Consider the following 72089-nt stretch of genomic DNA (forward strand, 5'->3'; position numbering starts at 1 on the left):
CTTCTAATAAACTTTTTAAAATTTATTCAAAGTAGATATCTCTCACAAAAGGAGTAAAGTAAGGCAAAAGGTGAATCATGTAAGGCAAAAAAAAAAAAAAAATCATGATATTTGTTACCAGTAAATAGTAATAGACTCCAAGGTTATCTTTAAATTATGCTAGTCAAAAAGAAATTAGACTATAATTAGGAGATGAAATATAAATGTAAACATTATTTTGTAAGCTACCTATATATGCAGAGCATTCACTTCTTTCTGGCAGAGAGAAAATATTAAGAAAATTATACAATTAAATCTAAAATAAAATCGTTTGAGGAAAAGTATCTTTCCTGTATCAAATATATTGTAACCAAAATGATCAGACTCCTCAGAATTCATTTGTATACTTATCCTGTGAAGAGATTTTATTTACACATGTGTTTCTAAAGAAGGCATTGTTTCTGCACAGATTTATATAATCCAATCAGCTAGAGACTTTTAAGGAAGAAGAGAAACTCTTTCACCGCTTCTTAAACCAGCAAGCCTGTTCTATGGAGTTCATCCAGACCCTTCATCAGAGCCACCAGCTTCACAGCCTGCCTGAAGGTTTTGTACTCTCCCATGCACATGGTTGCATGAGACACCTTTATAAATCTTATATTTACAGATATCTCCTATTCTTTCTGTTTCTCTAGAGAATCTTAATTAAAACAACTGGTTACGAGGAGTGGCTCTTGAGAAACAATGTTAAAAATGAGATTTTGTAGGAGTGGCTCTTGAGAAACAATCTTAAAAATGAGATTTTGCAGTTGGTTTTCTACTGACTAGACTCAGAGTCATTAATGACTCTGTTTCCGATAATCAAGATGGCACTGACAGTCCATGGGGTGAGTTGGCAAAAGAGATACTCAAAATATCACTATTGTATTCTGCTTATTGCATGCCTATATGAGGCAAGGCTCTGGGTGAGAATATTTTTGACACTTTTATGGAGTTTTGCTGAATTAAGAGGTATAATGATGTTGCTGGTTGTGGTTAGATATGCTGGATACAGTGATGAGGGGAAGAGATGAGGTGAAGACTTCAAATTCTCACCTTAACTGCCATATGAATGATTTATAAGTTTGCACGTGTGCCCTGAAAGAAAATTTTATTTCTTGTGGTTGCAGACTTGAAATCTCTGAGAAAGCAGACACAAGGCCTCATTGTAGGAGTAGCAGATTTACAATATAAACTAAAATCTCAAGCTTGCAAGGCATCAACTGTTAAAACAAGGGCTTTGATTGGAAAATAATGGCATGCTGAAAGATTGGATGGTGAGATATGGCTTGATAATGAGGGTAGTGCGAAGAAGTATCCTGGCATCTGCTGAGCCTTTACTAAAGACCTGTAATGGGCTGTCCTGAAGAGACAACTTCCCAACCTCCAGTGTGCCTCCAGCAAACAGGTTCCAGGCCTCCAGTCTCCCCAGAGGAGTCTGTCATCCAACCTCCACCTAACAAGATTAACCCTTCAGTGCCTGCTAACCCTGTGAGTGTAAGTTCCTCCCTTGGGGAAACAGCCATCACTCCTCTGTCTGGAAGCAACTAATCCTGTTTCACCAGATGAAGCTACAAGTGGCTTGAAAGACACTTCAATTTCTCTTCATGATCCATGCTTACTACACTTCTTTCCTTCAAAACCTATAACTTAGACTAAAGTCCCAACAGGCCCTGAAAGGGGAGATACAAAGTGTAACACATTTGGAGGTATGCTATACTCCAAGAGAACTGCATGAATTTTCCCATCTGCATAGACAGAAATAATGGGATGTGTGTGGGAATGGATATTTAAGGTGTGGGATAATAGTGGAAGAAATATGAAGTTGTATCGAGCTGATTGTGCCCACAGAGATTTTGCATTCAATGTTGTAGAACAAGGGTTTAGAAAGGGCATTAGCAGTTTATTTGGATGGTTGCCTGAAATATGGACCAAAAGGTGGCTGCCATTACCTGAGATAGAAATGCCAGAATGCCCTGGGTATAATGTTCATCCAGGCACTTCATCAAAGCTGCTAGCTTCACATCCTACCCTACAGATTTTGGACTTTTCCATGCCCACAGTTGAATGACACCCCTTTATAAACCTCACATTTACAGCACTCTCTTGTTGGTTCTGTTCTCTGGAGAACCCTGCCTAACACAATGGATAAATTTTTAAAAAAAGAAGTTGAGAGAGCAAAAATTCTGTGGAAAACCTTTGGATAAGTCAGAACTTCCTGGGTACTCCAGGATTTCAAGCAATTTCCATGAACTATAGGACCTTCAAGTCTCTTTTCACTCACAAAATATGTTTAAAAAAAAGTTTTATATATTAGTCAAGGGAGAAGTCATAGCTGGGGCCAAGAACTCTTCATTCGTAGACTCAGTAACCTTTCCTTATAGTCTTGAAGCCTAAGTAACTGACAACGACACAGACACATATAGGCTGTAATGTTTTAAAACAGGGCTTAGTTTTTGTAGTCTAATATTCAGCAGGAAAATAAGATTTGTTTGCTTAACTCACTTTTACCTTTTCAAGATTGGTTCTCTTTAAACTTCTTGAAATGACGAACTAAGAAACTGATTATCTACTCCCTGTTCATTCCTATAATGAAAAGAAATATACTGCATTATGTCCTATGCTCCAACTACCTTGAAGTCACTAATATAGTGAATTGGGTGATCAAGCACTGAAATATTTGGTTTATATGACATAAAGAAGAAATAAAATCAAATGTACTCTGAAAATGATATCACCCTCTTTCTGGATACTTTAAATTGAAAAGCTTGAAGCATTTTTCAGAGCAATAGTTAAAACACCTTCTAACATTCCCCACTATCTTTTACTTATAACTTGTTAAAATATTACTGTCTACAATTACAGCATCATTTGTTATGCATGATATAATAGACTGCTAATATAAAGAGGTATTATCATTACTTCTGTCCTTTGTTCTTTCAAGCCAGAATATTGCATACTTCTTTACTTTGACATTTATTGCTTTCAGATTGGTAATAGAATGGTTTGTGTTGCTCATTATCTTGAATGATGATAATATTAAAGGTTGGGGAGTCTGTGTTCCCTGTTAAGTAAAGACTTCATATAATTTAACAAAGGTTGTTACTGGACAATTACCCAGAATACAGTTCAAGTCTAATAAAGTTTAGTCATATCCAATGTTAAGTATAACATTTGCTATGATTTCTAGGAAATTGGATGAGTTAGTATGCATATGTATTTTTTGCTGCTATTTTTCACAAGTTCACTCTTGCTGTTTCATAGGTAAAAGTTAGAGTGACATAATTTGCTTGAAATAGTGTGTGAAATAAAATGCAAAAGTATTAAGTTGTGAATTATGGAGTTTTTACTTTGTTTAGTAAAATATGCATGTATTAGTAAATTTTGGTCTCTCACCAGACCAGGAACTAGAGTGTGACATTGTCTCCTGACATATAGCATTACTTTGCTAATTATTCTCTATGTAGTTTCTTCAAGTCTTTCATAACTATCACCAAAAATTCAAAAAAATTCCAATGTAAAAAAAAAAGGTATCTTCATTTTAAGAAAGCAGGATTAGGGGACTTCCAGAGAAGAGGTGTAGTAGGGAGCTCCAGGACTCAGTCTTTCCACCCAAACAACTATTAAACAGACAGGATCTGTCTGAAAGAACTATATTGAAACTCTGTAGTCCATATAACACTGTATAAGATCCAGAGAAGTGTGAGAAGAAGAGGCTGATAAATTAAAGAGAGTAAATTTTTCTCTCCATATTACAGTTATTGGCCTCCATTCCACTCTTGTGGTAGGCCACTACAGAGTCCAGTTCATGACTAGCTCACTGGTGACATAAAGGCACCAGTGGTGACATTTTTATGGTGACATAAAAACCCTCTTCTTCAAGAACAGGGGTGGATATGGCTGATTAATGACCACAGATTCTGATCAGTATATTCATATCACTGGGTCCCAGCCATGAGGGCAACTATTGTTTCAACCCATCCCAGCCAAAGATGTCAGCAGCCATTGCTTCAACTCCACCATGGCAAAAGCAGTGGCAGCCCTCACTGGACAGAGGCAGAGATGGTGGAGATATTAAAATGCAGCACTTCCTCAGAGCTTCAGGAAGAGTTAGCTGAAGTGCTTCGTTTCCTGGGTAGGTCAAGAAATCTCAGTTTTGAGTAGTTATTGAAGAAGCTTTTGGATGATCCTCTCCCCAGGGCACTTTGGAGACAGCCTGTGACCCCTTTGTGAGTCCCTGCCTCCATTCTGAGTTTTAGTTGGGAAAGACTGATGGGAGAGTCCACTTGGGATAAATTTCTTACTAGAATTTGCCCTCTAGGCAAAAGAAGCTACAGACAATTAAAGGAGTGTAAAAAACTATAGAAGTGGACAGTCTAAGACAAAGGCCTGCCAAGCTTCAAACACCAAGGATGAGAAGGTCTGCCTCCTGGAAAACAGAAGGACAACCAAACTCCAAACAGTGAAACTCCAAAACAATTAACAACTAAAATTCAGAATAAGATAGAGGCCCAGAAAGACAGGGAGAACTCTGCACAATATATCTATCTTAAGCAGACTTTCTTGATAGGAGAGCTGAAGCTCAAGAAAATCTGTCTTACACTGGCAGTTTATAAAACTAAGAGACAACACAGTGGATAAATGCAAGAGCTGGCATTTAAAAATATTAAAATGCACAGTGTGCAGCACAAATGCAAGATAAACAAAGAAACAGGAAATGATAGCCCATCCAAAGGGGAAGAATGAAAATGCAGAAAATACCATGAGAAAAGCAAGAAAGAGGACATATGAAATAAAGGCTTTAAAAGATGATCTTCAAATGCTCAAGTAGATGAAGAAAATACAAAGAAAGAACAAAAGGATATTAGGAAAATAATGAATGAGCAATATGAAAGTCTAAGTAAAGATCCAGAAATTTTAAAAAGGAACAACCAAAACTACCAGAATTGAAGACCAGAATACTTAAAGAAAATATGCCCAGAAGGGAAATAAGAGAAAATTGGAGCTGTCAGAATAAATCAATGAAAGACACTTGAAATGAGTCAGGCTGAGGAGCAGAAAGAAGAAAGAAATATTAAAAATGAAAGTAACCTAAGACACCTATGGGAAACCAGCAAATATAGCAATATATGCATATGGAAGTTCCAGAAAGGGAAGATGGAGAAAAAGAGGCAGAAGTAACATTCAAAGAAATAATTACAGAGAATTACCCAATCTTAAGAAAAGACATGAATATGTTCACCAAGAAGTTCAGAAAACAACAAATAAGATAAACATGAAGAAAAATGTGCATCATCATGTATTTATTATATTACTGAGTAAAAAAGACAAGGAGAGAATTCTGAAACCTGCAAGAGAAAAGCAATGTGTTATGTACAAGAGAGTCCCAATTATATTGAGTTCTAGTTTCTCATCAGAAACCATGATAGAAAAAAGGCAGTGAGTTTAAATACTTAAGTAGTGAAAGAAAACAACTGCCAGTCAAGAAATTTGCATTTAATGAGACTCTCAAAAATGGCTGTGAGATTAAGAAATTATCAGATAAACAAAAGCTGAGGGAGTTTATCACCACTGAATCTGCTCTATAAACAATGCTAAAGGGAGTTGTTTGGGTTGAAAGAAAAGGAGACTAGACATTGGTTCAAAGCAGCATAAAGTAATAAAGGCCTGTAATAAAAGCAACCATTTGGGTAATTATAAATTCCAATATTATTGGGTTGTATTATTTGACATATGTAACTCCACTTCTTAATTATTACAGATGCTAAAATGCAAATACATAAAAAGGAATGATAGATCTATGGTTTTGAACATGCAATATACAAAGATATAGGTGGCAAGAAGGACAAAACTGATGGATCTACAGAAGGCTTTAAGAAAATTATGTGCTATAGAAGCTAAGTTCATATCAAGCCAAATATTGTATTTATTTATTTATTTATTTTTTGCATGGGCAGACACTGGAAATCAAACCTGGGTCTTTGGCATGGCAGGCGAGAACTCTGCCTGCTGAGCCACCATGGCCCACCCTGTTATATATTTAGGATGGTAAATTTTACCCCCATGCTTACCCAAAGGAAAATAGATGAAACATTGTTCTAGTTTGCTAGCTGCCAGAATGCAACACACCAGCGATGGATTGGCTTTTAATAAAAGGGGATTTATTTTCTTAGTTCTTCAGAGGAAAGGCAGCTAACTTTCATCTGAGGTTCTCTCTTACGTGGGAAGGCACAAGGTGATCTCTGCTGACCTTCTCTCCAGGCCTCTGGGTTCCAACAACTTTCTCCAGGGTGATTTCTTTCTGCATCTCCAAAGGCCTGGGCTGAGTTGCAAGTGTTGAGATGAGGTATGCTGAGCTGCTTAGGCTGTGCTATGTTGCGCTCTCTCATTTAAGCACCAGTCAATTAAGTCAAATGTCATTCCTTGTAGCAGGCACTTGGCAGCAGGCACCCCTCCTAACCAATTGCAGATGTAAAGCAGCAACAGATGAGGTTCACATACCATTGGCTCATGTCCACAGCAACAGAACTAGGTGCCTTCATCTGGTCAAGTTGACAACTGAATCTAACTACCACAAACATATATCCAAATAAAAGTTAGAAGACAATCAATATTGTAGGGCACAAAAAATTAAATTAATAAAAATAAGGCATAAACAGAATTGAAGAATAAAAAAGGTATTAAACTACAAAAACTAAATACCACATTGGTAGAAGAAAGTCCTGTATTATCAGTAGTGATTTTACATGTAAATGGAATTAACTCACCAGTCGAAAGGGAGAGATTGGCAGAATGAGTAAAAATGTTTGACCTAACTATGTGCTGTATGGAAGACACTCATCTTAAAGTCAAAGATACAAATAAATTGATGATGAAAGGATGAAAAAATATATACTATGCAAGTAATAACCAAAATTGTGTGTAGGTGGAATTTCAGTTTGCAAAAGTTGGAATGTAATAAACAAGAAATGTATTGGCTTTTATAGAGGGGATCAAGTTACAAATTACAACTCTAAAGCCGTGGAAATGTCCAAGTTAAAGCACAAAAAAAAGAGAATGCTTTCTCAGAGGAAAGGCAATCAATATCTAGAAAACTTCTGCCATCTGGGATGTCATGTGCCTCATGTCAGTTGGCCCTTGCTCCTGGTTCAATGCTTTCAGCTTCTGAATCCAGTGACTTTTAATCTAAGCATCTGTGGGCTCTCTCTTACTTTTCTGGGACAAACTCTGGATTTCATCTCATAGCTTAGCATCTCCAAGCATCTCTGTCGGGCATCTCCATGTTAGTTCTGAACTCTTTCTCTCTCCATGAGCTCTTTTAAGGACTCTAGTAAACTAATAAAGACACATCTTGAATGGTTGGAGCCACAACTCCACGGAAATAATCTAATAAAAAGGTCACACCCACAATTGGTTGGGTCACATCTCTATGGAAACAACCTAATGAAAATGATCCCACAATAAGGGATATATACAATAGTCTGCTCCTACCAAATTGAATTAGGAATAAAAAAAACATGCTTTCCCTGGGGCATATCACAGTTTTAGACCAACACAGTTGGCAACACTAATATCAGATAAAATAGATTTTCAGTCAAAAATAGCTATGAGGGGGCAGTGAACTGTGGTTCTGTGGCAGAATTCTCACCTGCTATGCTGCAGACCAGGGTTCAATTTCCGGAGCCTGCCCATGTGAAAAAAAGAAAAATAGTTATGAGGGACAACGATTGTCATAAAATACTGATAAAGGAGACAATTCAATAGGAAAATGTAACAATCATGAATACATGTGCATCTGATTGCAGACTTCAAAATATATGAAGAAAATACTGACAAATTTGAAGGGAGAAACTTATGTTTCTACATTAATAATAGGAGACTTCAACACACCACTCTCAATAATGGAAAACATCTAGTCAGAAAATCAGTAAGAAAGTACAGCACTCGAATGATATACTAAACCAAGTAAACCTAACAGACAGACTAGAACACTACACCCAATGAAAACAGAAAACAGATTCGTCTCAAGTGCACATGGATCATTCCTAAGGTTAGACTATATTTTGCACCATAAATAAGTCTCAATAAATTCAAAAATATTGAAAGCACAAACATATATCCTCTGACCACAGCAGAATGAAGCTAGATACCAATAACAGAGAAAGGGACTATTTATAAATATGTGAAAGTTAAACAACATATTAGTAAACAACCCATGGATTAGAGAGGAAATGAGAAGCAAAGTTAGGAAATATCTTGAGCCAAATGAAAATGAAAATACAATATACCAAAATTTATGGGATGCAGTGATGGCAGATGCCGAGAAGGAAATTTATAACTTTAAAAGTTTATGTAAAAAAAGAAGAAGACAGAAAACCAGAGTCTAGCCTAAAAACTTGGAGAACTAGAAAAAGAAGAACAAACTAAACAAAAGGATGTAGAGTTGAAGAAATAACAAAGATTAGGGTGGAAATAAATGAAATAAGAATATAAAGAGAGTCAAAAATAACAAAAAGATATTTCTTTGAAGAGAACAATAAAATTGACAAACTTTTGCTAGGCTGATGAAGAAAAGAGAGAGGATACAAATTATGAAAATCAGAAATGAAAAGGAGGACTTTACTAAAATTAATAGGTTTGTATCTGGATACTCTGAAACAAGGTATAGCAATAACTTGGATGAAATGGACAAATTCTTGAAAACACACAAACTCCCTAAATTGGGTCAAGAAGATACAAAATATTTCAAAAACAAGTTATTAGTAAAGAAATTCAAGCAGGAATCAACAACCTCCAACAAAGAAAAGCCTAGGACCAGATTGCTACACAGAGTAATTCTATAACACATTCCAAGAATATGTATCTCTGATTCTGCTCAAACTCAGAAAAAAAAAAATTGATGAAAAGGGAAGACTCCCTAATTCATTCTATGAATCACACTCATATCAAAATAGGATAAAGATAATAGAAGAAAAGGAAACTACAGACCAATAATTCTTATGAACATAGATGCATAAATCCTCAACAAAACACTAGCAAACCAAGACCAACAGTATATTAAAAGAATTACAAAACAAAATCAAATGGAATTTATCCCAGCTAAGGAAGGTAAGGTCAACATAAGAAAATCAATTAATGTAATACCCCACCTTAACAAAATGAAGGAAAATAAAAAATATGATCATCTCAATTGGTACAGAAAAATCAATTTACAAATAATTCTCCCTTTCTTGGTAAAAACACAGCACTAGGAATAGAAGGAAATTTTCTCAATGTGGTAAAGGACATAGAAAACACAGCTAAAATCATACTTTGAAAATTGAAAGTTTTCCCTCTAAGACCAGGAATAAGGCAAGGATGCACACTGTTGAAAGTTTTCCTTCTAAGATCAGGAACAAGACAAGGATATCACTGTTGTTATTCAGCCTTGTACAGAGACATTAGGCAAGGAAAAAAAACCAAAAGACCATCAAATTTGAAAGGGAGAATTAAAACTTTCAATATTTGCAGATGATATGATCCAATATATGGAAAATCCTGAGAATAACAAAGCTCCTAAAGCTAGTAATTCAATTCAGCAAAGAGGTGAGAAACAGGATCAACTGAAAAAAATCAGTATAGTTTTTTAATTCCATTCCATTCATAATAGCACTAATAGAATCAAATATCTAGGAATAAATATAACCAATGATGTAAAATACTAGAACACAGGAAACTAAAAGATATTGCTAAGGAAATTAAAGAAGCCCTCATTAAATGTAAGGAGATTTTATGTTCATCAATTTGAACGCTAAATATTATGTTAAGGAAATTAAAGAAGCCCTTATTAAATGGAAGGAGATTTTATGTTCATCAATTCGAATGCTAGATATCACTACTACCCCAAGAAATTTATAAAATGAATACAATGATCATCAAAATTTCAGCATCCAATTTTGCAGATATGGAAAAACCCAATCATCAAATTTATTTGGAAAGATAAGGGACCTGAATAGATAAAGCAATCTTGGAAAAGAAAAATGAATTTGGAGGATTCACACTTCCTGACCTTAAAACTTATTATTGAGGCAAGGCAAGATGGGGTCATAATGAAATATGGAATTTATTTGATCCTTTAGAGCAGCTAGTAAATAACCCAGAACTGTACAGAACAACTGGTAAGGGAACATCAATGAGTGGATTTACATCATACACAATTCTGGAATGGGTGAAATTGTTGAGATCTCAAACAGAACTGTAAGTCTTCCAAGATGTAGAGACAAGAGCCCTTTCCCATGGTTATGTTAGGCTGGTTCCCAGAAGGAAAAAGAAACAGATCCTACTAGGAACTAGGAAGGTATCTCAATGAAACTACAAATGCAGAATTAATTAACAAATTTGGACTGCTTGAAAACAGGTCCTGAGCATAGATAAATCTAGAGTAAGCACTAAAGAAGTGGAAGTCTTCACCCAGCAGTGGGAGTGGGAAGGACTGATGGGGAAAAAAAATAGCAGAGTGTTTTAAAGTTGGATGGCAAAAAACACTGGAAAAGAGCTGGGCCCCAAGTAAAGGGGGGCAGAACCTGGAGACACATAGAGCTGTGTACCAACTCCAGCTCTTGATTGGCAAAACTGGGGGATGGAGGTACAGCTCTGAAAAGGCATACTCTCTCTCTCTCCCTCCTTTTTTTTTTTTTTACTTAGTTCAATAGATATAACTGCAAGCATTCTCAGGCCTCAGCATTGCCCTAGGCAAGGTAGAATTAAGACATGCCTGAGAAACAAAGTAACCAGTCAAGTGAATGGAGATAATTCCCTAGAAGGTGTATCTCCCCTAAGAAAAGGGTGGCAAGGCCCAGAGCAAATGACACCCCCATTCAGGGAATTCAGGCCCCAGTGGATGGAAAACAGAAGCACCCTAAGCTTCGTTAATACATTAACCTCTGTCTCAACAAAACCAGTGGCAGGGAGAGGTTGCTGAGAATTAAAGGCACTGAAACATTACACTGGTGGGAAGCTGTGAGCTGACAAGTGCCACATACTGGGCTGGATAGGAAAAGCACAGAGTCTAGAGGCTTCACAGGAAAGCCTGAAAACCTGCTGGGTCTCACCCTGTGTAAAACTTATTGGTTTCACCATCCTCTTGAGATATGAACCTGTCTGGTCTGGAAAAATCTGAATGAGGTCAATCATATCTGAGGAGCCCCACCTCCAAAAAGATGCCATAGAGGCAGAACAAGAACCAGAAAATCAAGAGCTGAATTATTCTGAGTGGTTGAACAGAAGTTATGTTAGAGGTATAGAATAAACTGAACTAAATGCCAACGAATAGATAGAGAACAAAGCCAACCAACATGAAAACACTAGGTAAAAGAGCAAAATGAACTCCAAAATAAACTAATTAAGGAAATTAAATGCCTAGGTGCTAGCAAAAAATAACAAGTCATACCAGGAAAATCAAAGCTATGGCCCAGTCAAACAAAGAAAACAACATTTCAAATGAGATATAGTAGTTGAAAGAATTAGTTAAGGATGTTCAAAAAGACATGCAAAATTACATCAAAGATCAAATCAGTGAGTTGAGATCAAATATATAAAGAAGACACTGGACAAAAATAGAGAAGAACTTAAAAGTTTGAAAAAATTGTGGAAATTATGGCAATGAAAGGCAGAATAAAAGAGATGAAAAAAATGGAGACTTGCAATGGCAGATTCAAAGAGAGATGAAAGGATTAATGAACTAGAAGACAAGACACCTGAAATCCTACATGCAAAAGAACAGATAGGTAAAATAATTGAAAAATATGAGCAGGGTCTCAAGGAATGAAATGACAACATGAAGGGCATGAATATACATGTTATGAGTGTCCCAGAAGGATAAGAGAAGAGAAAAGGACCAGAAAGAATAATGAAAAAAATAATCATTGAAAATTTTATATCTCTTATGAAAGATATCAAATCATATACCTGAGAAGTACAGCATACCCCAAACTTAATATATCCAAAAATACCTGATCCAACACATTTACTAATCAGATTGTCAAATGTCAAAGATAAAGAGAGAATTCTGAAAGCAGCAAAAGAAAGGCAGTCCATCAAATATTAAAAGAAGCTTGATAAGACTGTGTATGGATTTCTCAGCAGAAGCCATGATGGCTAGAAGGCAGTGGTATGATATATTATGATTGTAAAAGAGGAAAAATGCCAACCAAAAGTCTATATCCTTTGAAAATAAGGGGGAGTTTAAAAATTTTTGAGTCACTGAAACTGTGACTAAGAAACCAGTTCTATGAGAAATACTAAAGGAGCACTATGGGAAGATAGAAAATGACAGGAGAAAGAGGTTTGTCCAAGAGTGTAGAAATGTAAATGTAAAAAAATAAAAAATAAGATATGACATATAAAATTCTAAAGACAAAATGATAGAAGAAAGTACTGTCTTTACAGTAATAACATTAAATGTAAATGGCTTAACCTCTTCAATTAAGACATAGACTGGAAGAATGGATTAAAGAACAGGACATATCTATATGGTGTTTATAACAGACAATATGCATTACTAAAAGGATCAATTCATCCAGAAGACAAAAAAATAATAAATATTTATGATTAAGCCAGAGTGCCCAGAATATATGATACAAACACTGACAACACTGAAGGGAAAAGGAGAAACCATTACAATAATAATTGGAGATTTCAATTCACTGCTCTAATCAAAGGATAGAACATCTAGACAGAAGATTAACAAGGAAACAGATATTTTGAATAATATGATAAGTGAACTAGACTTAACAGACATTTACATAACATTACACCCCACAACAGGAGGATAAACATTTTTTTCTCAATCACACATAGATCATCCTCAAGAATCAACATATGCTGAGTTACAAACCAAGTCCAAAAATAAATATTAAGAGATTAAAATTATACCAAACTGTTTCTTGGATGATAATGGAATGAAATTATATACTTGGAGAAACTGAGTATGGGGACATGAATGGACATTTTCAAAATATTGTTTATGGTGGCAGTGTTCCTGTGATTCAATGAATGGAGGTGGCCTAAGGTATGATAGTTTGGTTCTGACTTAACTTGGCCAAATGACTATGCCCAGCTGTCTTGTCTGACCATTGCTGCAAGTATATTTCAAGGTCAGTTGATAAACCAGAAGGCTGGTGTACTAAATCATCAGTCAGCTGATTGCATCTGCGATAAACCAAGATGTGCTTCCCACAATGAGATAATCCAATCATTTGAAGTCTTTCAAAGGAGAAGAATGACTCTTTCATTGAATCTTTAGTCAGCATGTCCTTCCTGTGGATTTCATCCTGACCCTTCTTTGGAGCCACCACCTTCACAGCCTGCTTTGTGGATTTTGGACTCTTCCATTCCCAAGGTTGCATAAGACACCTTTATGAATCTCATATCTACAGTTCTGTTTTGTTAGAAACTTTGACTAACACATAAGGGTAAATTGACTGAGGAGTGGAAGGGGAAACTGTGATATATACATAAAATGGAATACTGATTGGACACAAGAACTAATGAAGTTTTGAGGCATGCAAATAGGTGAATGAACCTTGACATCAGTATGTTGAATGAAACGTCAGAAACAAAAACACAAACATTATCATGCCCCACTCATATGGACTCATTATAATATGCAAACTTGGAGAATTAAAGTTGATAGCATGGGTTATCAGATTGGAGCTTATTGTAAAAGTTCCTGGGTTGTAAGCTCTTGCAGCACTCACATCTATTCCTGCATTGTAACCATTATTTCTAAATGCTGAGATGCTGAGCTACTTATGTGTAACCTAGCCATTCCCTAGAACTTCAGGTACTTGTGGGACACCCAAGATTCAGTGTTAGAGCTCTGAAGCTATGAAAGTCAGGATTATCCCAAAAAGCAACTGAAAAAAAGTTGAAAAAGTGATCAGACTTTGATTAGAGATATAAATGAACGTGGTCTGGAAAGGACTATGGTAAATCAGAATATAGTGTAAAGGATACTATAGTCTATATTTTAAAGCTTCAACCTCTATGTGAGATGAAAGGAAGAGATGTTTATATTTTTGGTAGCATATTATCTGATTTAACTTGTATGGTCAGTTTACTTGAACACCATAATCACATGAAATCTTGAATAGGGAGTGAGACCTTGTTGGTTTGTACAGGTAAGTGTGATGCCCACTTATATACCACAGAGTAATTTGGGCAGAGAATAAAAGTGCATTTGTAAAGTCTCCTTGGGGAATTGGGAAGAAAGGAGGAAATATTAAACTTCCCCATTTGGGGAATTCCTGTTATTCTTGCAAGCAGTGGGGAGAACCAATTCATTAGGCTGAGCCTTCAGTCTTGGGTCTTGTCCCCAATGAAACTTATTCTGGAAATATTAGATTGTATATATGTTAACAGAATATTTTTTTAGATCCATTGAACTACACTACTAAAACTTTGAATCTTAAGTTAGACCATGGATTTTATTTCACTGTATAAATATAAAAATGTGCTACCATCAATTGCAACAAGGTTCTACACCAATGCAAGGTATTGCTGATGGTGTGTGGTATTTGGATATTCTGTGTATTATTTGATTGCTATGTAAACCCACAACTCCTTTAATAAAGAAAAAAAAAGAAAGCTAGATTATTTTTGTGCCAAGTTGATCATGTGCACAAAAACACAGAATGAAAAAATAAAATTGCCTCTATATAACATTGGAAAATAATATATACAGAGAAACAAAAATGACTAAATATCTAACACCTAATGAAAATAATCAATAAGTTCAACATTAGTGCTTCAAGAGAAAGCACAGGAGAGTTCTGGGAAGATGTCACAATATGATATGTTGTGTTCACCCTTTCCCCAGGTAACAGTTAGAGAAGTGACAGAAAAATGACTGGGGAAGTGATTCAGGTGTAAGTGACTTGAAGGGTCTTGTACACCACATAGGGAGGCCCTGATTACAAAAGCTCAAGAATTGGGGCATAGAGAAATAGAGACCACCCAGCTACGGCAAGCATCCTAATGTATCCTTTTCCAAATGGAGGCACTGATCCCTCAGTAGTGCTCATACAGGGAGGTGGGAACTAGGAAGTAAGCCAACCATGTTCCTTGAATGCACTACACCCATGTGTGCTACCCCTGCCTCATGACCCATGACTTCCTACATGCCCCATGCACTTGAACCACATCATTCTCTCCCTTACTGCTTTACTGCTTTACCACACTGAACTCCCTCTACACAGTCCTGCCCCACACCCCTTTCCCATGCACATGTGCATTCTTGCCCCAGCCCAAAGCACCTCTCCTGTGCAACTGCATAATCCGATACCTCCTGAGACCTGTGCACATGAAAGCAACCTTTGGATACCCATATCCTGCTCCCTGCCCCTTGCAGGTGGTCACGTGTGCACCTGGGCTGCAGAAGTTCACCTTCATACCCAGGCTACACCTGCTCTCAATGCATATGGTCATGCAACTCTGAGTTGCCTGCCTGAGCTCTACACACACTCATACCAAGGCCCTGTCCCACAGACCCACACATACCAGAGCTCTGTCCCCCAAACCCATGCACATACACAATCACATCCTCCCTGCCAGGCACCCATGCATTCATGCACCAATTTCTTGACCTCCTGCACCCTACACACTCCACCCTGCACAAGTGCACACCCTTGCCCCACACCTGGCAGGTGTGCAAATGTGCATAGCCCCAACCCTGGACATTTGTGCAGACCTGCCTCACCACCCCTGTACCAGGGATCTGCCTAACTGACATCACTCACCCCTGACTCACAACCCAAACCCTACTGAACTATGCCCAATACCTGCACACTCACACATCTGCATCCCAACCCCCCTGGACCCATCCCCTTGCACAAGGACACACCCATACTCTGCTGTCCAGTGCCATGACCTCTGTGCCTTGTATCCTACACCTTGATACCCATGACTCCCATGTTCTATATGCCCACCCACATCCTGCATGCACACCAGTACCTGTGCATTTGCACAGACCCCCATCCAACTCTTGCAGCACCCTACCTCCGTGTACCTTAAGCTGCAACCTGCTCCTGCATCCAAGACCTGCCTGAGCTACACCCTGACCCCCTAGCACCTACACCACACCAGTACAACACCACACCTGGCACCCCATGCTCACAGGCAGCAGCATAGCATCCCCAACCTATGTCTAAACTTGCAACCTGTCAGAATACTGTTGTGCTCGACCCCATGCACACATCCTGCTCCACATCTATCCTGCAAATACAAAACTTTACACTACTGAAGGAAATCAACTTCCAAAATAATCCTGTCAAGACATTTACATACCTCAAAGGCAACAGAAAATTACTAAGCATGTGAAGATCCAGACAGTAATAGCCTAGTCTAATGACCAAACTAAAACACCAGAGGAGACACAGATTATGGAATAACTGATCAAAGATGTTCATATAACTCTACTAAATAAAATCAGTGGAATGGCTAATGATAGAAAACATATCAAGAAGACACTAGAATGAGCACACAGTACATTAGCCATTGGAATGACAAAAAAATAAAAAAATAAAAAAATAAAAAAAAGAAGACACTAGAAGAGCATAAAGAGAAAATTGAAAAAATAGTAGAAAAATAGCAGTTAACACAGAGATTAAAGATGCTATAGAACAAATAAAAAAATGTATTAGAGACATACAGGAGCAGATTTGAAGAGGCAAAAGAAAGAATAAATAAATTACAGGACAGGACTACTGAATTTGGATACACAAAAGAATAAATGGCAAAAAGAAATGGAAAGATTTGAATTGGATCTCAAGGGAAATAATGGACAAAATCAAGTGCACAAATACAAGAATCATCACTGTCCCAGAAGAAGAAGAGAAGAGTAAAAGGTGAAGATTAGTTGAGAATATAAAAGAGTAAAATTTGCCAACCCCTATAAAAGACATAAATATGCTAATCAAAGAAACCTAATGAACTCCAAATAGAAAAAAAAATCCAAATAGGCCTGCCCTAAGACACTTACTAATTAGCCTGCCAAATGTTGAAGAGAAACAGAAAATCCTGAAAGCAGCAAGAGAAAAACAATCTAGCACACACAAGGGAAACCATATATGAATAAGTTTGACTACTCAACTGGCATTATGGAGGTGGGAAGACAGAGGTATGATATATTTAAGATACTGAAAGTGAAAGACTTCCAGTTAAAAATTCTGTAATCAGACAAATTGCCCTTCAAAAGTGAGGGAGAGATTAAAATTTTCAAAAACAAAAATTTCTGAGTGAATTGTCAACAGGAGACTAGACTTACAAGAAATATCAAAGGGATTTTGGATGGCTGGAAAAAGAAAAAAAGGCAGGCAAAGAAGGTCTGGAGGAGGGCACAGAATTGAAGAGTACTAATAAAGGCAACTTAAAAGATAGAAAGAAAAGGAGGTAAAAGCATTTACAGATCTGACAAATAAAATCCAGAAGATAAGATGGGGAATTCAAGAAATATCTTTAGAGTAATAACTTTGAATGTTAACAGACTAAACTTACCAATTAAAAGATACAGACTGGCAAAATGGGCTAAGAAAAATAATTCAGCTGTATACTACTTACAAGAGACTCATCTTAGATACAACGATGCAAATAGATTGAAAGTGAAATGATGGAAAAAGATGTTCCATACAAGCTTTAGCTAAAGACAGCAGGTGTAGCTATGCTAATATCAGAAGAAATAGACTTTAAATGTAAAGGCATCATAAGAAACAAGGATGGATGCTGCATAGTAATTAAAAGGGACAATTCACCAAGAAGAAATAACAATCATAAATATTTATACTCTCAATCAAGGAGCTCCAAAGTAATGAGGCCAACATTGGCAAGCTGAAGGGACTGATGGATGTTTCAACAATAATACTAGAAGACTTTGATACATCACTCCCCTCTATACATAGAGCAATCAGAGAGAGGATCAACACAGAAATAGAGAACATAAACAATTTGATAAATGAATTAGATGTAATGGATATATATATATAGGCCCATAAACCCCAAAACACGAGGATATACATTCTTACTATTGTTCATGGAATGTTCTCCAGAATAGATCATATGCTGGGGCACAAAACAGGTCTTTACAAATTTAAAAACGTTTAAATTATTTAAAGCACTTTTTCCTGATCACAATGGAATGAAGCCAGAATTCAATAACCACCAAAGAGTGAGAAGTTTCACGAATATATGGAGATTAAATAACACACTCTTAAACAACCAGTGGGTCAAAGAGGAAATTGTTGCATAAATTGAAAACAATCTGAAGATGCATGAAATGAGAATGCAACATAGCAGAACGTATGGGATATGTCAAAGGTTGTTCTGAGAAGGAAATTTATTGCCTTAAATTCCTATATTAAAAAAGAAGAAACAGCAAAATCAAGGACTTAATTGCTTATCTGGGGGAACTTGAGAAAGAACAGCAAACTAATCCCAAAGCAAACAGAAGAACAGACATGAAGATTAAAGCAGTTAAATGAATGGGAGAACAAAAGAATAGAAGGAATCAATAAAACCAGAAGTTGGTTCTTTGAGGAAATCAATAATATCAATGGACCACTAACAAGGTTGACAAAGAAAAGAGAATATGCAAATAAACAAAATCAGAAATGAGAAGGGAGTCACTACCACAGACCCTGAAAAAATAAAGAAATCATAAGAAGATACTATGAACAACTATATGCCAACAAACTAGACAACTTAAATAAAATATTTAGGACAAATTCCTGGAAATACACAAACAAGACTGATCCAAGAAGAAATAGAAGATCTCAACAAACCAATCATAAGCATAAATATTCAATCACTCATAAACATCTTCCTATAAGGAAAAGCCCAGGGCCAGGTGGCTACACTGAAAAATTTTATCAAACATTCTCAAAAGAACTAACACCAATCCTGCTGAAATTTTTCAAAAAATTGAGGAAAAAAAAACACTACCTAACTCATTTTATGAAGCTAATATATATCACTTTAATACCAAGACCTGGTAAAGATGCTAGAAGAAAAAAACAAAAAAAACTACAGGCCAATCTCCCTAATGGACATAGATGCAAAAAAATCTCAACAAAATACTAGCAAATCAAATCCAGCCACACATTAAAAGAATTATACAGAGCAGTGCAATGGTTGCTCAGTGACAGAATTCTCATCTGCCATGCCAGAGACCCAGGTTCGATTCCCAGAGGCTGCCCATGCTTTAAAAATAAATAAATAAATAAAATATTGTACACCACAACCAAATGGGATTTATACTACTAATTCAAGGATGGCTCAGCACATGATAATCAATTAATGTAAAATAGTACATTAACAAATCTAAAGGGGAAAATCATATTACATCTTGATTGATGCTGAAAAGCAATTAACAAAGTTCAACCTTCTTTTCTGATAAAAACACTTCAAAAGGTAGGAGTCAAAGGTAAGCTCCTCAATATGACAAAGGGTATACATGAAAAGCTCATAGCCAGTATCATACTCAATAGAGGGAGACTGAAAGTTTTCCCCATAAGATTGGGAATGAGACAAGGATGCCCTCTGTCACTGCTATTATTCAATGTTGTACTAGAAGTTCTAGTTAGAGCAATCAGGCAATAAAAAGAAATAAAAGGCATCCAAATTTGAAAGGAAGGAGTAAACTTTAACTATTTGCAGATGACATGATACTAGGAAAATCCTGAGTAATTTGTAACAAAGTTATTTGAGCTGGTAAGCAAGTTCAGCAAAGTGGCAATGTGCTGGTTTGAAGCTATTATGTACTCCAGAAAAGCCATGTCCTTTATTCAATATTGTTAGGTGGAATATTTTTATAGCTTCCATGGAGATATAACTCACCAAATTGTGGGTCATAACTTTTGATTAGATGATTCCAGGTAAATGTTTCTCCAACCATTCAAAGTGGGGTTGCGTACTGGAGCCCTTTAAGAAGGAACCACTTTGGGAAAAGCTTTAGAGCAACCATAACTGACAGAGCCAACAGATCAGACAGAGCCCCTGGGAAACCATTGAGGATTCCTGGAGAAAAAGCTAGCAGATGTTGTCCTATGCCTTTCCAGCTGAGAGAGAAACCTCAAACATTGTTACCCTTCTTGAACTAAAGAATCTTTCCCTGGATGTCTTGATTTGGACATTTTTATAGCCTTGCCTTAATTCAGACATTTTCATGGGTTTAGAACTATAAAGTTGCAACTTAATAAATTCTCCTTTTTAAAAGCTGTCCCAGTTCTGGTATATCGCATTCCAGCAGCTTGCAAAGTAATATAAGTGAGATACAAAAATACACAAGCAATGACCTAACTGAGGAGTCAATTAAGGAAAAATTTCCATTCAAGATACAACTGAATGAATCAAGAATTAAGGGATGAATTTAACTAGAGACACAAAGGACTTGTACACAGAAAACTACTATTTAACATTGCTAAAATCAATCAAAGAAGATATAAATAAGTGGAAAGATATTCCCAGATCATGGATAGGAAGGTCAAATATAGTTAAGATGCCAATTCTACCCAAATTGATCTACAGATTCAAGGCAGTACCAATAAAAATTCCAACAGCCTACTTTGAAGATTGGAAAAGCTAGTTGCCAAATTCATCTAGAAGGGAATGAGACCCTGAATAGCTAAAAGTATCCTAAGAAGAATGAAGTGGGAGGATTAATACTTTCTGATTTTTAAACTTATTATGAGCTACAGTGGTCAAAATAGCATGGCACTGCACAAAGACAGAAGTATTGACCAATGGAAGCAAAACAAGATTGCAGAAATAAGCCATCAAATCTATGGTCATCTGGTCTTTGACAAGGCCCCCAAATCCTTTGAACTGGGGTAAAGTAGTCTTTTCAATAAATGGGCATGGGACAACTGGATATCAATTGTAAAAAGAATGAGAAGACCTTTACCTTACACCCTATACAAAAATTAACTCAAAGTGGATCAAACACAAAAATATAAGGACCAGTACCATAAAGCTCCTAGAAGAAAATATAAGGAACCCTCTTCAAGATCTAGTAATAAGAAATGGCTTCTTAAACTTTACACCCAAAGCACAAGCAACAAAAGAAAAAATAGATATTTGGGAATCAAAATCAAACATGTTTGTACTTCAAAAGACTTTGTCAAAAATGTGAAGAGGCAGCCAAGTCAAACGGAGAAAATGGAAATCACACATTGGATAAAGGTTGATATCATGTATACATGAAGAAATCATACAACTCAACAACATACAAAGAACAAACAGCCCAATTATAAAATGAGTTAAAAATATGAATAGGTGTTTTTCTTAAGAACAAATACAAATGGCTAAAAAACACATGAAGAGATATGCATTTTCATTAACTTTAAAGGAAATGCAGGTCAAGGCAATGAGATACCACCTCATGCCTATAGAATGGTCGCTATTAAACAAAGAGAAAACTGTAAATGTTGAAGATGATGTGGAGAAATTGGGAGAATTCTGCACTGCTGGAATATTTAATAGTATGATTGCTATTGAAAACAGTTTGGCAGTTCTTTGGAAACTAAATAGTGAGTTGTCCTTTGACCCAGCAATACCACTACAAGGCATAGACACAAGAGCGCGGAAAGCAGTGAGACAAGCAGACATTTGCATACTACTTTCATAACAGCATTATTCTCAATCACCAAAAGATGGAAATAATCCAAGTGTCCATCCACAGACAAGAGCATTAACAAAATGTGGTATTTACATACTGTGTTAATCAGGGCTCTCTAGAAAAATGGAAGGACAGGAGAGATCTGTATGAGCTTTATAAAGGTAGCTGATGCAAATGTGTGAATGGAAAGTCCAAAATCCATAGGCCAGGCTATCAAACTGGCAGCTCCAATGAAGGGTCTAGGTTCACTCCCCAGGAGCTCACTGGTTGAAAAAGCAGTGAGTCTCTGTTTTCCCTTAAAAGACTTCACCTGATTGGATTATTTTATTGTCAGGGACACAACTTAGTTGATCACAGATGTAATCAGTCACAGATGCAATCAATTGACTGATGATTTAATATATCAGGAATGAAATATACTAGTAGCAATAATCAAGCCGATGTTGCCTGACCAGACAACTGGGCATCATCATCCCTTGGCCAAGTTAATGCCAAAACCTAATGATCACAGTCCATAACTTGCCAACTTGTCAGTTATACACATTACCTTGAAATGCACTTAATTTCCAAATAGAACACAATAACAGACATATGTTTTGCCTAACAATACTCAACTGTCCTGTCTGCAACCAGAAACACTCTCCAGACTAGGGTTCAAGTCCTTAGGTAATATTCACTCTTAAACTTCATATCCTGTGACTTAAATATTATCACATGAACAATAAAACTTATGTTAATATGATAAGATGAAAACAAGGTATTTGCTTATGTGCAAATGCAAACATGCTCATAACAAAACAGGGAGGAAATATTCATATACTCACAGTCCTCATTTCTGAAACTGGTCATGTGGTCAGTTAATATTTAACTTCTTCTACTATCCATTTCATGTTCCCTTTACCCTCTGCAAACACTATTGCTAGTCACAGTTTTTTGCTGGGTGGAGTGACCCAGACTTTCATTCCTGATTTCTGGGCCATTCATAGTCCTGTCTCGATTGGGTTGTTATGGTTTTCCACTGGTATTAATCACAGGGTATGTTAGTACTAAGAGATGCCCTAGGGGTTCTCCTATATTCCAGGAAAACTCTTCTTTATGTTTATTGTGTAGTTGCAGTTCTAGTTCCCCTTGGTACTCAGGATGAATCACCCTAGATAGAACAGTAATCCCGTTTCTTGTCTGTTGATTCAGTGGCATGAGAATCCCAAAGTGGCCAGGTGCCAGTCTTAATTTCCAGTTCAATGTAATAATTATTGTTTCTCCTGGAAGGAGCACTCCTCCTTTGGAACTAAGACCTGTAGAACAGCAGAACTTAAGATTTCAGGCACAGGAAGCAAAAATTTTCCTGGCAAATCACTAGGTGCCACTCTCATTTCCACTCCTTGATTCCTAGACCCATGAATCCTGGCCATGGGAGAAACAGCACCATATACTGGCTGATGACTTAGAGTATACACAGCCTTCTGAAGAAAATTACTTCAACCCTGAATGGGATTGCAATGAAGTTAGCACTGTTATTGGCCACTGTTTTATCAACCAAGCTGCCTCTGGATGATGGAGAACATGGTAAGACCAGAGAAATCCATGAGCATGTGTCCATTTCCACACTTTATTTGCTGTGAATTGGGTTCCTTGATCAGAATCAATGCTGTATGGAATATCATGATGGTGGATAAGGCATTCCATAAGTCCATAGATGGTAGTTTTTGTGGAAGCAGTGCATGCAGGGAAGACAAACACATAAGAGGATTATGTGTCTATTCCAGTTGGAAAAAATTGCTGCCCTCTCCATGATGTAAGTGGTCCAATGTAATCAACCTGTCAGCAGGTAGCAGGCTGATCACCTTGGGTAATAGCGCCATACTGGGAATTAAGTGTGGGTCTCTGCTGCTGGCAGATTGGGCACTCATCTGTGGCCATAGCCAGGTCACCTTTGGTGAGTGGAAGTCCATGTTGCTGAGCCCATGCATTACCTCTGTCCCTACTACCATGCCCACTTTGTTCATGAGCCCACCGGGCATTGGCAGGAGCGGCTGAGGGAAGAAGATTACTTGTATCCACAAGATGGATCATCTTACCCTCTTGATTATTAAAACTTTCCTCTGCTAAAATCACCCTTCAGTGAGCATTTACATAGGACACAAATATCTTCAAGTTCTTTGCCCACTCAGAACTGTCTACCCACATACCTTTTCCTCAGACCTCTTTGTCACCAGTTTTCCAGTCATGCTCCTTCAAAGTCCCTGACCATCCATCCAAACCAATTAACAACTGCCCATGAGTCAGTACATAAATGCAACTCTGGCCAGTTCTCTTTCCAAGAAAAATGAACAGGTGGGTACATTGCTCAAAGTTCTGCTCACTGGGAGGATTTCCCTTCATTACTGTCCTTTAAGGACATCTCAGGAGGGGGGTTAGTGCTACAACTGTCTACTTTCAGGGGCTCCCTACATATCGTGCAGAACCATTTGTAAATCAGATCTGAGTGTTTTCTTCCTCAGTCAACTGAATGTAAGGAACTCCCCAAGAGGCCATAGCTCTGGTCTGGAGAAGAGAAGGCAATGTGGCAGGAGTCAGGGCCATGGGCATTTTGGCAACTTCCTCATATAACTTACTTATGCCTTCAGGACCTGCTCAAGCCCTATCTCTAATATACCATTTCCATTTGACGATGGAGTTCTGTTGTGCATGCCCAAATTTATGGCTTGCTGGGTCAGAAAACATCCAACTCATCATAGGAAACTCAAGTCTAATGGTAACTTGGTGGCCCGTGTTTAAGTATTCAGTCTCTATTAAGAACCAGTAGCAGGCTAAAAGCTGTATTACAAAAGGAGAGTAGTTGTCTCCAGTGGATGGTAGGGCTTTACTCCAAATTATGAGTCTGTGTTGTGATTTTTCTATAGCGTCCTGCCAAAGACTCCAAGACAGCATCCCTATTTTCCACTGACACTTCCTGCACCATTGGATCTGCTGGATCATATGGTCCAAGTGCAGTGCAGCTTGTACAGCAGCCTGGACCTGTCGCAGAGCCTCCTCTTGTTAAAGTCCACACTCAAAACCAGCAGCTTTTCTGGTCACTCAGTAAATGCGCCACAATAGCACACTAAAATGAAGACCATGTTGTCTTTAAAGTCCAAAGAGGTCAACTAGGTATTGTGACTCTTTTTTGTTCATAGGTGGGCACCAGATGCAACAGCTTATCCTTCACCTTAGAAGGGACATCTCAACATGCTGCACATCACTAGGCACTAGAAATCTCACTGAGGTGAAAGGCCCCTGTGCTTTTTTATTTATCTCCCATCCTCTGACTTGCAAATGCCTTACCTATAAGTCTAGAATAGATGCTGCTTCTTGCTCACTAGGTCCAACAGCATGATATTATCAATATTATTGTCCATGATGGTGTCTGCAGACAAAGTTGTGGGATAGGGCTGGACAGTTGAAATACCCTTGAGACAGGACAGTGAAAATATGCTGCTGGCCTTGCCAGCTGAATGCAAACTGTTTCTTGTGGTCCTTACTGAGAAATATCGAGAAAAAAGCATTTGCCAGAACAATAGCTACATACCAGGCAATGTGTTGATTTGCTCAAGCACTAATACCACATCTGTGACAGTAGTTGCAATTGGAGTCACCACCTGGTTAAGTTTACAATAGTACACCATCATTCTTCAAGTCCCATCTGTTTTCTGCAGAGGCCGAATAGGAGAGTTGAATAGGGATGTGGTGGGAATCACCACTCCTTCATTCTTCAAGTCCTTAAGAGTGGCACTAATCTCTGCAGATCCTCCAGGAATATGGTATTGCTTCTGATATGCTATTTTGCAGTGGCGGGGGTGGGGGGTGGGGAGAATGGCAGTCCTAGTTGCTTCAACTTGGTGTTTCCCACCATGAAAGCCCTCACTCCATAACTCAGAGAACCAATGTGGGACTTCTGCCAGTTGCTGAATATCTCAATTCCAACTATGCATTCTGGAGCTGGGAAAATGACCACAGAATGAGTCTGAGGACCCACTGGATCTGCTGTGAGATAGCCCTGAGGTAAAACTCCATCAATCCCCAGACCTCCATAAGGTGTGACTGTTGGACCAGGTGATGTTTTGGGTCTCCTAGAATTAGTGTCCCTTCTGAGCCAGTGTCTAATAATCCCTTCAATATCTGATCATTTCCTCATCCCCATTGCACAGTCACCCTGATAAAAGGCCATAGGGTTCCTTGGGGAAAGCTGGGAGAAAGGTTAACAGTGTAAATTTTTGGCAATGTAAAAGGGTCCTTCCTCAAAGATACCCACTCCTTCCCTCATTTGAGGGACTCTGAGTGTGTAAACTGTCTCAAGTCTGGGAATTGATTACAGGCCCATGTATCTGTTTTGTTATTTAAGTTTGACCTCTGTTCACTTGACCTAGAATTCTTCTGCTTATACAGCTCAAACAAGAATTTAGTAGACTGCCCATCTATTTTAACTCTATGTACCCCATGATCTCCTAGCCTATGCCACAAGTCTATGCATATCAAATTATTTTGACTGCTGCTTTCAGTCTGTTGTCCATTATGGTGGCCACACTCAACTTGACTACAGTGATTAACTGTCACCACATCGTCTCTGCTAACTTGGGATCCTGTCATCCCATTCTCTTTAAGGATTCAAGCTCAGTGACAGCAGTTCCCACTGTATTATCTAGTCTACAAAAAGGGCAACTACAGCTCTTCAAGGATGATGGAGCTAGTCTCACGAATTTATTTCTTAAGGTTCTGGTGAAAGATGTGTCAGCTGGACATTCCTCATATGTATAGCAGGACTTCCATGATAAATCTATTCTAATCTTAACATCTCTCTAAGCCTCTAGATCCCCTCATCTACATTACACCGGGCAGTTCTGGCATTTTGACCTCAGGAGATGTCAGCCACCTTTGAATCCATATTTCAGCCAACCACCCAAACACATTGTTAATGCCCCTTGAACTACAACATTGAATGCAGAATCTCTGCTCAGTGGGCCTATATCAATAAATTCATTGTGATCCCACTTTACATTCTTTCCACCATTATCCCACACCCGTAATATCCATTCCCACATATATTCCCCTTATTTCTGTCTATTTAGTTAAGGAAACTCATACAATTCTTTTGGAGTGTAGCATACCTCTTCATGGGTCAAACTTTGTACCTCACCTATCAGGGCCTATTGGGACTTTGGTCTAGTTATAGGTCTTGAAGAAAAGAATGTGGTAAGGGTGGGTCATGAAAAGAAATTGAAGTGTCTTTCAAGTCAATTACCTCAGGGCATTCCATGGTAGTTTCATCTAGTGAGACAGGATTAGTTACTTCAGACACAGGTATAAGGATGTTCCTCCAGTGGAGTACTTATGGGGAAAGCAGACAGTGAAGAGTTAATCTTGTTAGATAGGGGTTGGATGGAAGACTCCTCTGATGAGATTGGAAGCCAGGAAGCTGTTTCCTCAAGGCAGAATAGAGGGCATGAAGCTTTTTCCTCGGCAATCAATTACAGATCTACCTAGCAATAGCTTAGCAGATTCTGCATATTCCATCTCCCCATTGCCATCATTATCAAGCCATATATCAACATTGCACATTTCAAGGTGTTATCATTTTCCAATCAAAGCCTTTACTTTGACAGCTGACACCTTGCAAGGTTGAGATTTTAGTTTATCTTGTAAATCTGTTACTTGCACCATGAGGATCTGTGTCTGACTTTCAGAGATCTCAAGTCTGCAACCACAGGAAAAAAAAATTCTTTCAGGGCACACAAGGAAACTTTTACATCATTCATATGGCACTGAAATTTCAAATTTGAGGCCTCCAGCTCATCCCTTTCCCTGATCATTGTATCCAGCCTATCTCACAACAACCAGCCAACATCATTATTTCTCTTAATTCCATAAAACTCCATAATGGTGCTCATAACATTATCACCTAGAGCCTTGCCTCATATAGCATAAAATGAATAGAATCTAATGGTGATATTTTGAGTACTTCACCCCATGGACTGTCAGTGCCACTTTGAATATTGGAAGCAGAGTCATTAGTGCCTCAGAGTCTAGTCAAAACAGTAAACCAATTGTAAAACCCCCTTTTTAAGATTCTGTTTCTCAAGAACCACTCCTGGCACCAAACAGTTTTAGACAGGGTTCTCTAGAGAAAGAAAACCAACAGAAGAGATCTGCCAATATGAGATTTATTAAGGGAATGGAAGGGTCCAAAATTTTATCGCAGGCTGTGAACTGGTGGCTACAATGAATTGTCTGGAGGAACTCCACAGATGAGGCTCACTGGCTTAAGAAGCAGCAAAAGAATCTGTCTTCTACTTTACAAGCCTTCAAATGATTGGATTAGCTCATTGTGGGAGACACACCTTAGTTAATCGCAAATGTAATCAGCCACAGATGCAACCAACTGAGTGATAATTTAATCACCGGCTACAAAATATCTTCGCAACAATGGTCAGACCAGTGTTTGCTAATCAAACAACTTGGCATAATCATTTTCCCAAGTAGACACCAGAACTTAACAATCACATGTACAATGAAGTATTATGCAGCAATAAGATGAAATAATGTACTGAAACACATGACAAGATTGACGAGCCTTGGGGACATAATGCTGAGTGAAATAATCCAGATACAAATGGATAGATACTGTATGATTCCACCTTTATGATCATGGTAAAGGTAAAATCAAAGGCTTATAATACAGAATATAGGGGACCCAGAGATATACAGAAACTAGAGATAGGGGAACTGTCGGCTGATGAGTTGAACTTAAATGTAAGGAGACTGATAGAAATGAAGGTAATCACTAGTGGGTCTATAAGCAATATTATCATATTGAAGGCAAACATGAATGAAAGGGATTGCATAGACCCATGTGTCCCATTGATTAACACTGCAATTATAAATAATTTCTTGCCTGAACTCCTGCAAAGGAATGAATTGTGTACAAATAGTGCATAAATTGGGAGATAGTGGGAAAACTTCTGTTGCATGCCATGGCCTATGTTTAACAGGAAAACATCAACGATATCATAGCAACAATAGGGAAAAATAATAGGAAAAAACTTGCAGGGGAAGTTTGGATTTTCTGTTTGGTAAAGGTGTATTTATTGGTTGTTTTTCTCTTGGGAATATATTTATCTAAAATTGAATGTGTTTATGGACTGTTGACTTTGAACATTATACATGAAGCCAACGAATGGAGGCAGCTGAAGAATGCATGAATGAGAAGTAGATTGGCAGAAGATGGTGTATACATATGATTGAATACTGTGCTGCTACAAAAAGGAACAAAACTGTGAGGCATGCAATGTTGTGAATGAAGCTATGGGACATTTGTTGAGGCAAAATAAGCCTGAAACAAAAGAACAATCATTGTGTGGTTCACTTAGATAACAATTATAAGAAAACAGGGACCTGATTGTAAGCTCTTATAGCAGTCACATTTAGTACAGAGTGGTAATTGTTACCTCTGGATTTTAAGAGGCTATTTTATATATGTAAAACCTGGTATTTAGAGATAAGAATGAAGCCGGTGAGGTCAGGATTAAGGTAATTCAGAATACAGAGATAAGGAAGACACTGTGTGTGTTTTAGAACTTCATCTACCTTTGAGACCAAAAGAAGAAAGGTTTATTTGGTACACAACCAAATTTTCTGTAGTACATAATCTAACTCAAACTGTCTGGATAGATCATTTAAACAATCCAAGCCCAGGGAGCCCAAAACAAGATTGAGGACCTTTAATCCTGTGTAGTTTAATGGAATGCCTGATAAATCCCAGAGTTTGTGAAATAGATAATCAAAAAGATGCTGATTACATCATCAAACAGGTTTGGAATAGTTTTGTTTGGGGTTTCCCAAACTCTCAACTCTTTTCTGCAACTAATTGCTATAATATGCTATGAAATTTATTGCTTTTTTGTATATATGTTATTTTTCACACAAAAAACTCAGTTGTGATGAAAAATGCCCAGTTATATGATATTGTGAACCATTGATTGCATACTATGAATGATTACATCATATATGAATACATAATATACACCAATAAAAATCAAAAGTAAAGAATAAAAAAATTCTATTACTGTAAAAGGAAAGAAAAAGCATAAATGTGGAAAATGAACCATTAAGTTGGTTTGGGGTTTGATATGTGGCTAAGCACTTTTGCTGCTCAATAGGCAAATTGGTTCAAGATGGGCACAATATTTCTATGGATCTGTATTCTGATATTAATTGTTTAGTGAATAAGTAGGAAAAAAAACTCCATTTTAGTTTGTATATCAATATGAGAATGAGAAAGTCCCAATTTGAAACTTGTGGAAACAGAAAAGAAGTTATGGTACCCCTTAAAACACTAAGAGTTTTGGAGAAATATTGTCTGCCAATATAACTAAATATGAATAAGAAATATATTTAAATTTAAAATAGGTAATAACAATTAAGAGAAGTACCATTTCTAATCATTGATATGACAACAATCTGTGTAATTGTAAGTAATTGTATTCTTTCTGAAGGTATCACCCATTTGACATGCTATTTCTTTAAAACAGGTTTTCTTAAATCGCTGTTTCTCTTTCAATGATGAATTTTTTTCTTCCTAATATCTGTACTAAAATAAATTATACATGCTACTGTTGTTGAAATAGATATGTTTCTTACATTCTGTTAAAACAATTTTCTGTATATTATATTTAAGTGATGTGGTTTATTCTATCATAAGGAAATTCTATTCAAAAAAGAATCTGTGAAAGAAGATAGAATAATTTTACTCTATTTAATAGATACATACTGAGGTCCCACAATGTGTTAAGTGCTAAATCTATTTGCTGAACACAATTTTCCATCAGGATATTCAACCAAGTGAATCAAGCATGTCAAAATGTTAAACTGCAATTCAACTTTTATATGGCATTGTTTTATCAAAATAATTTCTTGTAGTTTTCAAGCATATTTAAATGGCTGAACTTCAGATTTTATTTCCTTAAAGAAAGTCATATAGCAATTGAGACCTAATGTACCAAAACCTATGCATATGGGAAATTTGGTGTAATAGCAGCAGGATCTAATTACCGTTGAACAAAAATATCTAACACACGCTAAAGGAAGAAGTTGTATATTGACTCAAGCTAAGTTGAACGCCATCTGGGTTGCTGGGTCTTGTTCACTGTGCATTCAACCCATGTCAACAGAAAATACTTTTTTCATAGCATGACTCCATAACAGATGTCTTATGTAGCACTGTGCTAATGGAAAATGCTCTGTAAATTAAACTGTATGATACATCTGAGGGCATTTTAGATACTTAAAGTAAACTTAGAGGAAGCCAGTACTACAACATCCATTCATACATTCATCAAAATTACCAAAAACTAAATATTAATAAAAAAAATTGACCTAGACAAAAACAAATCATAGATTATACACTTTGTTCATTTAAAGATTTGTGAGACACATAAAATAAACAGTGCATGTCAAGTAGTATTAATTAGCACAAGGTAATTTAAAGAAACTGTTTAGCCATCTTTTGCTGCTTAATAAGTTATCCTCAAACTTTACTTGAAACAGTGCACATTTATTAGCTTGCTATTCTTGACTCAGGCATTCAGAGATGGTTTAGCTAGGTTCTTTGCTTCATAGTCTCAAATAAGGCTGCAGTGAAGGCGTCAGTCAGTGCTAAGGTCTTATGTTAATGGAAGGATCTTCTTCCAAGTTCACTTACATAGTTGGGAGGATTCAGTTCCTTGAAGATTCTTGGGCTGAAGGCCTCAGTATTTGCAGGTTGTTGGCTAGAAACTGCCTTGAGTTTATTGCTATGGTTTGTGCCTTCTGACATGGCAGCTTGCTTCTCTCTTCATAAGTGAGAGAGAGAAAGAGTTTGCTAACAGGTTGTAAGATGAAAATAACATTTCTTGTATCTTAATCACAGAAGGTTCGCCCCTCAATCTTGCCATATTCTACTGGTTGGAAGAAACTTATAGAATGGGAGGAGATTGATCACACAGGGCCATGGATACCTTGAGATAAGGATCATCAGTGGCCACTTAGAGGTGCCTGCTATAGGAATTTAGAGACGTATGTGATGCTATGTAAGAATTACTTTTATGTCAATCACTACACTAAAAGCATTGTCGTACTAATCTAATTTGGCCTTGTAAGAAACAATGTAATGTATCATTGTCTCTTTTTATAGATGAGAGAAATTAAAACAGGAACAGTTAAGAATTTACCCAAGGGTGTATGGCCAGCTAATGACACATTCAGCATAAAAACTCAATAAATGCACAGTTGATATTAATCATAAAGTATACATTCTGAAAAAGGTTGCATCTGGACTATGATTTCACAGTTTGTATTTAATCAAAACCCAAGTCTCAGGCATGGCAGGTGAGAATTTTGCCACTGAGCCACTGTTGCACCATCTCACACTTTATATTAAGTAGAAAAACAGGCACATAAAAAGGAAAGCAAGATTAAGGGCATCAGGTGAGAGGAAGTGGCTTTGCATTTATGAAAATAACCTAAATCTTAAATTAGGATGTTAAGGTAAGCATGGAGAAAAATGGAACAAATATGAAAGTGTTGAAGAAATATAGAATTTTCAAGATTTCTGATTGATGCCAAACAAAAATATTTACAGTTTTTACTCTTTTTTAGCTGGATGACCATTGCCAAATTACATAATCACACTGAAAATCCATTTCCTCAACTACAAAATTTTAGCAAACCCAGAAAATTACTGTTGCTTTATTGAGCTTATGTATAATCTTTAATAATAAAGATATATAATCTTTATAAGCTTTAACCAAATTGTGATGGTTAAGTTCTTGTGTGAATTTGGCTAGGTGATGGTGTGCAGTTATTTGGTCAAGCAAACACTGGCATGATTGTTATTGTGAGAATATTTCATGTATTTAAATCTTCAGTTGGTTGATTGCCTCTTTGGCTAATTATATTCACATTCAACAAAGGAAAATATCTTCATCTGTGAGAGAAGCCTCATACAATCATCGGAAGGCCTTAAAGGGAGAACTGATAATTTTAGCCATAAGAAAGAAGAATTTCTACTTCTACTTCAGCCAGCAAGCTTTTCCTGAAGAATTGATCAAAACCGTTTTTGAGGTTCCTAATTTGCACTGGCCTTTTGGTATTCTGACTTGCCAGTCACCGTGGTAATATGGGAGAACCCTGACTAAAAGAGATTTATCATTAAAAATGGTTCACAGGCGGGCCACGGTGGCTCAGCAGGCAAGAATGCTCGCCTGCCATGCCAAAGGACCCAGGTTCGATCCGGTGCCTGCCCATGTAAAAAAAAAAAAAAAAAAAAAAATGTTTCATGAGATCTTAATTACGAGCTTTTCACATTGGTTCTGGGGCTTACAGAACTCATTCATGATTCTGATCAGATTGATAGGCACTGAGGGCTCTATTTACTATGATCAAGATGGCACTGATAGTCCATGGCATGAATTAGCATTAGATACATGCAAAATATCACCATTGGAAATAGCTACTCACGTGCTTATAGGAGGCAAGGCTCTGGGTGACAGTATATTTGATATCTTAACAGAGTTTTGTGGAGTTAAAAAGTGCAATGATGTTGTCTTGTTGTTCCTATATATATTGAATACAGTTCTTAAAGGGATAAGCTCAAGGCTTCAAATTCCCAGCTTAATGCAACATAAAGAACATGAAAGTTTCAATATAAGCCCTGAAAGAAACTCTTACTACTTGAAACCACAGAGTTAAGAATTCTGAAAATCAGACTGAAGTCTCATTGTGTGAATGGCTGAATTTCAATAAAACTGAATTTCCAATATTGCAGGGTGAAATTAATTTGCTCTACATTTTTGACAACACATGGTATTGCTAATTTTAATTCTAGCCATTTTAGTGGATATGTAACAATATCTTATTATAATTATTAATTTGATTTCTCTAATGACTAATCATGTTGAGTATGTTCTCATGTGTATATGGGACACTTACACAATGTCTTTTCTGAAATGTCTGTACAAAATTTTTAAGTGTATTTTTTTTTTTTACTTGAAAAAGTTCTATAGATATTCTGAATTAAATCCATTATTGTATAGGTATTTTAAAATTGTTTACTCCTAGTGTCTGCATAGCTTTTTAAATTTTCTTAATGATATTAAAGAGCAAAAGTTTTCGATTTTAAGTCTCATTTATCAATTTTTCTTTTATGGTTTCAAATTTGAGCACCCTATCTAAGAAAATTTTGACAAATCTAAAGTTACAGATATTTATCTTATGTTGTCTTTTTATAGTTTTACCCCATACTTTAGGTAAATTATACATTTTGAGTATATAGTTCAAATGTGTATAGTGTAAGGTAAAGATCAATGCTCATTTATTTCTATGTTAATATTCAATTATTCCAGTATCAATGCTGAAAAGGCAATCTTACATCTTTTAGATATGCAGCAGTTTCATCAAGCATAAATTTGAAATATATATATATATATAGTCTATTTCTGGACTCTCTTTTGGGTTTAATTGATCTATATGTCTATGCACACTGCCTTAGTTATTTCATCTTTAAACTAAGACTTTACATGAGATAAATTAGTGTTACTCTTCTAACTTTGCTCTTCTTAGTCACATTGCTTTAGGTATTTCTGATACTTCATATTTAAAAGTAAACTTTAGAATTGGCTTATCAATTTCTACAAGAAATAAGTCCTTAATTTTGATTAGGTGACTCTTTGTATCAACCTGTAGATCAATTTTGTGAGAACTAACATCTGAATACTACTAAGTTTCTGATCATTGAATATATCTTTCATTTATTTGTCTCCTTCAAAAATTCTCAACAGTATTCTGTTAGTTAGTCCCAAAGGAGTTTGCATTTCTTGATACTATATTAAAAGGAATTTAAAATTTTCAATTCCCAGTTGTTAATTACTAAGATGTTTATTACCAGAATATATTTGATTTATTGTATAACTGTTTCAATTATTTTCTGAAGTTCACTTATTAATTATAGTAGATTTTTAGTAGATTCTGTACAATTTTCTGCATAGAAAATTACATTTTCCATGAAGAAAGATACTTCAAAATCTTTCTTACAGGTACTTCTAATAGTTATTTATCTTTCTGCCCCCCGCCCCACTGTAAATTCTGTTCTTTATTTGTTCATCTGTTTATGTTCCTTTTTAGTCTTGTTCTGCCTTCTTTTGGATTGATTTTATTTCTCTGATTCCATTTTACCTCTAGTCATCATCTCTTATATAATTCCTTGTTTATCTTTTTAATGGTTGCCTTAGGCAATGTTTTTCAAACTCTTAACATGCAGAAAAATCACCTGAGGGTCTTTCAAATGTAAGAAACTGCTGAGCACCACTTTCAGAGTTTCTGGCCAGTTTGAAATACCTTTATACATACATATATGTATATGTATATATATATATATAGCATCAGAATTCCTAATATACTAAACTGATACACTCGTTCTATATGTAAGAAAAGAGTTGTTTCATTTTTTAAATATTCCTATTTATTTATGTATTTAATCTTCTATCTTTCCTGGACTATTACCAGACAACAATGTTCTGGTCCCCTATGAGCTAATCAAATTCTATGTCAGGTTTGCTTGAAATGAGACTAACGATGAGGTTATACACGTTTAGTTTTCAATTAGACTTATAAGACTTTAAATCAGATCATCTCCTATCTGGATTTACTTCAGCATAAGCTTCAAAATGAAAAGATATTTATTTCATTTATTAGCTAATCAAGTTTCTAGAGCAGAGCTTGGAAAATAAGAGATTTAAAATAATTACTTATTGAATAAATTAGTGAGTCTGTAAGAGTCAAATCACTATGAATATTAAAAATATATTTTTTTCAAATGAGTAAACAACTTTATTAATTTTACTAGCATACTCATTCTCCAATCCTTTGGGAAAGACAGTAAAGATAAAGTAATGCTTGAGATATTTTTAAATCTCTGCCTAATGTCTTTTTTTATTTAACTCTAGTAAAAGACACATAATTTTGCCATAATTTTATTGATGACCCCTCCCATGTGAAATAAAGTTAGAATATCCTTGTACTACATTCTACTTTAGTTACACAGGAATATTCATTTGAAATGTAATATTAGAACAAAAAATAAGAACAAAATGAGATAAAAGATAATTACATGAAAGTCACTGTGACAATTCCTAACTTTAGGAACCTTAACTTAAACCTTCCATCTTTTATAAAAGTTAACGCAAAATGGGCCATGGATTTAAATATAAAACTTAGTAGAACTTTTAGAAGATAAAATAGGAAATCTTTGGGCCCCAGTGCTTGGTGAAGAGCTCTTAGGTATGACATAAAAAGCATGAGCCTTTAAAGAAAACTAATAAAATGGACTTGTTTAAAATTAAAACACTAGCTTTGCAAAAAAGACCTGGTTTAGGGGAATGAAAAGATGAACTATAGACTGGGATAGAATATTTGCAAACCATGTATGTAGCTGACAAAGAACTCATATCTGTAGAGTGTATAAAGAACTTGCAAAACTCCTTAAAATAAAATAAGCTATACAGGTAAAAATAGACAAAAACCATGAAGAGACATTTCATTGACAGAGATATGTTTATAACAAGCACTGTGAAAAGATGTTTAATATCACTGGCCATTAAGGAAGTGAAAATTAAAAGCACATTGAGATATCACTACACACCTATCAGAATGACTGAAAAATAATAGCAATACCAAATACTTTTGAGAATATGGAGAAACTGGATCTATCCTACATTGGTGGTGGAAATGTAAAATGTTACAGTCACTTTGGAAAACAGACTTGATGGTCTCTTTAATAAACTAGATATACATTTACTGTATGACCCAACAATTGAACTCCTGAGTACTTGTCCCAGAGAAATGAAAACTTATGTCCACACAAAAACCTGTACATGACTGTTCATACCAGCTTTATTTGTAATAGCCAAAAAAATGGAAGCAACCCAAATGTCCCTCAGTATATGAATGGTTAAACAAACCATGATACATCTATGCCATGGAATACTACACGGCTGTAGAAAGGAATGAATTGCGGCATGCACAACAACTTGGATAATTCTCAAGGGCATTGTGTGGACTTGTAAAAGCCAATCCCAAAAGGTCACATACCATATGATTCCACTTATATAACATTCTTGGGACAACAATTTTATGGAGATGGAAAACAGGGGTTGCCAGGGGTTAGGGATGGTAGTGAGGGTGGGGAACAGGTGTAACTAGCCAGGGGTAGCATGAGGGTGACTTTTGTGGCAATGGAACAGTCCTATATCTTGATACGGTGGTAGTTATCTGAATGTGCCTATGTGATAAAATGTCATAGAACCACTCACACACACCGTACCGATGTCACATTCCTGGTTTTGGTATTATGCTGTAACTATGTAAGATATAACTGTTGGGAAACATTGGATAAGTGATATGGTGCTCCTTTCTATATTACCTTCGCAATTTTCGTTTATATTTCAAATAAAAAGTCACTGGGCTTCATTTCTCATTTAGCTACTTAGAAGACCTACCCACTCCCATTTTATAATGTCACCCATAATAAACAATTATCATGGGTGACATTAATAAATTTGCCATGTTTGGGTGAAGAAAAAAAAATATCACTTCTGAGCCAGTGTCCAATAATCCCTGAAATATCTCATCATTTCCTTTTCCCAAATGCATAGCTACCCTGGTAAAAGGCCATCAGTCTCCTTGGGGAAGGCTTGGAGAATATTAACAGTATAAATTTGTGGCAGTGTAACAGGGTCCTTCCCCAAAGGGACCTGGCTTCCCCCTCATTCAAGGGGCTCTGGATCTGTAAACTGTCTCAAGTCTGGAAATCAAGGGGCTGTGACTCTCTGTGTTTATAATTCAAGTTAGACTTCTGTTCACTTGACCTAGAACTCTTGTTTGTACACTCAAACAAGAATTTAGTAGACTGCCCATCTATTGTACTTCTAGATACCCCATGATTTACTAGCCAATGTCACAAATCTCTGTGAGTCAGATTATTTTGAGTCCTGTTTTGAGTCTGCTGTCCATTATGATAGCCACATCCACCTTGTCTTTGGTGATAAGTGCTGCCAAATGGTTTCTACCAACTCAAGATTCTGTCATCCCCACTGTATTTAAGGATCCAGCTCAATGACAGATGTTCCTACAGTAATATCTGACCTAAATCACAAATTTATTTCTCACGGTTCTGGTAAAAGGTGCATCCTCGGATATTCCTGGGGTGTAAGAGCAGGCTTTGCATGATAAATCCACTCTAACATTCCAATCTCTCTAAGCCTCTGGATCCCCTCATCTGCATTATACAAGAGCAGTTCTGGCATTTCAACCTCAGGTAATGTCAGCCACCTTTTGATTCATGTTTCAGCCAATCATCCAAACAAATTGTTAATACCTTTTCTAACCCCTTGAGCTATAACATTGAATGCAGAATCTCAGCTCAGTGGGCCTACATCAACAAATTCAGCCTGATCCAGCTTTATATTCCTCTTACCATTATCCCACACCCTTAAAATCCATTGCCACACATAGTACCCTGATTTCTGTCTACATAAATTGGAAAACTCACACAGTTCTTTTGGAGTATAATGTACGTCCTCATGGATGATACTTTGTACCTCACCTTTTGGGGCCTGTGGGACTTTAGTCTAGTTATCAGTCTGGAAGAAATGAGGGGTCATGAAAGGAAATTGAAGTATCATCCAAGCCATCTGCTTCAGGACATTTATTTGCAGTTTCATCTGGTGAAACAGGATTAATCACTCTAGGGCTAATCCCTTCAGGTGAAGGTTGGGTAGCCAACTCATCAGGGCAGACTGGAGGTGGGCCAGCTATGTCCTCAGGGCAGATTATTACAGGGTTATCTAGAGAAGACTCAGCATGACCTAGGGTTTCAACCTCTCCAACATCATTATCAATCCATATGTCACCATCCCATTTTTCAGGTTCCCATTCTTTCCAATCAATGCCCTTACTTTAATAGCAGACAACATGCAAGATTGAGATTTCAGTTTACATTGTAAAGTTACCACTCTAACAATAAGATTCTGAGTCTGATTTTCAGAGCTCTCAAGTCTATGGCTATAGGTAATAAGATTTTCCTTCAGGACACTCATAGAAGCATTTACATCTGTCAGATGGCACTTAAGCATCTCATTTGAAGCCTTAAGCACATCCCTTTCACTTATTAATATATACTGTGTATCTAACAACAACCAGCCAGTGTCTCTATACCTCCTATTTGCACGAAACTTCATAAAGGTGTCAAAAACATTATCCCCTAGTGCATGGCTTCACATAAGCGAAACATTAGAAGAATCAAATGGTGATATTTTGACTATCTGTTTTGCCGACTCGCCCCATGGATTGGCATCATCATTCTGATTATGGGAATCAGAGTCTTAGTACCTTTGAGTCCAGTCAGAGTAGAAGACCAATTAAAAAAAAAAAAAACTTTTTAAGATTCTGTTTCTTAAGAACCACTCCTGGCACCAAGCTGTATTAATTAGGATTCCCTAGAGAAACAGAATTAACAGGAAATATCTGTAAATATAAAATTTATAGAAGTGTCTCATGTAACTGTGGGAATGTAGATCCGAAATCCATAGGGCAGGTTGTGAGGCTGACGACTATGATGGAGGGCCTGGACAAACTCCACAGGAGAGGCTCACTGGCCAAAGCAGGAAGAGAGATACTGTCTCTTCTGAATTCTCCTTAAAAGCCTTCCATTGATTAGATTAAACATCACTCATTGCAGGAGACACTCCCCTTGGCTGATTACAAGTGGGATTAGTTGTGGATGCAGCCAACATGACCATGATTTAGTTCTATGAAATGTCCTCATAGCAACAGACAGGCCAGCACTTACCCAGCCAGACTTGGCCACCTGGCCAAGTTGACAAATGAATCTGACCATGACACCCACTAAGGACAGATCTCCGAAAATTCAGAGATCTGTATTTTCTGAATTCATATGTGAACTCATGATATTTACTAGCCAGAAAGTCCTTAGCTATGAAATCCTTTAAGCAGAGCATGCCTAGCCTAGGTTTGCTTACATTAAACAATTCTGGAACATACAAATTTATAGGGAATGAGTTTATTGAAAATATCACATAAGCTATGGAATTATGTGAGAATAAAATAAAGATGCTCCGTGCTGAAATGGCTAATTTTTACATAAATAATACAACCACATGCAGTATTTAGAGTTTTCTTATGTTAATCTGAGTCACAGTTCATCCTAATGAGAGAAGTAAGGACCTGGGAACTGTGCCAATGTCCCCAAACTATTTCTGCTTTAGATATAACCTGTGACTACTTATACATTGAAGTAATAGTAATATTTGATTTCTGATTCATATAAGTCTGATTGAACAATAATATATATTTTGTATTAGCTAAGCATTCTAAACAGGGCTTCCCTTCATGATCCATGTCAAGTTATCTCAGGAGTTACCATCCAGGAGTTACAATATATGATTATAAAAATTGACAACATGCTACTATGATAAATAATAATGGCTATTAATGTATTATTATACTATATATTATTATTTTGAAAACAGGTCTTAGTTTAAATACATGGCTCCAATAACAAACATTACAGACTCTTGGAAAATCCAAATATATTAGTAAGAAAGCAGGTCTCTAGCTTACACTTCAACTCACATATATTGGAACAATTTTCTCTGTGTATTTGTTGGAAGAAAATTGAATCATGATTCAAAGAAACATATCTTAATAGTTTCCCTCCTTGTTAAATAAGCCTATTATCAACAGGATACAAAAAACAGATGAAGGAAAAACCTGCTTCAGGAAAACAAACCTAGGAAAGTTTCTTATCTTTATTCTTAAGTCATTTGATATGAATTTTTGGGAAAGGCTTAATAGGAATTTCTTAAAAGAACACACATGAATACGAATCTTGCCTGCTTACTTATGCAGGTTTGAACAAATTTAAGAAAAGATGAAAATGCTTCATTTATACCAATTCTATCAGTTTCATTCATCGAAAGAAGAAAGGTTTTATTGACAAATTGAAGGAAGATGTATGTTTAATTATGGAATGTTTTTGTTCACTTATGAAACTTTTTCCCTGCTTTGAATTCAATATTTTAAAAATCTATGAAATGAAATGTGCTTCATTCAAGCATTTCTTCATGAATTATAATATCTCATACCAATTCCCATGGGGATAAATATGTTTTCATTTTCTGCAGGTGTGAAAAAAGTATTCCAAGGAGCACTATTTGCCAGTGAATGAAATTTTTTCCATTTCCATCCAGCCTTGTGTTACTTCTAGAAATTAAAATCTTTCTATGATTGCAAAGCCCTTATTCAGGACCGATTATGTCAGCATTAGTTTGCTAATACTGCTGGAATGCAATATACCAGAAATGAATTGGCTTCTATAAAAGAGATTTCTTTAGTTACAAATTTATAGTTCTTCAGAGGAAAAGCAGGTAGCATTCATCTGAGTTCCTCTGTCACTTGAGAAGGCACATGATAATGTCTACTGGCCTTCCCTCCCAGCTTCTGGGTTTAAATGGCTTTCTCAGGGGTGGTTCCTGTCTGCATTGCCAAACATCAGTGTCCGAACTGCTGAAATTTTCTCTGACCTCTCTGTTTTAAGCCGCTAGTTAATTAAATTAAATATCACTCATTGAAAAGGGCATTCCCCTTAGCACTTTCCTTAGCTGACTGCAGATGTAATGAGCCATAGATGGATTTCACATGCTGATGATTTAAGTCCACAGCAACAGAACAACAGGAAACCATCACCTGGCCACGTTTAGTCTACTACAGGTAGATTAAAATACAACATTTTTGCACTGAAAATTTTGTATTTCACTGCTTTTGGTAACTTTTCCTTTTCCCTTCTAAGATATAGAGATATTTTATTTAATGATGATTATAGCCTATTATTATCATGTGACTTGAAAGGTAATAACTGGAATGTTGCATCTATCATTCAGAAATTATACTCAAAAAACATCAATGAGTACACATGATAGCCAAGTGCAACACTGTTGGCTGCTCTAATTAATTAACAAATTAGTTTCCTTTTTTTTAAGAAACATAAACCCAAACCAACACATAGTTTTCACCAGAAGTCAAATGATGTTCTTCAATGCAAAATGATTATAATCAATAAAAGTCTGAATATTATAGCCTATAAAATGAATATTTCAGTTTTGTAATTTATATAACTGAAGTCATACCATGTGCAGTTTGGTACCAATTCCTTTCATTCAAAATTACACTTGTGAGATTCATCCATATGTTCAAAGTAAAGTTATAAATGGTTATTTTTTCTTTATAGTTTCATTGTGTGAATATACTACAATTTATTTGTCTGCTTTACTGTGAATGGGCCAATGGGTAGATTCCAATTTGAAACTCTTACAAATAATGCTAGTATAAAGTAATGCTGAGATTTTTGGTGATCATACATACACATTTATCTTGGATATATATATATATATATATATATATATATATATATATATATATATATATATATATATGAGCATTTGCTGGTTCATAGGACTTTTCATATGTTCAATTTAAGTAGATTCTTCTGAGCGGTATTCCAGAGTAATTTTAGCAATCTACATTACCATGCTCTGGATCTGGGCCAATATTTGATATTTTCCAATCTTTTGTTTTCTTTGTTTTAGCTATTTTTATAGGTGTGTAGCAGGTATCATTCTAATTTTAATTTGCATTCCTCTTATCATGAATGAAGTGAAGTTACTTTTCGTACATTTATTGCCATTTCATATGCTCCTTTGTGAAATGCGTGTGCAAGTATCTCGGAACTTTTATTGTGTTTCTGTCTCTTTTTAGTTGATTTGTCTTTCTATATATTGAATGAGTCCTTTGTCCCATGTATTATAAATACTTTTTCTCACCATGCATGTTGTCTGTTCACTTTTATTGATGTTCTTAGTTATTAAAGTTCATCTGTTTACCATATTTAAGTTACAAATTTCTTTCTGTTTATTAATCTCTTTCCTTCTTACAAAATATTTTCCTGTTCCATAGTTACAATGATGATCTCATATGATTGGTTTTTAAATAGTCTTTCGCCTTAAACATACATTTAGAATGAAATTTTCTTTATGATATGATGTAGACATCAAGAATATACAATTCACCAGGAAATTTTGTATTACTCTTACCATTTATCTATTCATTGAGTCATTTTGCCATTCAACATTCATTATTTAATTATAAAATATTTATTGATCTATTTTATACCAGGTACTGTGGTAGGACCTGTGGATGAAAAAATTAGTGACATAGTCCATATCTTCAAAAATTTCAAGCTTGTCTTGAAAGACAGAGTACTAAATAAAGTTACTTCTGTGTGGTCAATGCAGTACATTAATCTGCATGGGATATTGAGGGGAGCACTGAAAAAGGAGACATGACCAGGTCTGGAAATGTTGGGTTAGGCAAAAAGAAAAATATTCTTCTAGGACCTGTTATTTGACCTGAATCTTAAAAGATAAATAGGAGTTAGCCAGATCAAATATGAGACAAAAAGAAGAAAATGCTTTCTGAGTACAGTGAATACAAAGATATATAGCAAGAACAATGATTTGCTTGAAGTAGGTGGTTAAAGTTCTTTGGTGTGAAGTAAGGGTTAGCAAGAAATGAGACTTGAGGTGTAGTATGGGGAGCCTTAAAACTCATCTTAAATTGCTAGTCCATCATGTTGTATGTGAGGAGAAGTCCTGGAGAGGTTAGACACAGAAGTGACCCAGGTTAATTTGAAATTTGAAATACTCACTTGAGAGCTATGAGGTGGAAAGTTTAGAGGACAAGACTGGAAGAAGTTAAACCTCCTGAGGGGCTTGCTGTAGAAATTCCAGAACTGATGGGATAATAAACTAGGACAAGGGTAGTAGTATTAGAAAATGATGAGTAGATAAAAATACTTAAATGACACATGTTTTCAAAATATTAATAGTGATTTGGTATATGCTCAAGAGAAGAAGAGTGAAGTAGAGAATAACTCTTAAGCGTGTAGCTTCAATACCTGGGTGGAAGACAATAAAACTAAGATAAAATAAATGCAGCATAAGTAAGTTGAGAAGGAAAGATGGTGTGTTCACATTTGGGCATTTTGAATTCGATCTGCCTATCCCACATATAGGTAGAAAAGTCCAGCAGATGGCTTGATAGATGTGTTTGAAATGCAGATGAAACAAACAGGCTGGGCATAATGGATTTATTTGACTTCAGTATACAAAATATGCTAAATTATTAAGAATGGATAAAAATTCTTCAAGAAAATATGAAAATTGAGATTAGTGGATCAAGACTAGGATCTTGGGGAATAAAGACAGTATATGGAAGCCAAGATAGCAATGTTCTTTTAAATAATAGAGATATTGAATTATTTATATGAAGACAGGGGTACTCAACTCAAAGTTGCAGGTGACTGTATTGGGTTGGTGAAATTCACCATCCTACAGAAGTCATGTCTTATTCCTAAACTGAATAAAAGAATAAAAAGGAATTTTCCTAAAGATTTTAAAGGCAGTTTAATACTTTATTACAAATTCTTTTGGTATTCATCACCATGGCAGCCCAAACATTAAAAAAAATAGTTTTGGTTAATTAGAATGAGATATTTCTGATCATATTTTTACAAAGACCTTTCTATTTCATAGTCTGTAATTTTCAACACCATTAATATAGTCAATTGATATTTTGGATATTCCAAGTTATGCATACTTCATATTACATGGCATGGTTTCACATTGGAAGAATAACATACAATATTTTAAGGTGAGTTCTGTAAATACATGCAAGCACACTAAGTTCCCTCAAATGTTCTTTATATATCTGGTAACAACAAGAGAACAAGGCCATCTTGGGAAAACAACACATAGCTACAAAATGACTCAAAAGAGTCAATGTATTCTGATCCCCCCAACGTGACTTGTTCTCTGTCCCAATCACTCCACCTTTCACAATTCGTTGTCATTTAATTACAATAACTTCAGAATCCTCTTATGTTTTCCTATTTCTTTAATTATTTCTCTTACTTGCCTTGACCATTTTCTTCCTTTTTTCTTAACACACTGTTAAAATCTATGATTCTACATATTCTCCTTTGGTTGGTCGGTGTTTCTGTGTTCCCTGTTCCATTACCTCAACTGCTCCAACGTTTCTTTCTTGTAGATAAATCTCGCTTATGAATTATTGTATGCTACATGGTTTCTAATCTCTTCATTATTCTTCCTGTTAGTCTACTTTGATCATTTATAATGTACACTCTAAAGGGTAATTCACCTAACTAAATACAAAAGAATAAAAATGGCTCTGCTGGTTTACAAATGTTACGTATCCCCAGGAAAGCCAAGTTCCCTTAATCCTCATTCAGCATTGTTTAAGGTGGAACTCTTTGATTAGATTGTTTTCATGGAAGTCAAAAGGTCAGGTGGAGCTTGACTCCACCCATTTAAGGCATGTCCTGATTAGCTTACTGGAGTCCTTTAAAGGGGGAAAAGTTTTGGGGAGAATTCAGAGCCAACAGAGCCAACATGAGACTCAGATGTTTGGAGTTGCAGAAAAAAAATGCCCCTGCAGAAGCTGTTTGAAACAGAAGCCAAAAGATCAGCAGATGCCAGCAACATACCTTCCCAGCTGACAGAGGTGTTCTGGACCCATCAGCCTTTCTTGAGTCAAGGAATATTTTGCTGGATTCCTTAGTTTGGACAATTTTTATGACTTTAGAGCAGTAAACTTGCAACTTAAAAAGTTCCTGTTATAAGAACTGTTCCATTGCTGCTTTATTTCATTCCAGCAGCATTAACAAACTAATACAGTGGTCTAAATGATAACTGTGGCCTGTCACTTTCCTTTCCATTCCATGACCTCTCCTCTGGGTATAAGTACTCTGCTTTCTGATGGAAAAAAAGCAGATTAAATGGAGCAAACAAAAGACTCTGGGAAGAAAAAAGGCTTTAATTCTGCCGTTGAGCAAAGTTGCTACTAAAAGTCATCGCCTGAGAAAATGGGAAAACCTGCACATTGACAAGACATGCTACCTACATAAATAGTAACAGATGGTCAGGAATTATTGTCCCACAGAGCTCTCTGGCACTAGAAAGGAACTTTTGGATTCAATCTCTACATGCTAACTCTGTTATTTCTCATGTTATCTCTCCAGGAATATATCCCTTCCCCTGTTTCAGGTACATTTTCTCAGTGTTAATCCTCAGTTCTTTCAAAGTCTCATCCTCACCCCAATCTTTTTCTTTTTTATCCTAGCCCAGGAGAACCTCACTTAGTCTTTCGGAGTGAGATCACTCTCTCTTCCTTTCCTTTGGGATCTTTCTTGTCACCCTTCTCTCTCTCAAAAAAAAAAAAAAAAACAAAAAAAAACACACATCTCAAATCTACAATACCAGTACAGTAGATTCTTGAAAATACCCCTGGTTCTTGAAAATAAAATATTAGGTTTTAAAACTTTTGTTCCTAATAAGACTCTTGAGAACATATTTGGGAAATTGAAAAAAAAAGTTATAAAAAATATTTTAAAAAATCTTTGTAGTCTCACTATAACAAAATTAATTCTCAAGATAGTTTGTTGACTGGTATAAAAAGGTTCAAGTAAGGATGTATTGGAATTAAAGCACAAAGATTAATATTTCTAAATGTTTGTTCACTACACTAAATATGATATTTTAAATGCACTTTGAAATGGAGGTGACTATATTGCTCTGGGTTAGACTTTGGCTTAAGGGAAAGTTGTGGCTGGTTTGATCTTCTATCCGGATAACTAAAAATGTCTCCAAATCAGGAATAAGGCTGTTTAGCATTGTTATCATTTGTGTTCTTAATTTCCTTCAACAACTTTTCCTTCATTTCACAACTTGTCTGACACAAGGCATCTAGCTTGCGTGTTATCTTGGTCTTTGACGCACATCACTCACTGAGCTTAATCATTTCTAGCTTTTTATTTAAAGTGAATGATGTGCAACTCCTCCTTTCACTCGAATGCTTAGTGGCCATTGTGGAGTTCTTAACTGGCCTAACTTCACATTATTGTATCTCAGGTAACAGGGAAACCAGAAGAGAGAGAGAGAGAGATGGGGAAACAGCTTAAGAGTGGAGCAGTCCACAGACAGACAGTTATTAATTAAGTTCATTGTCTTATATGGTCATTGTTTGTGGTGTCCCAAAGCAATTACAATAGTATCATCAAAGATCACTGATCACAGATGACAATAACAGATGTAATAATAATGGAAAAGGTTGAACTATTGCAAGAGTTACCAAAATGTGACATAGTGACACAAAGATAGCACATGCTGTTGGAAAAATGGCACTGCTAGACTAGCTTGATGTAGGTTTGCAACAAATCTTCAATTTGAACAAAATGCAATTATTTCCAAATCTCAATAAATAAGGCATGTCTTTACTTCTCCCAAATAGTATGAAAACTCTATGAGGGTAGAAACATTTTATGCTTTTGCTACTGCTCTCTCTCCAGTGCCTAAAACAGTGTCTGGCATGCTAGTACAGTCAATGAACATTTGTTGAATGAGTGAGGATTGATAAATGGAAAAATAAATTACTAGATTGAAAGTCCCAGGATTCCATCAAGTCACTTTGAGTCAATGAGGAGAGTAATTTAAATAATTTTCATCAAACTTTTGGCCAAATCAAGATGGGTGTTTAAAAAAATAACCCAGATTAAATCTTTCAAGAAACTACAGTAACTTAATACTGTTAGTAACTATACATAACTTTTACAAAAGCCAGTTTATAATTATCTATATAATTGCTAGCAAGAAAATCATAATTGAATTCATTTTGCTATCTCATCAAGGGCTCATCCCACTAATATAAATTGGAGAGGACAGTAGATTTGTGAGTAGTCAAATTGTAGTAGTTAGGTCCAGGTGTCAATTTTGCCATGTGTAGTGCCCAGTTGTTCTGTTGCTGTGGATTTAAATCAGCAGCATGCGGAATTCATCTACGGCTGACTACATCTGTGGTCAGCTAAGGGGATTGCCATCCATAATAAGTTATGTTTAATTTAATTAGCTAGAGACTTAAAAGAGAGAAGGCACAAGAGAGTCCAGCAGAGTTCAACAGCCCAGAACACCTCAACTTAGTGCTCAGAGCAGCTCAGACCCAGACGTTTGGAGATGCAGAAAGTCCTGGGAAGATGACTGGAACCTAGAAGCCAGGAGAGAAGGCCAGCAGATGTCACCATGTGCCTTTCTATGTGACAGAGAAACCCAGAGGAAAGCCAACTGCATTTCCTCCAAAGAACTGTGAATTTGTAGCTAAACAAATCCACCGTATAAAAGCCAGTCCATTTCTGATGCCCTGCATTCTTTAGCAAACTAAAACAGATTGATACCAGAGAAGTGAGGTACTGCTACATTTGCTAATACTAAACCTGTTGGAATGACTTTTTAATGGGTAAGGGGAGGATTCTGGAAGAATTATGAGAAGCTTGTTAGAGAAAGTCTTAATTGCTTTGAAGAGACTATTGCTAGAAACGCGACTGTAAAGATATTTTCATTGAAAACTTGGACAGAAATTAGGAATGTTTCCTTGCAGATTTCGAGGAGGGCAACTCTTGTTTTAAGGTTGTAGAGAATTTGACAAACTTGAATCCTTGTGCTGGATGGAAGGGACAATTTGAATTTGACAATCTGGGCTATTTGGCTGAGGAAATTTCTAAGCTGAGGGTGGAGACTGTGGCCTGGTATCTTCTTGCAGCCTATAGTAAAATACAGTAAGGGATAAATTAAGGACTGAACTTTGAGTGCAACGAATCCAGAAATTGATGGTCTAGAAAAGTCTTGGCTTGTAGAAAGTAAGACCTCAAAGAATGATGTCCCATGTAAGGATTTAACCAAATATGGAATAAATTATCTGTTACAATACAAATGAGGACTGGAAATGAATTATCCAGAAAAGATTTGTGAAAGTTCCTATTGTGTGATGACTTCAATCCGTATATCTTCATGCCATGTCAACAAATTTTTTGTGAGACCTCTATAAAAAGAACCATTTCAGTCTGGACTAAAAGAGATAGAAAAGGGACAGATTGAAGGAAGAATGGCCTCAGAGGCAAAACCATGGAAGCTAAGGTGTGAAGTCAAGAAACCTTGGGCCATGAAAGCAAATCCACATCTTTGTGCATAGAGGGTGAGTTTGCCTCAGAGACAGAAGGCAGGTCTTCTGCCTCAATATTCAGGAAGTGTTCCAGTGTTCCAGGCCTCAGAGAGGGTGGGGCATATTTTCTGCAGGATTGGGGGGACCCTGGCTGCCACTCCATTCTTCTGAATGGGTTGAGCATGTGCCCTGCAGATGGCAGAGAATCCAATTGTCACCCAGGTACTTGAGGAGGGTGGGGCCAAATAAAATGTGATCTCCCCAATGTTCCCCAGTATTGCAACCCTCATTCCAGTGTTTGGAGGGAACAGGGCTGCTGTGTAGCTCCTTGGAAAGTATGGGAATGCTGCTTTCTAAAACCCGAAGGATGAATGATTCTCAGACTTTTAAATCTAATGGAGATTTTCCTGCAGATTTATGGAATTGTTTATGCCAGTAAACCCTATATTCCTTCCAATTTCCCCTTATGGCAATGGGATTGCTTATCCTATGAGTATTCCTTCTTTTTATATTGAAAACAGATAACTTGTTCTGCATTTACTGGTCCACAGTCAGAGGAGAATTTTGCTTTGGGACAGACCATGCCTGTAACTGACTTTGATGAGATGTTGTAGTATTTCTGAGTGGGTATTTGTTCTAGTTTGCTAGCTGCTGGAATGCAATATACCACAAACTGAATGGCTTTTAAAAAGGGGAATGTAAGGATGCCTTACATTCTAAGGCCGAGAAAATGCCCCAATTAAAACAAGTCTATAAAAATATCTAAGGTATCCAGGAAAAGATACCTTGAGTCAAGAAGGCCAATGAAGTTCAGGCTTTCTCTCTTAAGTTGGAGGGCACATGGAAAACACAGTCAGAATTTCTTTCTCATCTGGAAAGGCATATGGTGAAAACGGTCAGTGTTCCTCTCTCATCTGAAAGGGCGCATGGCGAACATGGCATCATCTGCTACCTTCTTCTCCTGGCTTCCTGTTTCATGAAACTCCCTGGGAGGCATGTTCCTTCTTCATCTCCAAAGGTCGCTGGCTGGTGAACTCTGCTTTTTGTGTCTATGTCGTTCTACTCTGCTCTTTCTGAATCTCTCTTTTATAGAATTCCAGTAAATTAATCAAAATGCACCCAAATGGGTAGAGGCACATCTGCACCTAATCCAGTTTAAAAACCATTCTTGATCAAATCACATCTTCAGGGAGATGATCTAATTACAGTTTCAAATATACAATGCTGAATAGGGATTAAAAGAAATAGCTGCCTTTACAAATGGGATTAGGATTAAGACATGGCTTTTCTAGGATACATACATCATATCAAACCAGCACAGTATTGTATTCACATTGTTACTGAAATGATTTAATGCTTTTTTGATATTGTGATGAAATGAATATAGTTTGTATATTAAAGGATTTAGTGCATTGTATGGAGAACAGATCATCATTGTTAGGCGAAAAAAATATGTCTGTTACTGCATTCTATTTAGAGATTAAGTTGACAAGAGGTGGGCTCTGTAGTAGTTGGATTCAGGTGTCAGTTTAGCCAGGTGATAGTGGCCAGTTGTTCTGTTGCTGTTGGCTTAAATTATCAGTATGTGAAATTCATCTATGGCTGATTACATCTACTGTCAGCTAAGTGAAGTGCCTTCTGCAAAATGGCATTTAATTTAATTAGCTGGAGGTTTAAAAGAGAGAGGTCAGAAGAGAACTCAGCAGCTGAGAACCAGATACTTAGACATGCAGAAAGGACATGCCCTGGGGAAAGCTGTTGGAACCCAGAAGCCAGGAGAGAAGGTCAGTAGCCATTGCTATGTGCCTTCCCATGTTACAGAGAAACTTAGAGGAAAGACAGCTGTCTTTCTTTAATGAGCTGTAAATTTGTAATTAAATAAATTCCCTTTATAAAAGCCAGTCCATTTTGCATCTGTTGCATTCTGTCAGCTTTAGCAAACTAAAACATAAATCAAAATGAATTTTTTAGGAAGCTAAAAGTTAACACATTTTCCCCACTTGTAAGTGGGTTTTATATTATACACACAGAGCCGCCAATAATATTAGCAGTCTATTTGCCAAATAGATGCAAAATTCAGTTATATTTTGATTAAGACTTATTTTCAAATGGTTTTAATAGCATAATATAGAAATAGGCCAAATTAAGTAAAGCCATTTCCTTTTCAGGCCTATATTCTCTTTTGTTTTCTTATTAAATAAGACTCATAAGGCATAAAAATATTATTTCTGTAGTACAGTAATGAAAATTTTGTTAAAGATATCATTAAAGTTTTTTGGGCATTAAAAACATTTTGTAAACATAAAAATTTGATGGCTTACATATAAGTGAATCAGAAGAGCTGAAATTAGATTTTTCTTCCCACCTTTAGTAATAAAGGGATGGAAAAATAAATAAAATACTTACTCATGGTTTCAATAGATCTTCCATAATAATTAGAAACATGAAAAAACATTTTGAAGTCTGCTTTTCAGCAGAAAGATAGATCTATGTTTCTTTTCTAGGGACTAAAGTAATATATTCTGTAAAATTTCTGGTAAAATATCAGCAGGGATAAGAAATCATCTTCATAAGAAATTACATAAGCAGTTGGGCTGGACTCAAGAAATTCCTTATTACCTTGTTAAAACAAAACTATATTACCATGTATATCTCTTAAACATTGTGATGCCTCAAACAAGAGAACTTTATTTATTAGTTAGCTGCCAGACTCCAATTTGAGGTGATATTTTACATGAGGAAGTTTAGCTTAGTTCATTATAAGGAAGGCTTAATTCATAGCAAATACAAATATGCTGATATTAATTGCATTATGCTCATGTAATCTTCCTTTTTAAAACTGTCAGCAAAATGGTATTAGGAATGGTAATTAATATTTCAGGCTTATGTATCCTCTCTAGTCCATTTGCTTCATGAAAATGCATTTTCACTCTGTCTGCTTCTTGTTATGGTTCAAAATGATGCTGAAAATATTACTATATGTAGGCAGGGAAAATGTGCATCAAAGCAGTCAAAATTAATAGAGCACCAATCTTTCTATTTTTTTTTATATCCCAGGAGCATATGGTGAATTTCCCACTGAATTTATTGCATAGCCTTCTAAACAAATAGTGCATCTGAGCTCAGCATAAAATTAGAATGTATTATGAACTATAAAGAGATTAAAAGCAGAATGCTGCATTGACATGTGTTAATAAGGGGAGTAACGGAGTCTTGGAAGTTATAAAGCATATATCTTATAAAAGTTAAAATATTATTTCAATCTGCATGTATGGCTTTCCTTCCTCATAACCCTATAAGCTTAGTAAGTATAGAATTGAAAGAAAGAAAATTAGAGTTTAATAACTGTACACATTTCCTATTTGTTCTATGCTCTTCTTTCCAATTCTAAGGTTACAGCCAAAGCTTTAAATTGAAGTAGATCTGTATTATGAGAAATTCCTTTGGAAATTCAAGCTCTCCCTTTTAATTACAAATAAAATCTTGAACACTGGTTGAAATTATGTCTCAAATAAATCTACTGCCCAAAGAATACCTCTGCCTTCTTCCTCTTTCTTTTGTTTGTTTTCCAATTACTAAAAAGTAGACTAGATTCTAGAACTCATTCTATTAACCTTGAGTTTCTTAATTCTCCAGGCCTTCAGAAAATCAAAAGAAGCCATGTAAAATTAGAAAGTGAAACTAATGTAGTAAGTCAAAATGGGAAGGAGCATCATCTGGAGACATAATTAATATTTTTATTCAAAAATTAGTATTTACTTTTTTCCTGTGGAATCATAAAATTATAAAATATTGACATTTAAAAATATCCTGCTTTGATCTTTTTGAGATAATTTATTTGTTTGTTCATATTTTCATAACTGTCCTTCAAATATTCATTAAGCACATACTATGTGTGCGACATGTTCTAGGAATGTAATCTAAAATATATATCATCATCCTCTCATGTCATGAATGAAATTAGAATCCTATGGCAGGACACTGTCATGATCAGATTCAGATTTACTATTGATTAAAAACGGATTGGGGGAGGGCCACGGTGGCTCAGCAGGCAGAGTTCTCACCTGTCATGCCGGAGACCCAGGTTCCCTTCCAAGTGCCTGCCCATGCAAAAAAAAAAAAAAAAAAGGATTGGAGGGTGTATGGGTGGTTCAGTGGTAAAATGCTTGCCTTCCATGTGGGAGACCCAGGCTCAATTCACAAACCATACACCCAAAAAGCAAAAAAATGGATTATGGATTTGAGTAATGGAAATTCGGGCACTCTTACTCCGAAGGTTACCATACTTCTATTTAGATCTAACAACATGTTTGGATTTTCCAGGGTAGTCATTTGTCCTCTTTCTTAAGTGCTATTTGTTCTTGGGATTGAACATTCTCTGACTCTAGATGCTTAGCTCACACTTTAGATCCCCTTACCCCAAAGGCAGTACTCCTGTCAGTCTCGATTTTTGTCAAAGTTGATTAGACCACATTATGAATTATACTAGCTGGAAGATTGTTGTAAGAACCAAGGTAATGAGTGATGAAGAGTTGAATTGAGAGAGTGCTGGAGGTCGAAGAGGAGGTGTCATAGTCGGGCACTATTAAGAAGAAAGTCTGTTTAAGCCTTGGACCCACACAAATTCATACACACATTCACAGCACTACTGCATCTTTGGGGGAAAGGCAATCTCGGCTGAGTGGCTATAGAGGTCAAGAGCCAAAAGAGAACATGCCACCCATTTCCTGGTGTTTCCCCAGTAAATCGATATCCCTATGAATCAGTAATCTGTAGTTACTGCTTATGGTAATAAAAATTTTAATTTTAATCTTACCTTAAAAACAGTGAATACATTTTTCTAGAGTAGCTAAAAGTCCCTGAAAAGACATTGTTTTTTGCTTCCTCTGTCACAATTGATGAGTCATCACTAAGAACCCCTTCAATAAATACCTTTTAAAACAATAATAATATATTCACATAACCAAGAGGATTGGGGTGGATCATGAATTACCAGTTATAATTATAAATGGCTTACAGCATAACTAAGTGCTTATAATACACAAAAGAGTCATTATCCCAATGGTCTAAATGGACAGTTTTTCAAAAATATGTGAAAGAGTGGTGATTCTAGTCTTGTCTCATCCTTGCAGATGGTGTCAAATAACTAGACAGTACCCAAAGGAGAGCACAGTAAGATCTAATCCTTTAAACAAATATCAGCATGTGAGTGGGTGCTAGACAAGCATACATTTATAAGCAAAATAAATCTGTCTACCACTTAGTTGATACGATTTTCAAGGATATCAAAAGTGATGCCATTTCTCACAGATGACTTGTTCTGGGCATAGTATCATTTATGTAAAAGAGATGGCCCTTCTCCCTTAAAGGCACATCTGGTAAGTGTGGATAGCTTTCAGGTGACAAGAGTTTCGCAGTAAATTTCAGATGGTCTGCATGAAAAGGACTTGCGTCTCTTGGCAACTGTAATATAGGCATTTGCTGCATTGCTTAAGTCTGCCTTTTCTTTCTTTCTTTTTTTTGTAATTATCAAGGGACTAACCAACCACATATTATTATTGTTGTTATCAATAGGATTATGATGAAGGATTATTTAGAAGTTATCACCCTTCTAAATTGTAAATTGGTGATTTTATTAATTAGCAGCCTGTATTTATATAGTAAATCTCATCTTAGCCATCACTCACAGAACTGAGTATGGTTCATTAATAGCTAGAGAAATGTTTAAAAATAATTAGGGTAAGACTTAGGGCAGAATGTACAATATGTTTGTGCTTACAAAGGAAACTTTATCTTCTTATTATTATATATAAAGTTATTTTTTTAATATTAAAAATATAATTCCCTCCACAATATCTGACTTCCAGCTGGGTCAGTGACTTGTCACAGGATTTTGTCTCTGGTCTTGCACTATTAATATTCGAAATAAAAGACATGTTGATTAAGTGTAGAGTGCACAAAACTAGGTGAATCAGAAATGTATGGTACACCATAATTGGGATCTAGAAATATAGACAGTGACTAGATTTGTGCTTATCTTCTCTATTACTTTCATTACTAAAGTTTCCCATCTTTCCAAACAGAAACACAACACTCATTTTTACATTAACTCCCCATTCTTCCTTTCCCTGAATCTGGCAAACTGTAATCTAATTTCTATCTTTATATGCTTGCATATTCTCTAGGAATTTGTGTCAGTTACCATGGAGCTTAAACTTAACATCAGGAATCTATAACAAACTCATTTGCTGTGATAACAACTTAACTTCAGTAATACCCACACTATGTTCTTATATGCTGCTGTCCCCCATTTTAGTGTAATTTTTGTCACAAATTATAGATATGTTTATACATTATGGGTCCCAAACCATTAATTATCATCACGTTTTATACATTTCCCTTTTAGATCTTCTAGGAAGTAAAAAATGGAATCATAAAACCAAAACTCCATATACTGGCGTCTATATTTACACATGTTAACCCCATCAAAAATCTTTATTTATGTGACTTTCATTTATTTTTTATTATCCTTTCCTTTCAACCTGCAGAACTCACTTTAGAATCTCTTTCAGGCCCGGTTTATTGGTGATGAGCTCCTCAACTTTTGTTTATCTAGTTATATCTTAATGTATCATTTTTGAAAGACAGTTTTTCTGTTTATAGAATTCTTATTTGGCATTTGTTTTGCTTTCAGAGCTTTAAATATATCATCACACTGCTGTCTTCCCTCTATGGTTTCCAATGAGAAATCACAATTTAATTTGGTTGCAGATCCCTTGTATGTAACAATATTGCTTCTCTCTTGCAGTCTCCAGAATTCTCTTTATCTCTGGCTTTTTAAAATTAGATTATAGTAGACCTCAGTGTGTGCATATTTGACTATCCTGTTTGGAGTTCATTGAGCATGTGCATATTATTTCTTTCATTATATTTGGGAAGTTTTCAACCATTATTTTTTGAATATTCTCTCTGTCCCTTTCTCTCATTTTTCTCCTCTAGGATTCCCACAATGTGTATATTGATATGTTTGATGTGTCCATAGTTTTCTTGGGCTCTGTTCTTTCTTTTCTTCATTCATTTTGTTTCTGTTCCCTCAGACTAAATGATTACAAATGTCTTATCCGCAGCTTCTCTAACTCTTTCTTCAGCCGGCTCTGATCTGCTCTTGAACCTCTCTAGGAGACTTTCAATTCTGTTATGGAAGTCTTCAGCTTTGTTTGTTTCTTTTTTTTTTTTAAGTACATCGTCCGGGAATCGAACCCTGGTCTCCCACATGGAAGGCGAGCACTCTACCACTGAACCACACGTGTACCCTGTTTGTTTGCTTTTCATAACTTCCATTCCTATATTGATATCCTCTTTGTGTTCATCTATTGTTTTCCTGTTTTCCTTAGATTCTTTGTCCGTGTTTTTCTTTAACTCTTTGAGCCTGTTTAGGACCAATTTTTAAAAGTCCCTGTCTATTATGTCCCAGGTCTGGTCTTCTTCATTGATGGTTTCTAATGCTTTAAAATTCTCCTTAGCCTGGATGACCATCCTGCTTCTTTTTATCCTTTGAAACCTTTGTTGAAACCTGTGCAATTTGATATTTTAATGTTCTATATCTGGAGATTAGTTTCTGAGGCATTTATTCCTTAAACTTATACTGCACTAGTGTTATACAGAGCTTTCCTTGAGGGTGAGATTAGAATAAAGAAAGAAAAATATATAAGCCTTTCTCCATCTTTGAATATTGACCTGTACAAGTGCTTTCTTTCAGGACTTATCCATACAATGATACAATGAATTCAGAGAATAGCTCCAAGCCAAAACATAGAGATCTCCTTGATGCTTTCTGCACATATCTAATCCAGAACATGGATATGTGGACCTAAGAATTCTCCCAGTTACACATTCCAAACGACCTCTCTTCCCTAGGAAAGTTTCCTCACCTTCTAGGGCACTACCCTATATATTTTAAAGTTGGAAATCCCTTGCTCCAGGCAGCACAATTTGATGGTTCTCCCATACCATTCTGTAGAACCTAGTAGGTTCTCTTCTATACACAGGGCAAAATCGGGGATGGTTAGTACCTCACATTAGTACTGGATAGATTGGGCCAGACATAGATGTTCCCAATGTGTGCATAAGGGTTATGCTCCTTCCAAAACCAGGGACAGGAATACATATGGGGAGCTTGTGCCAGTGCTGTGCCAAGCTGGTAAGAGGATGAAAAAGAAGCCAACCAGTGTATTGCAAGATCCTATTACTTTTAAGTAACTTAACTTGATTTGCACTTATCCATGTATTAGGGTTCTCTAAGGAAACAGAACCAACAGAAGACATCTGTAAATATGAGACTTTATAAAAGTGTCTCACATATCTGGTGGGAATGCACAAGTTCAAATCTATAGGGAAGACTGCAAGCTGACAACTATGATGAAGGTCTTTAATGAATTCTGCAGAAGAGTGTGGCTGGCTAAGGTAGATGTGAAAATTCTCTATTCTTATCGCTGAAATCATCACTTCTCCTTCTGAAGCCTTCAACTACTTAGATTAAATGTCTCTCATTGCTGAAGACACTCTCCTTAGTTGATTATAGATGTAATCAGCTACAAATGCAATCAGCTTACTTATGATTTAAGTATATGAAATGTCTTTGCAGCAGCAGTCAGACCAGTGCTTGCTTGACCAAACAACTGGGCACCATCACCTCACCAAGTTGACACATGAACCCAACCATTACATTCTGTTACTGCTGGTCTTTCACTCTCTTATGGAGCTCTGGAAAAGTTATTTCTGCCAGTTCTTGCTAGTTGCTCAAAGCTTCTGGTTGTGTATGGGGGTGCAGAGAATGGAGCCTGAAGCATCTGGCTCTGCCATCTTGAATGGGGCAGGCTCTTCATATCTTTTTATGGCTGAATAACATTCCATTGTAAGAATGAACTCCATTTTCTTATCCTCATTTATTGCTGGACATTTGAATTGTTCACATATTTTGACTATTATGAGTAATGCTGCTATAAACATTTACGACCAAGTTTTTGTGTGGGCATAATTATTCATTTCTCTTGAGTGTATTTCAGTGAGTAGAATTGCTGGGTCACATGGTATGTTTAATGACTGAGAACTGTTTTCAAAGGTGACTGCTATTCTTTTCATTCATCCCATTAGTGTACAAGGGTTCTGATTACTCTCCATCCTTGCTGACACTTTTTATTTTTTGACCTTTATCTAGCTATCTACTGGGTGTGAATTAATATGTCTGTGTGGTTTTAATTTGTATTTCCCAGGTGACTAATGCCAAGTAACTTTTCATGCACTTGGTTAGTATTTTTGCATCTTCCTTGGAGAAATATCTATTCAGAGTCTTTATCCATTTTTTATTGTATTTGTCTTTTATTTTTGAATTGTAAGCATTCTTTATATATTCAAAATACTACTCCCTTATTAGAGGCACTCATGTGGTTTCTTCTAAGAGATTTAAAGATTTAACTCTTACATTAAGGTCTTTAAGACATTTTGAGTTAGTTTTTGGATATAGTGTGAGGTAAGTGTGTGACTTCATTCTTTTGCATGTCACCATCCATTTGTCCCAGCACCCTCTGCTGAAATGCCTTTGTGCTCTTCTTGAAAATAAGTTTATCATAGATGAATGTATTTATTTCTGGAATTTTAATTCTAACTCATTCATCTATAAGTCTTCCCTTATTGTAGTACCACACCATATTGATTACTGTTGTTTTGTAATAAGTTTTGAAAGTTGAAATTGCAAATCCTCCTACTTTGTTCTTTTTTAGGACTATTTTGGCTATTCTGGGTTCCTTGCAATTCCATATGAATTTAAAATCATCTTGTCATAAAAAGAAGTCATCTGCAATCCTTGCAGGGATTGTGTAGAAACTGTCAATCAGTTAGGAGAGTATTGCTATATTAATAATGTTATATGTTCCAATACTTGAACTATGTTTTCCCCTTTATTCAGCTCTTTTTTAATTGCTGCCATAATGTGCTTCATAGTTTAAATTATAAGTATTGCACTTACATTGTTAAATTTATTCCTACATATTTTTTTTTTGAGGCTGTGGTGTGTGAAATTGTCCATTTTTTTGGATGTATGGGCCAGGAATCTGGAATTGCTTTTTAAATTTCATTTTTGTGAATTGAACATTGCAAGTGTATAAAAACGCAATTGAATTTTATATATTGGCCTTGTATATTGTAACTTTGCTGAATTTGTTTATTAGTTCTAGTATTTTTTTTTTGGTGAATTTCTTATTATCTTATTTTTGTAAGATTATGCCATCTCTGAATAGAGATTATTTTACTTCTTTCTTTCCAGTCTGGATTCCTTTTCCTTACCCAATTTCTCTGGCTAGCTCTTCCAGTTCGATGTTGAATAGAAGTGATGAGAGGAAACCTCCTCTCTTTCTCCTCATCTTAGGAAGGAGCATTCAGTCTTTCACCATTACTATGATGTTAGTTATGTGTTTTTAGTAGATGCCCTTTATCGAGTTGAGGAAGTTTCCTTCTTTTCTGGTTTGTTGAATGTCTCTGTTTCACTAATTTCTACTTTTTCCATTATTTCCTTCTTTTTACTTGCTTCTGGTTTAATTTTCACTTCTTTTCCAGTGTCTTATGATGGATGGTAGATTATTGATTTGAGACTTTTCCTTTTTCTTAATATAGGCACTTATAGCCATAAATTTATCTCTAAGTTCTATTTTTGCAGTCCCACAAATCCGATATGTAGTATCTTATTTTTTATTTCATTTTTAATTTCTTTCTAGATCTACTGGTTATTTAGGAGTGTTTTATTTAGTTTCCACATATTTATGATTGTCCCAAATTTATTACTGCTTTTATTTCTAATTTAACCATATTTTTTTCAGAGAGCATGCTTTATATTATTACTATACTTCTGAATTTATTGGGGTTTGTTTTATGACCTAGCATATGTTTTATCCTGGAGAGTGTTTCATGTGCACTTAAGAAGAATGCATATGTTTTTGTTGGGTGGAGTGTTTTGTAGATGTCTGTTAGAGCTAGTTGGCTTGTAGTGTTATTCTAGACTTCTATTTCCTTGTTGGTTTTATGTCTTATTGTTCTATTATTGAATATGGGGTGGAAGTTTCCAACTATTATTGTTGAATTGTCTATTTCTCTCTTTCTGTCAATTTTTCTTACTGTTAGTATCTTCATGTATTTTGATTCTCTCTTATCAGGTGCATGTATATTTATAATTGTCATATCTTCATGACAAAATGAAACTTTTATCATAAAATTTCCTTTTTTACTTTTAGTAACATTTTTTGTTTAAAAATCTATGTTATCTGATATTAGCCTAAGCACTCCAGCTTTCTTGTGATTGTTTCTTACATGATATATATTTTCCCATCCTTTAACTTTCAATATCATTTTACCTTTAAATCTAAATTGCAAGACTTAAATCTAAATTGTAAAGGCTATATGTTTGGATATCTTTTCCAGTCTGACAATATTATGCTTTTGATTGGATTGCTTAGTTTGTTAACATTATATGTTATTTGTATGGTAATATTTATATTTGTCATTTTACTTTTTGTTTTCTGTATGTCTTATGTTTTTATTTCCTTCTATTCTTCCTTTATTATTATTTTTATATTCAGTGAATTGTTTCTAATGTGGTCTTTTATAACAGTTTTCACTATATTTTCAGAGTATTTTTAGGGTTTTCTCTATGGTTTACCATAAACATCTTACCTTTACAGAAACAGCTTCAGATTTAGACTAGCTTTGTTCCAGCATATATCAACGAAAATGTTACTCATTTAGTTCTATTTCCTTTCCCCCTTTGTGGTATTATCATTACACTTGTTGCATTTGTTAATGTTACAAACCTCAGAATACATTGTTATTACTTTATCATCTATATAATTTCCTTAGCCCCTTTGCTAATATTGCTGTTATTAGCAAATATATTACCCAAATACTGTATTTCTGTATGTTATAGGCCCAACATTACAACATATACATATAAGTTTATGCAATACTTTTTAAGTCAATTATGAGAAGAAAGGAGAAAAAATATGAATTTATACTGTTTTTTTTTCTGCAGAAAATTTTAAAAAGTAAACAAAACCATATACTGTTTTTGATAATTACATAATTACCTTTCCCTGCACATTATTTCTCCCCCTGTCGATTCAAATTACCATGTGGGGTCACTTGCTATCAGTATGAAGAATTTGTTTATTATAACAAATTCTATAAGGTGGGTCTGCTGGCACTAATTTCTCTGTTTTTGTCTGACTGGGAAGATCATTCTTCCGTCTTCACTTTTTTGAAAGTTAACCTTGCTAGATATAGTTTCTTAGTAGGCAGATTAAAAAAAAAAAATTCTTTGATATTTTGGATATATTATCCCAGTGTTTTCTGGCCTTCATTGTTTTGTGTTCAGAATTCAGCTTTTATTATTACTGGAGTTGAAGTGACGTCTCATTTTTCTCCAAGATTATCTCCTTGTCTTTGACTTTTGGCACTTTTACTATGATTTGTCTGTTTGTGGATCTCTTTATTTTTAACCTCCTTGGAATTCATCAAGATTTCTGCATGTGTAAATTGATTTCAATAAATTTGGGAAAATTTCTGGCATTATTTTCTTGAATTTTTTTTATTCTTTTTTTCTCTCTCTCTCTGGTACACCTATTATGCATATGCTGCAATGCTTGATGATCATCCCATATTTCTCTGAGGTTTTGTTTTATTTTGTTTTCATTCTTTGTTCTCTCTATCAATTGGCATACTCTCTATCCATCTATCTTCAAGTTTGCTAATTCTTTCTTTCTGTCAGTTCAAAATTATATTGATACCCTCTAGTGAATATTTAATCTTATTGATTGTCCTTTACCATCTCAGATGACCATCTGTTCTTTTATATAGTTTCTATTTCTTTATTGATATTCTCTATGTGATGTGATATCATACTACCATTTTACTTCTTTAATCATACTTCTTCTTATCATACTATCATTTACTTCTTTAATCATGCTTTCCTTTTTGGGGGAAACATATTTATAGTGAGTATTTTGAAGTCTTCCTGTTAAATATGACACTCTTGAAGGCAGTTTGTGTTGCTTGCTTTTTTTCCAGTGCATGGGTCATACTTTCCTGCTTTGTGGCATACCTTATAAAGTTTATTTTGGTAATCTGTACATTTTGGGTCATATATTTTAGAAAATCTGGGATATCTGGTCCAAGTCCAAGTCCAAATGAACTTAGGCATTCAATCAATATGGCCTATGGAGAATGGAAGCCCTGTGTTCATGGTTGTAGGAGTCTGGAGTGGAATCTTTACTTTGCTGAGCTGGGAGTGGGGTAGGAGGTAAGGAATGGTCTTGGTTCAAATACCACAGATTATCACCTTTCTTACTAAATTTTCATTGATTTTATTGCATACATTTTTCTTCATTTGCTGTTTGCCCTTAGGACTATTTTCAGAAATGTTAAATATATTTTGATTTTTTTTTTTATAATTTTCACCAGAGTCCCTGGGAAACAGATTGGCAGAGTACATCATATCCTCATGTCAGTAGTCAATTCAGGGACTCAGCATATTTTCTGATAGAATTATAAGTTAAATTTTCTTGTAAGGCAATATTTTGTGTTTCAAGATAGCCGTTCAGAAATAAGTTAAGAGATATACTGTGGAGGAGGATTAGATTCATTCTATATGCCAGTGATGGTAACAAAATATGGAATTTTTATATAATTTAAAGAAAAATATTGTAATAGTCATTGTTGCCGAAAACCGGAATGGGTGGAGTGAGAAGCATATGTCTGACTATGATTGGATTCTCCAGCATAATCAGGATATAATTTTCAGGGGTATTGACAAGTATTTAACTCACCAAATAGCAATAGATATTCTAGGCATTAAGTTTGCTTAGAAACTAAAATTCCCTGGGTCTAGTTTACATTTCAAAAAGGAAAAAAATGTCTAAAACTTATCAAAGCATCAGAAATAGTTTAATGATTTTTTGAGTTAAAGTTAAGACTGCTTTTATTTGTAACTATGACATATTCAGAAATAATTGCAACAAAATCATTCAATACTCAAGTAAGTAAAATAAATTAGATCATTTAATGCATGACATAAGTCACTGGTTTATTTATATAAGGGGATAATTTTAAAGTATAGTTCAGGAATTGACAAACCTTAGAGTAATTATTATAAAATTGCTAATTGCATGTAATTATGGCTGAAAGCAGAAATGTGAGTCTGTTTGACTTTTATATAGGCCATAAAATTTTTCAGCAATATTAATACATTTCCTCTCCAGGTACACAATAAACAAATAGAGGTACATATAAATCATTACAGTTATCAAATATATTTAGGTATATCATGTAGCTTGGCTATTGGAAGATAAACATTTACACTCCCATGAAATCAGAAGAGATTAGAAGAGACTAAAAACTAAAATGAGTATGGGCATTGTTAGCATTCTGATAATTTTCCTTGATAAGCATAGCTTGTATCTAGTAAAAGGAGGGATGAGAACTGCTTTTTTTAATGTGATAATTCATGGAATTTGTTGGTTGGAATGCTTTTAAGAAAATGAAAGGAAAAAGAATTGCAGTTGTTGAGGATTCCAAAATGTAATTAGTAATGTAAATGATATGGGAAAATAATATATTCCTTAATCAAATATATTTTCTTATGTCTTAGGGAGTCAATATCAAGACTATTAAAGGAATTAGTCACTTAACTGGTTATTTTTTGCAATCAAGGTAGTAAAACCACTTGGTAATCAAAGTGGGAAAAACCTAACTAAACAAAAAAATAGAAATATTATAAAATATAAGATACATTGTTATGTTTACAGCTGAAATTATTACATTCATAATAGACAAAGGCTATATTTTACTTAGGTTTTGCATTGTCCATCTTCTGAAGCACAATATTTTGCAGATAACTGGTAACCAGTAATTGTTTGTTGAACCTTTGAGTATGCTAAACAATTAAGAGATGAGCTTGGTTGGTTTGTACTGCCAAACCTATCAAAAGACCAATATTCATTTTTAGTTGGAGAAGGGGAGAGGGTTGCATAATCAAAAGAGGGACATCCTTAACATTGTTTCTCCCCCTTATGACAAAAGAAAAATAATAGTAAAATAAATTAGATAGATAGATAGGTTATCAATACCTGTGATGACAGTGTCTACATGTCAATCCAAAACAAATCTGTCCCTTAACTAATTTCTCTAACTCCAAACTACTTTTTCTCCTTCCAGATATTTTTTCTTTAATCCATAAGATTCTGTTTTTAAGGGCTTATACTTACCATATCCTTTCTACATAATGAAAAATTTTTAAAGCATCTGAAACCAAATACTCCAGGTGCTTTAATAGATAATGTAACGATTTCCTGAAAGTCATAAGAAAAATTTCATCCAAGTTTCTTTAAATATCATTTCACTACTAATAAGAATAAATGATTTAGTCACTTTTTCAACAAATAATTTCTAAACTCTTGCTAACTGTAAGAATTCTTTGAGATCCCAGTTTTGCAGATCTCTGCAGGATATCCTAACAAATGATTAAATTGTGGATGTTACAAGGCTCCGCATCTCAACAGAACATGTGGTTAAAGTGAGAAACATCTGCGCCTCTTTGCTTGAGCTTTAAAAGTAGTGGTGGGCAAGATGGAGGGATTTCTGAGTTTGGCTGGGGCAGCAAAGTCTTTAGTGTCCTCCCCTCGACAGTCAGTAGTTCCTGGTGACTTCTTCAGTTGTAAAACTGGGCCAGAGTGTTATAGTTTGTAAGAGTCATTTTACTTAAAATGAGGAGTGTGGTGAAAGTTGTTAGATTTGAGGAGTGTTGCAAAAATTTGGGGCGGTTGGGTCCAACACTCATAACCATGCAGCAAGCTGAGTTGAAAGGGGTTTATTGTAAAGGAGGGAGGGGGAGAGGAGGGGGATAAGTGTGGGGGGGGAGAGGGAAGAGGAAGGGAGAGGGGGAAAGGGTAAAGGAACACTTCCTTCAAGACCCTGAAGAAAATGTCCATCTACATTGTAATGTGTTTCTCCTGTTATACTCTGAAGTTCGCTGTCCCTTATTGGTTCTAAATTCCACATTTGGTGACTCCTCTGATTGCCTTTGGCAGGCATTTTTTCTTTTGTGCCTGTTCTGACCTGTTTGCTACTTACTAATGGAGTCATACCATTTTTTGATGTGGTTTCCTGCCCCGGGCAGCATTTGGCAAGAGGTATTATGAATTGTGGCAAGGAGGAGGGGAAGGGAAAGGTCATGAGTCAGTGGACCAGGGTTTCAGCCATTGCTGCAAGGTGAGGGGGGCTGGGGGCCTGAGTTTCATCCGCTGCAACCTTTCAAGGTGAAGCAAACAACAAACCCACAGTTAAAAATAAATGAGGTGGAATTTAAGAAGAAATCCAGGTTCTAGTCCTCTCTCACTTTTCTTAATTTCTTCCTTTCTGAAATAAGGGGTAATGTACCAGTGATCTATAAGGTCCCTTCCAATTATATAATACTTTAGATAATTAGGGAATTGGAGATTAATTCCTTGGTAACTCAAATGTGAGAGTAATGCCAATGCAACTTATGGTGTAGGTCAACATGATTGCAAGACTTAGCTTATCTAAATGACCTTTACCTCATTTCATTTAAATTAAGATAGACCTTGAATTTTTTAACCTGATTTAGAATATTCTGTCTCCCTATTATTCAGACAACAGACAAGTAAGTATAAATTTTAGTCACCATGTTTAGAGATAATCTTACCAAGACTTCATGCTCGAAGAAGACAACTCTCCAAGATAAGGAATATTTTTCTTTAGTCAAGGTCATATAAGAAGTTATGCTAGTGCCTAGTGACAAAAGAAAAGAGAGTGGATATTAATATAGAAAAACAGGAATCAGGAAAAATGGATATTAAATGTCAAATACAAAAATGAATTCTTACTAATAAATGACTATGAAATATAATTCAATTTATCAAAGCCAGTGATGCAAGATATTTTACTTTCTGTATTATTTGCACAAAGTACAACTTTGGCTTCTTGAAAATGTTAAAGAGTAGGGTATTTCCTGATTCCTCACATGCAGTTACTTTTTTTCCAAAATGCTGAATTATTTCTTAAAAGCTTACTTACTAGGAATATATAGCTCATTGTCAATACATGTTTTATTTGATATTCATTCATTTAAAATTTCAATTTAGAAATAAAATAAAAAGAAGGATTGAATGATTTCCCCCATATCATCAATCAGTAATTAAGAATCTTCAGTGAAAAGTATTGTCACTTTTTAAAATGTTGGCAAAGCAATTCCTAAACAGTTATGATTATATCACTTAGCTGATGAAAATGTTAATAAAAATCCTTCTGAATCCATGTTAATTTTTGCCCTCATATAAAACCTGCATCTAGTTTTCATAAAGGTTGAAAAAAGGGTTGGTTAGGGAATAGTTCTACTGATAACCGTGAAGCTAAAATGAGACTAACCTCTTTCTGTTCAACAATCCAGGAATTTAATCCTACCTAGCCTAAATTAAAGTAGATAAAGAGCTAAACAAGGCAGGAAAAAAGAAAACATAATATCTACTGATGTTGAAATGTCAGTATCACAAAGTCTAGTATGAGACCTTCAAAACTAAATGATAAATGTGTACTTCTGTCAAGTTGTTGTGGGTTATGGTCAAGGTCTCTGTGGTCATTTCTTTAAAAGTCAAGTTTCTTTTTAGATTGAGAAGTTGAAGAATCATCATCCTCTTTGTAGAATTTTAAGAAGAAACTACTTGTAAGGACATTGCAGCCAAGTTTGTTTTGTGGATAAGGGAATGAGATCACAAATTCCCAAAGGATCATTCAGCCCTATAATATAATAATGTAATAATATAAGTAGCTAAACACAGATCAGAAAATTTTGTAAAGGATAAAAGTGGATAGATTCCTAGCAATGGAATATTATAAATTCTCAGATGAAATAATCAAAGTTATAGAAGAAAATAGAAGAAATAATAATGATACAATTCTATCAATACAGGTACACTTTTGGGCAAGCTGATTAATCAACGTGGATAAACATCCAACTCATTCAAGGAAAAGAGTTATTATTTGTAGCTAAAATAAACTGTGTTGTTCTTTGAACAAATTGAATCATCACCTCCCATTCCAAAGTGCCTTTTCTAAATTGGAACAAGTGTTACTTTTGTAATATTTGAGTAAAATCTAAACCAGGAAAACTATTAAAAACAAAACAAAAAAATTAAGATTTATAAGTTAAGAGTTTATCTCTGATCAAAATTTTTGTGACGGTAGCATAAAACACAGGATCACTTCACCATTGTTCCATCCTTCTATGTCAGAGCACCCTCAACTGTAACTTTTTTTTTTCCTTTTAGTGAAAATGAATAGTGACATTGTAGAATCACCAGCAAGATTGGGACTGAAGACTGAAATGAAAAATCCCTGTTTTGAGGGTGAAGAAAAGAATACTCTCAGAGGTTTGAAATAAATTATTTGTTGGATGTGTATATGTGGGCACAGAAGTCTTTTCAGGCACAGACAGAAAAGCTTGCCAGACTCATAAATCCTAGGAAACAAAAGGAGAACAAACACCTAAAAAAAAAAATCAACCCCACAAAATCTAAGAATGAATAAAGCTTTCTCACTTGGGATAGAAATATAATGTGAATACAGTAATATTAAATGCAAACATTGCATAAAAGCCTGTTACTAGCTTGAAGAAATTGGACTTTACAGATTTTTCCCATATATTTTGCTATCTTTGAGACACTTATAGAACTTAAAGTGACTAAAGACTTAATGAACCTTTCAAAGCCTCCCAATAGTCAAGACTGAATTTTATCATTATTAAAAATTTGGACATTCTATATAAAAAAAAAATCATTGTTATAGAAAATGGTATGTTCTATATAAGCAGCTTGAAACTTCCGTTTATCAAAGATGGTGGCATATAGTTCCAGGGTGCTCCCCTGAAGAATCTTTCAAAAACTAGTGAAAACTGGCAGGGTCATCTTTCTCCACACTCTGGAAAACAGTTAAAGGTTTACAATAACTGGGCAAGTACAAAGTCAAGAACATGCAGCTTAAAATGTTAAAGAAAAAAAGAAAAAAGTCGTGGTGCCTTTGCTGGCCCCTCCACCAATCTTATTCAAGCATAAAGTGGAGTAAACCTGCATTCCTATTGTGGGTCCCTGGTCCTATTCTAGAGAGAGGACAGTGACCGCTTTGCACCTACTGAGGTGTCTAAATGCTGGTGACAATCTATCTGTGGAAGCCTGAAAGACTGAACCAGGACATTCTTAGCTGGCACATACCCCCAGAACTTGCCCTACACTCAGAAAAAAGATAACAAATAGCTTGAGGTTTGAATCCAGACAGTTGACTGCAGAGTTTAAAGTCTTTACTATCTTGGTATACTCCAACCAAAAGCTTACTTTACCACTCTAAACTTTAATTTTCACAAATAACACGTAAAATTATGCCAAAGAATTGTAGTCTACCTTATGAAATTCTAAGCGCAATCCATCCAAATTGTGTTTTCCTTCACATTTAACCATCCCACCTTCTGCTCATTCTTTTTTTTTTTTTTCGCATGGGCAGGCATCAGGACTTCTGCTTATTCTTGATCTTCTAAACCTTTAGCACAGAACTGCTTATTTAGATTAAGATAAGGCAACATATTCACGGTTCTTTTGTTGTACTGGTTATTACTCAACCAAGAGGACTGGCCAATATTCAGAGGACAGAACAGAAAATGAATAAAATTAAATCAATACTGGCCCAGCCCCATTAAAACAATATCAGGATTACCTAATTGCTTCTGTTTCTCAATTTTTACTGTGCTTTTGTAAACACAACTAGATAACTATCTTCTGTGCTTCCAAACTTCCCTGTAGTTCTCACTAATGTTTATTTAGTTGATTTGAAGTGAAAAAGAAAATTAAGAACTGTATAGTGAGTCTGTGCTATTTAAGCTGCTGCTTCCATACAATTATTCTATCTGTTCTATTTTGTAAGTGTCAATGCTCTTTATCTTTGTTAATGTTACTTACTTACTTACTAACCTTTATGATCTATAACGTTTATCCTCAACAGTAATCTAGTCTAGATTTTCTTAAATATAATTTTAGATTTCTTATGCAATAAGAACCATAATTTTTAGAAATGCGTGTATTTCATAGGAAGGACAAAGGTCCTTCAAGTTTTGACACAACATCTAAAATCTTTCTGACTAGCTCCTGACTTTGAATCTACTCAGTGCTAACCATTGAGGCATTTCATCTTTATATATAGAGAGAGATTTAATTTAAAGATTTGCTTCATGTAATTGTGGAGACTGGCAAGTCTAAGATCTGCAGACAGGGCAGCAAGCTGGAAATTCCTGTAAGCATATTTTGCAATATTGAGCATCAAATCCTTAGGGGAGGGCAGAATGCTAGAAAACTGGAGAGGAGTGGATGGCATAATGTTGAAGAAGAATTTCATCTTCTCTGTGGAACCCTCAGTTATTTACTCTTATGGCCTCCAAACAATTGGATTAAGTCTATCCGTATTATTTAGAATAAGTAACCCCCTTTATTTAAGCTTTAAATGCTAATCCCACCTACAAAATACTTCCACAGAAAAATCTTGGCTAGCATTTGATCAAACAATGGATACCATAACCTAGCCAAGTTGGCACATGAAATTAACCATTACAAACACTACACATCCAAGTATACAATAAATTGGATCCACCTTCTTTTTCCCATGTGACCCCCATTCCTATCACTGAGCTCTCAGAGTTGGATTCCAAAAAAGATATGAGTTAATTTCTTAAGTGAATCCTTTGTTGATCATACTTAACTATTAATCACTATAAATGACTATCATGTCTGACACTTTTCTAGAAAGTAGTGATAAAATAAGGAGCAATGTAAATAAAATTCCCATCCCTTCTTGAGTTTACATTCTAGTGGGGGATTGTTACTAAATAGAATAGAAAACTGCTGAAACAGATAAACACAAAATATATAATGACTCAAACAAAATAGGAAGTAATTTATCATACAGATGAACAACCGTGACTTTCTTTCTGGCTAGGGTGGAGGTGGAGTTGCTTTGTCCACATGACTATTCAACATATGGTTCTTAGGTTGCTCTAGGATGTAATATACAGTGGAGAGAAGAGGGAGAAAAAAGAGAGCAGATGTGGAATCACTGTATGTCTTTATATTCCAGGCCTGAAAATGGTGCTCTTTACTTCTGATTATATCCATTGGCTGGAGAAAGTACTATCTTTAAACATGGACACAAAGGCCGTGCACTTGCTTGTCTTCAGGGTGTCCCACACATTTGGGTGCCTTAACTTGAAACTTCCTAAGGTCATCATGATACTAAGAACTGGCTGGGGGCAAGAGTGGTATCCGGACAGTACACATGGGTTCCAGACGCAATCCTACATGTGTGCTCTCCCTATTTCTTACTTTGGGACACTCTCTGACCTTTTACATCATGTATAGGGCCAACAAAAAGTTGCAAACAACTCTAGGATTCAAGTCTATCTAGACAGTCCTGTTTCCCTGTGCCTGGCCTTTATTCCGGGGTGGGGGTGGGGCAGGGAATGATGAGCAGATTGCTCTCACTGGCCAGCATGATTTTTTTATAGGGTTGTCTGAGATTTGGCTGTCAGAATAAGTTTGACATACTGAGGTTGTATAACACTCATGTTGGACATAGGGTATCTCTTAGAGATTTAGAGTCTACTGCCAACACTCAGACTTGAGTCACAATGATCCTACACATCAACTCCTCCTCATCCAACATCTCTAAGTCAGCAGCATCTAAGGGTGGTAAGTGGTGCCAAATGTTGTTCTTTATTTGTGAGTCCCCTTCTAATTGCACTAACACCATATATCAGGCCATCTAGGCTGTCTCTTCTCAGGGACTGGAGATCCTTTGACTCAAAAATAGCAAAGGTGGGCTGTGCAACAGTGGCTCAGTGGCAGAATTCTCACTTGTCATGCTGGAGACCCGGGTTCAATTCCTGGTGCCTACCCATGCAAAAAAATTAAAAAAAAAAAAAAAATAGCAAATGGCTCTTATAATTGATGTCCTCTCTTACCTCTGATAGAGGCAGTGGCATTGTGCTTCACATAAATTAGTTTTAAACCATACCGAAGGGGGAATGGACATTTCTTTTGTGCATATGGCTTCTCTTCTTGCTGCACCTATACGCCCTTTATTTATCCGCCCCATTGATGGCTTTGAGGATAAGCAGTGGTACAATCAACGTTGATAGCAATACCGTTCCAGGAATTATAGCCTAAACAGCTTAAGAAAAGAGACCATTGGAAAATTTTCTATTATTGTATTTATGCTGTAAAATTGCAAATGGAAAATTTTAAATGACCAGAAAATAAAGAATTGAACACAGTATTCTGCATAATACAGAAAAACTCACCTTTGTGGCTGTCCTCAAACAAGCACACTAACAATCTCTGCCAAAGTCACTGAAAGCTGGGAGTCTTGGCTGGCAAGATAGAAAATGCAGTGTTGTGAGTAATGATGCAACCAACATTAAAGAAATGGTATTAGGGATTTGTAGAAGTGAAAGCATCCATGTGGTTTAAATATGAACAGGTTCCAAAATGCCACGGCATTGTGAGTAATAACAGTTTGTTGCTAACATTTTCTCACAATGGGAGATAATGAAATTATCCAGGAATGGTACATTTGACAATATAAAATATGGACAGGTTCCTTGACCTAAGGAGGACATGGTGTATGTACACTGCAGAGAATTTTTGCATGCATTGCTTGGATTAAAAAAACACTTATATAAATGCCTCTTTCCTACCTATTATTCACAATTTTCACTGATAAATCACTATACCTCAAATGGACCCAGGAATTCTGTAATACTTTCTTAATTACATCTATAAATAGACAGGTGCCACACAAAAATATTTTCTAGGGTCTCTGCATATCTCAAAGGAAGCTATAGTTAGGATTCAGCCACATGGACACACCTAATTGCAAAGAATAATGGAAAGTGTAGTCCAGCTGTAAATCAAGCAAGATTAGGAAACATTTGTGTGTGTATGTGTATGTGTGTGTGTGAGAGAGAGAGAGAGACTGATAGTGAGAAAGAGAGAAAGAAGCTAACAATCTGTCAGTGAGACTCAAATAATGAATATGACTATGTAAGTTATACAGTGTGTTAGAGAAT

Source organism: Tamandua tetradactyla, chromosome 10 (genome assembly GCF_023851605.1).
Source record: "Tamandua tetradactyla isolate mTamTet1 chromosome 10, mTamTet1.pri, whole genome shotgun sequence".
NCBI lineage: Eukaryota > Metazoa > Chordata > Mammalia > Pilosa > Myrmecophagidae > Tamandua > Tamandua tetradactyla.